At 55.1% G+C, this 70,025-nt stretch overlaps 1 long non-coding RNA gene across 3 annotated transcripts; it reads left to right on the top strand.

The window, feature by feature from the left end:
• The first annotated feature begins 15,939 nt into the window (after positions 1 to 15,939).
• Positions 15,940 to 33,091, top strand: LOC140632084 (uncharacterized). 3 transcript variants are annotated; one of them, XR_012029613.1, is made up of 6 exons: positions 15,940 to 16,812; positions 19,549 to 19,864; positions 20,095 to 21,027; positions 22,382 to 22,470; positions 24,869 to 24,968; positions 32,462 to 33,091. It is a non-coding gene; the product is annotated as an uncharacterized lncRNA (long non-coding RNA). The 3 variants fall into 3 exon arrangements; XR_012029615.1 differs by lacking the exon at positions 15,940 to 16,812 and adding an exon at positions 24,505 to 24,729 and having other exon boundaries at positions 17,796 to 19,864; XR_012029612.1 differs by lacking the exon at positions 15,940 to 16,812 and having other exon boundaries at positions 17,796 to 19,864.
• The last annotated feature ends 36,934 nt before the right edge of the window (positions 33,092 to 70,025 follow it).

Genomic DNA, 70,025 nt, shown 5'->3' with positions numbered 1-70,025 from the left:
TTTCCGACCTCCTGCCTCAGGCCTGACCCCACCCCAGCCCTCGAGACAAGTCTCTCCAACCCCTGGCCTCACTGGGGGAGAAGTGCCCGCTCAGAGCAGGGCAGGAGCTGGCACAGCCTGTCTGTACTGTCCCCACGGCTTCCCCCACGTCCAGGGCAGGGGAACTCAGAGTGCCAGGGAGCTCAGTGGGGTGCGGGGATCTCCTTCTGCGAAGGAAGCGTCTTTTTGTAAAGCGAATAATTCCCCCCACGACATGGGGCTATCTGCCAGGGTCTCAGGCTTCCTTAGAGACGAACCGTCCCCCCCCCCCGCCCCCCGCCCTGTGCTGGATTTCCCTGGGGATGAGCCACAGCCTGAAGTAGTGGAGGAAGCCAGGACCCTTGAGGAGCCTTTAAGGTTCCGCTTCTCCCGAGACTTGCCAGATGGACGGTGTCTGGGCCCGGTTCGGCTGCTACACGTTCCCGCCGACTAGGCGGCCGGAACGCTTCCTGCTCACGGCTCTGGAGGCTGCGAGGCGAAGGCCAAGGTACCTGCAGACTCTGGGGCGGCTGGGGGCCTCCTTCCTGCTTCCGCCAGCCCGCTTCTCTCTGAGTCCTCACGATGTGGAGGGAGCTCTCTGGGGTCCCCCTCACAAGGCACCAATCCCACTGTGTGCCTCCTCCATGACCTCCTGGCCTCCTGGCGCCGTCACCTCGGGGGTTAGGCTTCAACAAAGGGCTTTGGGGGGATCACGAACGTTCAGACCATAGCAATCTCATGTTCACAGAGGGTCTTCAATGGCAGGAGAAAAGCGTTAGAGTCGCACGATGGCTATCATACCCATTTCCCAGACTGGCAAACCGAGGCCCAGGCCTCCAGGCTTCCTTGCTCGTCGTATTCAGAGGCCGATGTTTTTGGACCTTGGTCAAGAGCAGATGTCTTTCTGCGCCAGCTTCCAAGGCGGCCCCCACGCTCCCCTCACCCCCCCGCTGCCCTGAACTCCTGACCAGCATGACATCTCCTGCGCAAGAGGAAGGCTGCTGTTCCTCGCCAGCCCTGTGCCTGTTTCTGCAATGCTGGGCTCCTTACTGCCCACATGCTCGTCCCTGTAATAAAAATACTTCTCCTGCTAGTTCTAATTTTAATTCTCATTAGGACCCACATCACCTGTAAGGCTGGCAACCAGACACCCTGGGACCGCGCCTGCCCCCTCTCCTGGCGATGGAGGCCTCTGGGGCAGGGAGGGAGTGCTCAGTGGCCCGGGCACCCTGCCTTGCAGTGTGACATCCTCCACGGCTCTTAGCCCCTCCGGGCCTCTCCTACGTCCCCTGCGGTGCCCAGCTCATGGGATTGTAGGGATCAGAGGATAAAAGTGACGGGATCAGAAGCCCTTTCTGCGGGCCAGCACTGGGCAGGTTCCCTCTACAGGGCGTCCCTGTGTCTCCGTAGCACCCCAGCTGCCAGGGGCGTAGACTGGGCTTCGTGGTCCCACTTCTTACCACCCTATGACCCCAGGGCTTCTGTACAGGGGGTTTTCACAGACATTACACTGCTTATTCCCCTGCTGACTTGGCGTTCGTAGTCCTTTCCCCGGCGGGTGGATGGGCTGTAGCAGAAACTGCTCCGAGTCCAGCATGTCTCTGGTCATCTCGGGCGGGACACTATAAGGCAGCCACCGTGGGGGGCCTTCCACATAGGCCTCGGCAAGCCTGCGGCACCAGTCCTGCACCAGGTCCAGCCTCATGGCCAGCGAAGCAAGACATCACAGGCCCCCCCACCCCCCAACCCTGCCCTGTCGTAGAGCTCGAGGGCCTCCCCCGTGCCCAGATTCCTGGCCTGCCCTATTCCTGGGCATGGTGAGCTTCTCCCTTCCTGGGGCCGAGGGTGACAGCCTGGTGGTGATGGAGGTGGGATGGTCAGAATTTAGTTTCTTGAAAGAAAAATCTAGAAGGTGTATTTCCTGCAGCTATAAGTTTCGATATAGCCTCATGCCCCCGTCTTAGTACTCTTAGCCCCATTTGACAGATGAAGAAACTGAGGTTCATGGAGTTTATGACTGACTGTCCAAGCACATCTTTCTTGGAATGGGTGGGTCAGGGACAAGAACCCCTGCAGCTTTTGCCTTTATTATGCCTCCTTGACTAAGCCCCATATGGGGGACAGCCGGGACAGTAGGGCTCACCAGTGGCACAGCTAGAAAGTAAGGGAGGACTCAAACTCTGTGCTAGGAGACGTCAAGCTGGCCTTTGCTTGGTGCAAGCTGCCCATGGCCCGTCCACCATCTGTCCTCCTTCAGCCTAGGGTCTGCAGGTTCTGTTCTCCTCACCAGCGTGCGACAGCCCTGCTCAGCTGCAGAGCCTGCCGGGGCCTCCTGAAGCTGTGTCTCCAACCCAGAGGGGGCAGCAGGCACCACACCAGCACCCGCCCCCCCCCCCCCAGACCTGCCACGGGTTCTTCTTCCCCATGGGGTCTGAGCCTGGGGAGAGACACGGACTGGCTCGGTCTGAGACTCCATGTGTGCGGTCAAGTTTGGTGCTGGGAGCCTTGGGGTCAAGTCTGGGTCCTGCCAGTGACTGCGTGGCCTTGGACTATCACTTGCCCTCTCTGGGCTTCAGTTTCCCTGTCCTGTAGTTATTAGGGCTCTGGGAGGCCGGCAGGTATGGAGAAATGAGAAAGGGCAGCCCCTCTACTCGTGCGCTGACTGTTCTCAGGCCTGAGTCCCTCTGTCTCTCTCTGACTTTTAAGGAAATGGAATCTGCTGATCACTTCCAGGGCTTGGTCCTGCATTAGACTCTCTGGGAAGCATTTTCTCCCATGGACTCCTCCTCACAGTGCGTTGAGTCTTGAATCTGAGCTGAGACTGCAATGGAACGTCTTATTTCGCCCTTTTGTACAGTGTCTCTGTGGCCCCCCTGGCCTGGGGGTCTAGGGAGGCATGGACGGCTTCATGGAGGACGCGGCATGTGATCTGAGCCTGAAGGATAGGGTGACACCCCTTGTCTGTGGGCAGGGGGGTCAGTGTCCTGGCCTCTGGGAGCCTGTGCTCCTTGGCCGAGGTAGGAGTCTGAGCTCTGCTTTGGTGGAGGCCTCAGTGTCCTGAGCCTCTCCCAGGCTCTTTTGCGTTTGGGGAGGGAGGCCTGGGAAGGTGCAGTGGGAAGAAAGAGGACCATCAGTCAGCCTCCGTGCTGGACACGCTCTCACACGGGCCAGGAGACAGGGTTCCCGTCCTGGCTGACTTGCTGTGTGACCTTGGTCAACTGGCTCAGCGTCTCTGGACTTCAGTTCTCTGTACTCAAATGCAAAGCTCATGCAAAGAGTAAGAAGAGTCCACATTTTTTAAGCACTTGCAATGTGCTGGGCACTGAGCCAAGTGCTTTATTTTTATTAGCTCCTTTCATTCTCAACTACCTTGTGAGGGAAGGTCAGTGTGGTGCCCACCTCAACACCTCGAACAGAGGCAGAAGAGGGGCTGAATGAAGCACCTCTAGTCCCCACTGCCGGTGAGAAGCCAGGCTTTGCAGCCTGGTGGCCTGCCTGGGGTCCTGGAGCTGTGCAGCACGCATGCACATGTGCACACATAGCAGCCACCGTAGGTGCAAACACTGCAGTTCACTCAGCCAAGCCCTTTACAAGAACCACCTCCTTCATCCCTACAGGAAAACTGCCTGGAGATGCAATTAGTGTCTCTACTTTGCAAAGAAGGAAATGGAGGCAAGTTGGGGACCATGGTCAAGATCACCCAACTGGGGACGCCTGGATGGCTTAGCAGTTGGGTGCCTGCCTTCGGCTCAGGGCGTGATCCTGGAGACCAGGGAAGGAGTCCCTCATCGGGCTCCCTGCATGGAGCCTGCTTCTCCCTCTGTCTGTGTCTCTGCCTCTCTCTCTCTCTCTATTTGTGTGTGTGTGTCTCTCATGAATAAATACATAAATCTTAAAAAAATAAGAATTTTATGGCAATAGCTGCTATGAACACTCATGTGCAAATCGAGGTGAACGTGTTTCAGTTGTCTTGGGTCAGCGTTTAGCCCTGGAACTGTTGGGGACACGGTACGTTTTACTTTATAAGAAGCTCTTTTCCAAAGTGCATCATCTTAGCCCCTGGCAGTGCATGAGAATGTTCTATATCCTTGCCAACCTTTGGTATTGTCAGTCTTTTCACTTTTAGCAATATTAGTTAGTATGTAGTAGTATCTGTTTTAAATTGCATTTCCATAACGGCCAACAACGTTGACAATGCTGGGCATCTTGGGATGTGCATGTATCTTCTTTGGTAAAGCATCCCTTTGAATCTTTTGCCCAGTTTTACTGGGTCGTTTGTCTTATTCCTGAGCTGTGAGAACTCCTCATATAAATTCTGGTTATAAGTTTCTTTGTTGGAAATACATATTGCAAATATTTTCCCATAGTTGATGGCTTACATTTTCACTCTTTTTTTTTTTTTAAGATTTTATATATTGGGGGATCCCTGGGTGACTTAGTGGTTAAGCTCCTGCCTTCAGCCCAGGGCATGATCCTGGAGTCCTGGGATGGAGTCCCACGTCAGGCTCCCTGCATGGAGCCTGCTTCTCCCTCTGCCAGTGTCTCTCATGAATAAATAAATAATGATTTTATTTATTTATTCATGAGAGACACAGAGAGAGAGACAGAGACATAGGGGGAGAGAGAAGCAGGCTCCATGCAGGGAGCCCGACATGAGACTCGATCCCAGGACCCCAGGATCACGACCTGAGCCGAAGGCAGACACTTAACCACCCAGGGGCCCCACCTTTTCACTTTCTTAATGGTATTTTTTGGAAGGCCAAGTTTGAATTGATTGATTTGTGCTTGCACGTTAGTGATTTTCATGACTTGTCAAAGGCATCTTTGCTTGCTAACAAGGTTACAAAGATTTTCTCAGAAGTTTTCTTCTGCATATTTTATAATTTTAGCCTTTTATGTTTAGATGTATGGTCCATGTTGGGTTTACTTTTGTAAATGGCACAAGGTGGAGTTGAAGTCCATGTGCATATCCATTTATTTTAGTTAACATATTTGTTACTGTTTCCTGTCATTTTCCTTGTTCTCTGTTCTTGTTTGTCTTCCACTCTTTTCTCACCTTTTGTAGTTTTAGTCAGAATCATGTGTGACTTTGTTTTGTCTCCTTACTTAGCCTATCAATTATATCTTTTTTCCCACCCTTTTTAGTGGTTGCCCAAGAATTTGCAATATACATTTATAATGGATCTGACTCCATTTCCAAATAAGGTTACACTGCTTCACAGGTAGTGCAAGCACCTTATAATAACAAACTATGCTTAATTCATCCATCCTGTTCCTTTGTATCATTGCTGTCATTAACTTCACCTATTCATAAGCTACAATCATCAATGACATCGTTGTTATTATGTTGATCAAACGGTCATCTGGTAGATCAATTAAGAATGAGAAAAATTAAAGTTCCTATTTTACCTTCACTTATCTTCTCTAATGCTTTTCCTTTCTTTATATAGATCTGAATGTCTGACCTGTGTAAGTTGCCCTTCTCTCTGAAAAACTTCTTTTAATATTTCTTGCAAGGCAGGTCTCCTAGCAACAAATTCCTGAATTTTTGTTTATCTGAGGAAGCCTGTCTCAGATTATCCCTACTTTTGAAGGATAGTTTGACAGGATACAGAATTCTAGGTTGGTAATTTTTTCCCCCTCTCTCAACACTTTAAATATCTCACTCCATTCTCTTCTTGCTTGAATGGTTTCCAAACAGTCTGATACAATTCTTATTCTTGCTCCTCTATAGATGAGAGTGGGTCCCCCCTCCTCAGGTGCAGCTTCTTTCAAGACTTTTTTCTTTATCTTTGATTTTGTGCAGTTCCCTGTGTAGATATTTTTAGGCTTTATCTTACTTGGTGTTCTCAGAGCTTTCTGGAATATGTGGTTTGGTAACATTAATTATTGGAATTTTTCGGTCATTATCACTTTAAGTATTTCTCTCTCCCTCCCTCCTCTTCTCCCTCCCTTCTTCCCCCTCCCTTCCTCTTTCTTTCTTTCTTTCTTTCTTTCTTTCTTTCTTTCTTTCTTTCTTTCTTTCTTTCTTTCTTTCTTTCTTTCTTTCTTTCTTTCTTTCAAGATTTTATTTATTTATTCATGAGAGACACAGAAAGAGAGAGGCAGAGACAGAGGGAGAAGCAGGCTCCATGCAGGGAGCCCAACATGGGACTCGATCCTGGGTCTCCAGGATCACACCCTGGGCCAAAGGTGGCACTAAACTGCTGAGCCACCCGGGCTGCCTGCTTTCTTTCTTTCTTCTTTCTTTCTTTCTTTCTTTCTTTCTTTCTTTCTTTCTTTCTTTCTTTCTTTCTTTCTTTCTTCTTTCTCTCTCTCTCTCTCTCTCTCTTTCTCTCCCACTTCCTCCCACCCTCCATCCCCACCTTTCTTCCCTTTCTTTCTTTCCTTCTGGTACTCCCACTGCACTATATTACTCTTTTTATAATTGTCCTACAGTTCTTAAATATTTTATTTTTTCCAATCCTTTTTTTAAACTTTCCAGTTTTGGGGCTTTCTATTGAGATGTCCTCAAGATTAGAGATTTTTTTTTCCTTCAGCTATATCCAGTCTACTAATAAGCCTATCAGAGATATTCTTCGTTTCTGTTACAGTATTTTTTGATTTCTAGCATTTCTTTTGTATTCTTCCTTGGAATTTCCATCTCTCTGCTTATATTACTCATTGGTCATTGCATGTCCCTACTTTTTACTGTAGAGCTCCTATTATATTAATTGTGGTTGTTTTAAATTTCTTTTTATTTATTTATTTATTCATGATAGTCTCACACACACACACACACAGAGAAAGGCAGAGACACAGGCAGAGAGAGAAGCAGGCTCCATGCACTGGGAGCCCAATGTGGGATTCGATCCCGGGTCTCCAGGATTGCGCCCTGGGCCAAAGGCAGGCGTCAAACTGCTGCGCCACTCAGGGATCCCGGTTGTTTTCAATTTCTGATGTAATGATTCTGGTTCTGGTTCTGAGTCTGGTTCTGATGCTTGCTCTGTCTCAGCAAACTTGACTTTGTTTGTTTTTGCCTTTAGTATGTCTTGTAATTATTTTTGTTAGGAAACAGACTTGGTGTTTTAGATACAAGGATCCTGGTATTGATTCCCACAGAGATTCCTGCTCCAGGAATTTGTGATTCTTTGTATCTCCCTGTCTGTCTCTCCAAATTTTGAGACAGTGGTTTGCTCCATGGGCTCAATGCTGATGGATCGAAGAAGAGTATTTGTCTTTTCATTTGTTTAGCTTTTTGTTTGTTTGTTTGTTTGTTTGTTTGTTTTGTTAGGAGAATGGGAGTGATGACTTCCAAGCTCCTTACCTATTAGGTTGGAAACTGGATGTCTGATATCCATTTATTTTAACACTCTTGTTTATTTTTTTTACAAACATAATCCACTAAATAACTGTGTCACCCTTGTGAAAAATAAATCAATTGGTTACAGGTGTATGGGTCTATTTTGAAATTTTATTCTGTTCTATTAATCTATTTGTTTTGCCTTATACCAATACTACACTCTATTGACCACTGCAAATGTATGGTAAGTCTTGATATCAAGCAATGTAAGTTCTCCAAATTGTTTTAGTATTATAGGTCCTTTTCATTTTCTTATACATTTTAGAATCAGTCTGTCAATTTTAATTTTTTTAAAGCTTACTCTAATTTTTCATTGGTTTGTAATTTTCTTGTGGTATTTTTGTCTGGTACTGATACCAGGGTAATGATGGCCATATGAAAAAGTTGAGAAGCATTCCATCCTCTTATTTTGAAAGAGTTTATGACTTGTATTATTTCTTATTTAAATGTTTGATAAAACTCTCTATGAAGCCATGGAGGCCTAGAATTTCCTTAAGGGGAAAGTTTTATGAATTAAATTTCTGTGATAGATATGGGGCTATTTGCTTTCTGCTTCTTGTGTCAATTTTGGTAATTTGTATTTTTCAAGGAACTTGATCACTTCATTTAAGTTGTCAAATTTATAATCTTAAAGTTACTCATGATGTTATCTTTTTAACATCTGTAAGATCTATAGTGATGAACCAACTTCAATTCCTGATATTGATAATTTATAATTTATTTTTCTTAATCAGTCTAACTAGAGTCTCATTGGTTTTTATTGACCTTTTTTTTTCAAAAGCATAAGGTATTAGTTTCATACAGTTTCTTTAGCATATGTCTATTTTGCTCTGTATTATTTCCTTCCTTCTACTTACTTTGGTTTTAATTTAGTCTTCTTTTTCTAAACTTCCTTAGGTGATCAATGGTGTGTTAGGGGTCCCCAAGACCACCTCCAGGTTCAATTATTTTCTAGGAGAAATTTCAGAACTCAGCATATAAGTGATACTCATTGCCAAGATTTATTGTAACAAAAGATACAAAGCAAAACTACAAAGGGAAAAGGCACATGATGTGAAGTTTGAAGGCAACCAGGCACAAGTTTCCAGGAGTCTGCTTATAGTGGAGCTATGTAGGATGCAACAATGAGTTGTGACAACACATGTGAAATGTTGTCTACCAGGGAAGCCTAGTAGATACTCAGTGCCCAGGATTTTTATTGGGGCACATCATATAGGTACTTTTTGCCTGGCACATATTGACATTCCAGACTATCAGAAAGAAAGTAGTGTTCAATATAAACCATACTGTTGACACAAACAGTATAGGATCAGAAAACCCCTTTTATCAAGGAATGATGGGAACTCTCCTGAGATGTAAATTCCCAAATGCCAAGCAGGGGGCCACCTTGTAAACTGGCCTTTTTAAAAGAACAGTCTCAAGCTGACTCTGTTAACTCTTTTCTGCACAAATGTTTTCAAAGTATCATTTTATTCCATTTAAAGCTATACATGTCCATGGAACCAGTCTCTTAACTGCATACTACAAATATTGATATATTGTTATTTTTTCATTCAATTCAAAATATTTCCTAATTTCCCTTGTGATTTCTGTTGTCTTGTCTTCAACTTCATGGTTCTTTTCATTGGTAGTGTCTTATCTGCTATTAATTCCTTCCTGTGAAATTTTCATTTCACAGATTATGTTTTTCAGCTCCTGAAGTTCTGTTATTTCTTTGTGTGTGTGTGGTTTCCATTTATCTCTTTATTTTATATATTTTAAACACTTGAATATTTTTATGATAATCACTTTAATGTGTTTGTTTGCTAATTCCATTATTTTTGTTTCTTTTTTTTTCATTATTTTTGTTTCTATTGGTATTTTTCTTCTAGTTGTGAGTTGCATTTTCCTGCTTTCTTGGATGTCTAGTAGTTTTTGTTTGGATGCTAGACATTGTGATGTTTCCTTGCAGCGTATTTGGATTTTGTGGTCTCCCTCAAAGAGTAATAAAGATATTGTTTTGACAGGTAGTTTACTTGCAGACCAATTGTTCCTTTTGAGGCTCATTTTTAAAGCTTTGTTAAGTCAATAAAGCCTCTCTGCTCTGATTGTTTGGAACTCAAAGTGTCCCAGCTCTATGTGAGCTCTGCTAGTTGTCAAACGCACAGCTCCCTGCTAGTAATATTTTCTCTGATAGTTGGTCCTTGCATGGCCCTAATCAAGTCTCACCGTAGACACACACCGCTTATAATTTATTGTAAGACTATGCAGATTTCTAGAACTTTCTCTGTTTAGCTCCCTTCTCTCTGGTACTCTGCCTACAACTTCCAGTAGCCAAGGCCTTCCTGTGTTCCAATCTCTGACTCATCAGCTCAGTGAGACTGCTGTACTCTTCTTGGATTCTCTCTTTGTTCAGTGGTCTGGAACATATTCCCAGTTAGAAAAGTAAGAAAATCATAAAGCACATGTCTTCTGTTTCCCTTCTCTCAGGAGTCACTGATCTGTGCTTCTATGTGAAAATTGGTGTTTGTTAGTTTGTTCAGTTTCCCTTTTCTTTCCTTTCTTTATGGTGGTAGGGCTAGTTGGATTGTCATGGCTATTATCCTGGAGTTCTTGAGGAGGTTATGGCTAATTGTGATTATAAGTATAATAATAACAACATGTAATTGATTGATTTTCATGCACTAGGCCGGTGCTGCTCTAAGCTCTTTCCATGGATATCTTATTTACTCCTCCAGCCAGCTCATGGAAAACAGTGCGTTATTAGGAATTGCTGTCTGTCATGTGTTTCTCTAAGCACTTGACACAATTATCTCATTTAATCTTCACAGTAACACCATGTGGTAGGGACTATAACTATGCCTATTGTACAGATCAGGAAACTGATGCACAGAGAGGGTAAATGACTTAGGGTCACACAAAGTATAAGTAAAAATTTGGGGTGATTTTTCTCTTCCAAAATAGTCTTTTAGTATTATTATGATGACATTCTTACAAAGAAAAAAAGCTGCCTTTGGGCCATCCACGTGTCCCTGGTGCTCCATTGCTTACAGACACTGTGAATATTAGTCCATTGGGGCCCTTGGGCCTGGTGGACATAGCATCACCTGGCAGTCCAATGGTAATACCTATGATGGTTCAAAATCTTGTCTTCAATTTCTTTGATACCCTTCCCATCAAAAGGCGGATTCTATTCCCCTCCCCTTCAAGATGGCCTGGCTTTAGCAACTCGCTTCTAATGAATAGAATGTGACAGAAATGATGCCTAATAACTTTAGAGGCTAGTTTTAAAAAGACAACTCTGTTTCCCCTGATTTGTTCTCTTGTGGTACACGCCTTGGGAGTCCTGATATGTTTTCTGATCCTTTTGTTTTGCCTTTTCTAGAATATAATATAAACGGGATCATCCAGTGTATAGTCTGTCATCTGGCTTCTTTTACTTACTGTATTGCTTTTGAGATGCATCCACATTGCTGTGTGTATCAGTAGTTCAGTCCTTTTTATTTCTGGGGTGTTTTTTCAATTCATAAATTTGATATTGACTTGTTCTTTCTAAGGCTGGGCACATACTTGGTGCTTCATAAATGGTGTTGGTTGGCTAAGTAGGGGAATGGAGGAAGAAAGTGGGGACTCTGTGAATGTGTTAAACCATTCCTTGAAGAAATTTGGAGGAGACAAGGTGATGATGTTTTTTTCAGACTTTCTTATCATTCATTAATTCACAAATATTTATTGATTATCTACTTTGTGCCAATGGTTGTGCTGGGTCATAACAAATGGCTCCTGCCCCCTCAGAACTGACTGTTGAGCTGAGAAGACAAATAACTCACCAAGCGGTTCACATCAAGGGAGATCAGTACTGGGAGAAAGGAAAAGTGGGACAAAGGTATGGTGGGGTAGACAGTGGGGGCAGCCACTCCAGGGTGGTAGGTGGTGGGTGGTAGGTGGTGGGTGGTGGGTGGTAGGTGGGGCGAACGAGGCTTCCCCAGGAAGTCAAGGGCTCTAGGAGGTGCTGTTTGCTGGACCATGGGGGAGGGAAGGGTGTGCCTGGTAGAGGAATGGCACATAGCATTTCAGAGGAAGGATCCAGTGTGATTATGGGGAGTAGTCAGATTTGGGACTGGGGAGGTGGTCCTGGGACAGGTAGAGAGGGCCAATAAGTCACATCGATGGACTTGGCTTTCAGTTGACAAAGTGATACAATTAGGGTCTCTACTACAGAGAAGAGGAAGGATTGGGTGTATCAGTGCAAGTTAGAAGACCAGTGGCCGTGTCATAAGTATCCCAGGTAAGAGATGGAGGTGACCTGAGTGAGGGCCATGGGAAGAATAGATTTTAGACTGACTTCAATACAGCCAGGATCTGGTGACTGATTTTGTGTGGGGAGGAGGTAGAATGGGAAGACTAGATCCCAGATATGGGGCCTGGGCAGCCGAATAGACAGTCGTGCCCGTCCCTGGAAGAGGTGCAAGTAAGGAGTGGGCAGCGGTGTAGAGGTGATGAGCAAATGTGGGAATTGCTGAGTAAAAGTGTGTGCATGTCTGGAGGGTGCAGCAGGCAGCTGGGTATTGGGGCCATCAGAGGGAATCTGGGCTGGACACACAGGGCCGGGGGCATTAGCACAGAGGAGGGAGGGATGAGTGAAGAGCGCGGAGGGCCGTGGGCCCGAGACGGAGGCCTGAGGAACAGCAGGACTTAAAGAGGAGGGAAAGAAGTGACAAGTGAGACAGAAGGAAACGTCAGGCAGGATGAGGTGCAGACCCAGCAGTGTGCTGAGGAGCCAATGAGGAGGGGCCCCAAAAGGGGAGGCGGGGGGCACCAGGCTCAAGCCAACCACATGGAAAGGCCCGAGGACAGCCAGCCTCTGCTGACCTCAGAGGTGCCAGAGCGCTGCTGCTGAGGAGCACGCGGAAGGGGATTCCGGTCAGATGTACTTCTCTATCCTGCGGTTTGGTCATGAATGGGGGGAGTGGGTGGGGATGGGGAGCGACATGGGACCAAGGGAGGATTTTAAATGAGCGATGCTTGCGTCCATTTAAGTGCTGACATGAGGCAGCCAATGGAGAGAGGTCTCTGGTTTCCTATTGCTGGGTGACAAACCACCACAAACTTAATGTCCTAAAACAATAACTGGTTATTACCTCTCAAAATTCTTGGACTGGCCGGGCTCAGCTGGCTCACCTGGGGCTGCGGTCACCTGCAGGTTGGACTAGAACACCACGGTGGCTCACTCGCATGGCTCACTGCTGCTGGCCGTCGGCTGGGGCTGCCAACCGGAACATCTTGGTTCCTTTCCATGTGGCCTTTCCACCCTGCCTGGGCTCCTCACAGCACAGCAGCTGGATTCCAAGAAAGAGTATTTCAAGAGCTCCAAACCAGAAGCTGCCTTGAGGTTAAGACCCAGTCCTGGAAGTTACACGGTTTCACTCCCACCACATTCTGTAGGTCAGACAAGTGACAGGCCAGCCCTGATGGAAGGGGTAGGGTAGGAGATTCCACCTCTTGATGAGGACACCCGCTAAGAATTTGGACAATCTTTCATGTAATATAGGAGAAGGTGAGCCTGAAGGAGAAAATGGATGAATCCATCGAGAAAATGGCAGAGCTTAGGGCCCATGGCATATGTTGTAGGATTGGCTTTAGGGAGCAGAGGGCTTGGAATAGTTGTCTAGGAAGGTAGAATCATCCAATACTTTCTCAAGAAGATCAGAATAGGTCAACCAACCATCAGGTTCTGGGTCGTATGGCCTACTTTGGATTTTCCTCTCCCTTGTGGGGGATAGGTAGTGGAGAGAGCCTCTCAAGAGAAACACATATTGTTGAGCGCTAACATGGGCCCTTCACCAATTCTCTCAATGGCCCTATGAGGTCCACCTTACGGGTGAAGCACCAGGGGCTCAGTGAAGTCTGGCTCTCTGAACCTGTGTGAATGAGTCGATTGTCTGCACATAAAAGATATTTGCTCTCTCCTCTCTGAGGAGCATGTAGATGTCACAACTCCTCAGAGGAGGAAACCCATGATGGACATGGAGTGGTTGGCACCCGAGGAGAGGGGAGGAGGTCCTGGCAGGCTGAAGGGGTTTGGGGAGGGGGACGGAGACTGGGACTGTGAGGTCCAGGCGCCTCAGGATGAGAGGACAAGGAGGAAGGAAGGGGTCTGGGCTGCAGAAACCATGGGCGGGTGACCACTATTTCCGCCACCCTAATCATGCACTTGTGATATTAATAAAAGTAATTTATGTCATGTGACTGCTTTTTAACTAGCTGCTTTCAAGCCTTAAGACTGGGATTATAAAAGGCATGCATTTATAAATTATTAGCCCAGAGCTCATAAGCACATATACTTTGGGGAACACTTTGGTAGCACTTTAAATTAATTTATTGTCATTCATTCCAGCTGTCTGTGATGTAAACCGTCAGCTATAAATTTGTACCATCATCTGACACACCATTAACTAAGGTGCTGCCCGAGCCAGAGCACATAATAAAACATTCGAATACAATTTCTGTAGGGATGTAGGTGATGTAGGTCTCCCCTCTCCTTCTCCTCTCCTCTCCTCTCCTCTCCTCTCCTCTCCTCTCCTCTCCTCTCCTCTCCTCTCTTCTCCTCTCCTCTCCTCTCTCCTTCCCCTCCCCAGCCTCTCCCTCTCCCCCTCTATTAATGACAAGCAACACGGTTGAAGGCAGGTGCTTGGGAGCTGTGTTGGCAAAGGAACCAGGGTGGGTAAGACCCCCTCTGGCCCAAGACCCTCCACGGAGCTCTTGGGGTTTCATCCCACTGTACAGATGGGGCATCAGAGATCCAGAGAAGGTGTGGGTTTGTCCAAGGCCACACCATCAGCAGAAGCCATGACCTCCATCCTACCCCGCTGCCTCCTTGGTCGGCAGGCTGAGTCTACGCTCCTGAGAACTTGGGCCTGGGCAAGAGGGAGCCCTGCTAGGAACAGGAAATAAGATTTCATTGGCAGGAGTTTCTGGTGGGGCCAGGAGAACAGAAATCCAGGAATCCTGGGCAAAGAGAAGGAAAGAACAGAGGAGGATGCCTCCCGCGATCAGCACCTTCAAACATCAGAAAGGCAGAGAGTGGCTTGTTTTGGGGACCTGGGGGGCACTGAGCTGGCACATTGGAAAGCCATCTGGGGGAACGATTTGGATCCCACGGGGAGGGGTTTTGTAACGGTGACAGCTGGCTGAGGTGGGAGAGAGTTCCCTGTCACCAGAGGAGTGCAGCTGGAGGGGGACGTGGGACCGTGTATCAGTTCCTATTGCTGCTGTAACAAATGACCACAAAAGTCGTGGCTCAAAACAACCCAAATCTATTACCTTGTAGGTAAGGAGGTGAGAACTCCCAGATGGGCCTCCCTGGGCTCACATCAAGGCCTGGAAGGACTCTGTTGACAACTGACGCATCTTTCCCTGGCATCCTTTAGGGCAGGGGCTGGGTCTTCCCAGAATCCCATCTGTCCACCTCCCTCATTTGTCTCAAGTCTTCCAGATAAGGTCCTTCACTTGGATAATAAGAGTCCTTACCTGTGAGGGCTTCCGACAACGCCGAGCGGCTGTCACCCTAAACTGCTCGGCAGCACGGTGTCCAGCACATAATAGAAAGTACGTGGTGGGTGGTGGCCTCCGATCAGTGCTGTCCCCAGCCATGCCCTGCTCATTCATTCTCAAGTACGCCTTCCCTCCTGATGTCTGCCAGAGACACCCCCCTGCCCCCCGGCCCCAAATTGTGGCAGGCCCGAGCTCTGTGGCTCCTTCCCATGGAACCAAGCTGTAGGGGTGGATGTTACCATCCCCCGGTCTGCCTTGCTGGCCTGGAATGGGCCCCAGAGGCTACATGGCCTGTGGTGGCCCCGGGCAGGGCCTGGGTCTGATGGGCCTCTGGGGCTCCGGGAGCTACCCCAGCCGGTACCGGGTAGGCGCTAGGTCAGGTGTTGGAACGAAGGGACACAGGCAGGAGTGACGCGCAGCTGGGAGTTGGCTCGCTCAGCAGGCATCACTCAGCTCGGCTTCTGTGCCAGGCCCCGGGGCAGGTGGTCTCCCTGCCTCGGTCCCTGCCCTCCGGGGTGGCCGTGACTTTGGCGTGCTGCTGTGGTGAGCTTGGGGACCCCTGACAGCAGAGGGAGGAGGGCTCGGGACGGGGGTGGCTGTGGTTCCTGAATCCTCAGCACCTACTCTGTGCTGATGCTCCCGCCCCTGCTTATCTCCAGCCAGACCTTGAAGAGCCAAGAACCAGCTCTATTAATCAATTATCTGCTGGCTGCCCCGAGAGCAAAGCTTCCTGGCCCGACAAAGCCCAGGGGAGGGGCAGGGGCCCAGGACGCACGCAGGGTGTGGGAGAGGAGCCCACCCGTGGTCTGCATGGACACCGCAGTGGGCACGTGGCACGGTGGGCGTGCACCCCCACACTCTCAGGCCCGCGTGTGAATCTACGGGCATGCCCATCGCCTTTGTCACGCCTACACACAGCCCCACAGGCTCACGAGGCCCTCCTACACGCACCTCTCATGTGCGTGAACCCAAGTCATGCCTGTGTCTGCCTGTAGTATGCCCCGCCCCCCCCCCCCCCCCCGCCACGGCTTCCCACACCCAAATGGCCACACGCACCTTACTAGACACAGGCACACCCTCTCCAACATCTGCCCGGAGAGCCTGCTCCCACACGCCCTGTCTACTCTTGACGATCACACGCCTTGACAGTCACACACACTTCCACGTACCTTCCGCACGCACATGTGTGTAGACACGCATCCTCCACACGTGTGCCCTGCCAGGGCCCTTGCCAACGGCTGTTTCCGTGTTCCCCAAGTTGGGGTGGGGGCTTCGTGGACTGGCCTTATAGGGTTTCCTGAGGGCAGGTGGGTTGTTTTCTGGGTTTGGTTGGTTGGGACTGGATTTTTGGCCATGCCGTCAGGAGACCTGGCTTCGAGTCCGAGGCCTACATTCACGGAGCATGTGGGGCCCTGGATGAGTCCCTTAACTAATCCATACCTCAATTTCCTCACCCAGGGGATGAGAATAATGGCAACCCTGGTGGGTGTTTGCAGGATGCAATCGGATGCTATGGTGGCAGCGAAGACATCCGTCTGTGTCTTTATTGTTCTGTTTCCCGCCATCAAGGCTGTTGAGCAGCCAGGGTCCCATGGAGCCGGGAGGCCCTGCTGAATTGCTCGTGATATGGAGAACCCAGCTGGGGGATCCTGGTGACCTTGAGGGTTTACACCCCCCCTCCCCAGATCACTCACTCTCTGCAGGGTCCTGCTCCTCACCCAGGCTCTTAGCAGCAAGCTGGTCCCTACCAAAGAACGTGGTCACCCTCGGCCCCCCACGGCCCCCTCCTGACCACCCACGTCCACCTGCCTCCCCCTACCCAAGCCCTTTTTCCCTGCCAGGTCCTTGCCAAGCACAAGCAGTGGCAGCATGAGAGTGACATCCTCAAGCGGGCTCCAGAAGAGCTGCCCTGGTCCATGGTAGGGTGGCGGGGTGGTGGGGTGGCGGGGCGGATGCAGGATACAGCGGCCTGAGTGTGGAAGTGGTGCGGGAGTGTGTACATGTGCGTGCCTGTGGGGTGTCCCTGTGGGCCGTGGGAGTGCTGGTGGGTGCAGGGAGTGTGAGTGTGTGGGTGGGGACTGTAGCCCGCGAGTAGGGGTGGAGGCCTCGTGGCTGTGCACCTGCAGGTTGCGTGGGGGTGTGTGCGTGGGTCTGTGCCGTCTGGGAGTGTGAGACTGCGTGTGTGGGTGAGCTCTACGAGTGTGTCGATGCTCATTTTGGTGTCCGACTGTGGCAGTGTTTGTGTGTGTGTGTGTGTGTGTGTGTGTGTATGAGAGTGCGTGACCTTGTGTGTGTGTGTGCGGTGCGGGGTTGTGGTAGTGCTTCTGGGGTGCCGGGGTGTGTGTGTGGAGCTGCGTGTGTGCTGCGTCTGGGTGGGAACGTGTGTGTCTGTGTCTGTCTGGGTGGGAGTGTTTGCACCGCGTGTGGCAGGTCTGCCTGTCTGGATGGGAGCGTGGGTGTCTGGGAGGGTGGCTGTGGTGTGGGTGTGGGTTTCTTTGTTGGGCGTGTGAGTGTAAGAGTGTGAGGTGGGGGGAGGCGCTCTGGGCAGGTGGGGGGCAGGTGGGGGGAGGCGGGCAGGCGGGCAGGCAGGCGGCCAGGGCTCTTCCCCCCGCTTCCCCCCGCACGGTGGCTGGGCTGACAGCCGGGCGGAGAAGAAAACTAGACGTCAGGGAAATCAGTCAGAGACAAATCGATTCCCTTTAGAGGTGAGAAAAAGCAGATGCTGCGGCTGCTGGTGGCCTGTTAGGCTCGGAGCCACATCCCTCCCCAGCCCGAGCCACCCTCCCCCATTCCTCCCGCTGCCAACGCTCCCCCCCCCCATCCACCGCCTTTGTTTGGGGCCCTGCTGTGGGCCTGCTGCCTGGCCTGCCTCGCTGTCCCCTCCGCAGCAGGCCGGGGGCGCTTTATGGAGCCCACGCTGGGCACAAGTGCTGCCTGAGTGTGTGCAAGTGTGTGTGCAGGTGCCAAGGGGGGGGGGTGCACATGTCACCTGACGACAGAGCCGCCTCGGGGGCTTCAGAGGCAGTGGGTCACCGACTTGGCCGAGGACACCCAGGGAAGGGATCCCCAGGTGGCTCAGTGGTTTGGTGCCTGCCTTTGGCCCAGGGCGTGATCCTGGGGACCTGGATCGATTCCCACATCGGGCTCCCCGCAAGGAGCCTGTTTTTCCCCTCTGCCTGTGTCTCTGCCTCTCTCTCTCTGTGTCTCTCATGAATAAATGAATAAATTCTTAAAAAAAAAAAAAAGGACACCAGGGAGCTGGAGGCAGCGCTGCACCAGGCCTCAAGCCTCCTGGGTGCTGACCAGGGCAGCTCCTTGCACCTTGCCGCCCCCACCACCCCCAGGGGCATTTTGAGCACAGCTGCCCTTTCTTCCCCGCATGGCCTGTTCAGGGATCGGTGCAAGAGGAGCGGTCCCGGCTGCCGATGGCCCTGTGTCCTTCCCGTGAGCACAGCAGCCCGGGCCCCAGTGGCGTGGCTCCTCCCTGTAGCCTGGAGAGGAACGTCTGCCCCCACGCCCTGCTCCCTGCCAAGCCAGCCCAGATCAGCGGCAGACTCGAGTGGGGGCCAAGGACCAGCCTTGTGGCCGCAGCCCTGTGGCAGGGTGGCCGGGGTCCCTGCCCCAGCTGCCAGCAGAGCCGCTGCTTCAGGACGGGGCCCGGAACCCCCTGCCCCGGGTCTCGCCGAAGCCGCACCTGGAGGCTCGTTCCCTGGTCCAGGCTCTCCTTTCTGCTCCCCCTGCGACACCCAAAGCCAATCAGGAGACCAGGGTGAAGCAAGTCATTGCTCCCCTGTGGGTGCAGGGCTGCTCCATCCCCGTCAGCTCCGCGGCGCCCCCGAGTCCCGCCCGGGCCAGCCTGGGTGCACCGGCCAGCCGCGCCGCTCGGGTGCACGGACACCCTACCACTTGAGCAGGAGATCGGGCGGAGGGAGTTGCTCCCCGGACCAGAGGGTGGGAGAAGCGACTGTTTTAGGGGCTCCGTTTCTGGAATGCCACACCGGCACAGATTCCCCTCCCAGGCCTTCCCCTCTGCCCCCAAAGACCCTCAAGACCCTGCTCTCTGCTCCCCACTCTCAGGCATATCCAGGCCCGCGTCCACCTGCCTGCGCCCTCCGTGGCCGTCCTCACCCATGCTCGGCACGGAGAGGCCTGACTTCCCGTCGCCGGCTCTCTCAGGTGTGGCTGTGTGTCCTGAGACGGGCGCTAAGCCTCTCTGGGTCTTGTTTCTCCCCGGCTCAGGGACGAGGATGCAGGGACCTGGGGCAGGTGGCAGGTACCAGCTACTCAAAGTTAGCAGCTGTGTTTTTGTTACTGGCGACCAGAGGGGTGGCTCATGGGGCCCCTTCCAAAGCCCACGCCTGGCCTAGATTCTCCGTGGCCAGCCAGATGGGAGAGGACAAGGATCGATCCACAAACATCGATTGAACCAATTTGGGGCCAAGCCGTGTTGCGGGCAGACAGCAGCTGGCAGAGTGCCTGGCCCGTGAGACGTGTCCAAAAAAGTAAGTGTGGAGAGAGGGAAGGGGTGGCGCTGTGAGCGTGGACGGCGCACGTCTCCGGCCCCCCAGGAACTTACGGTCTCACCAGGACCCCGAAGTGGGTTCTGACTCCGGCTCTGCCTCTGGCGGCTCCGGGCCTTCTTGTTTGTCTCTCAGTCACATCGGGAGCTCTGTGACCTTGAAGACCATTTCCTGCTGGGATATTAATACCACCACTAATAATAACGGTCGCCGTCGAGGCCGGAGCTCCCAGACTAATATTAGCTGCACCTGTTGAGCGATCGGCACGTGCCAGGCCCTCTGCACATGTTCTGACGTCATTCCCCGCGAGCCCTCCCCTGCTCCCTGAGCTGGACTCATCATCCCCTGTTGACAACCCAGGGATGGACGCTCTGTGCCTGCCCAGGGTCCTGGAGCCGGAACAGGGCTCACGGCCGTGTCGGTCAGGCTTGGAGGATGGCAAAGACCGGAGGTACTCAGCTGACCCAGAGTAAGGGGGGGCTGAGTGGAAAGGAGGGGACCTGGGGGAGGCCCCTCCCCTGGGCTGCGGGCCGGGCAGGCCTGTGGCATGTGTGTGTGTGTGGGGGGGGGGCGGTGAGAGCCCTCCTGGTGCCCGTCGCCAGCATCCACAATAGCTGCAGTTCGGCATCGCCCCCGGTGGGCCTCCTTCCTTATCTCTCTGCTTCTTTCTTTCCCTTCCAGGGCAACTCTGGGGTTCCCTTCTTCTTCTCTCCATATCCGCCCTGCACCCCAGCCCTGGTCCTCATGGATGCAGCTGCTATACCATTACGTCCTCTGGGATTCTCTCCGGATCTCCTTTCTGGCTCTCCTCTGCCCCTTTTTGCTTCCTGCTTTCCGACCCAAGGTCTGCAGCCTGGGGCCTCTCTCGGCCCCTGCCAGGCCCCCTGCCTGGCCCCCGGCCCCCATCTGCCTTTGTTCCTGCGGCCTGATGGTCAGACCCCCCCCCCCCACCGCCCCTCGTCTGTTCAGCTGCAGACCAGGGGCACTCTCTCTTCAACCTGGAGTCCTCAAACTCGGCCTCGAGGCCCTGTTGCACTATTAAAATTATCAGAGACTTGAAAGAGCTTCTGTTTATGTGGTTGTAGCTACGGATATTTACCGTATTAGAAATTAAAGCTGAGAAATCGTAAAATACTTATTCTCGGAGAACAAGACCAAACCACTGCATATTAGCATCATACATTTTCATGAAAAATAGCTATTTTCTAAAACGAAAGGAACATCACTTTACGTTTTGCAGATCGCTTTAATGACTCACCTCAGAGAAGACAGCTGGGTTCTCATGTCTGCTTTTGGATTTAATTTGTCGATACCTCTGGAAAACCTCTCTGTGCATTTGTTTACGAAAGAAAGAGAGTACACAAGGCAAACAATGCCTTCTCACTTTGCAGGGCCTCTGGAAGAACCGGTGTCCTAGACTGTCCCTGATGTGGCCCTTGCGGGGACTCCTCTCGGCTGGCTCCTCCTCAACCTGACAGATGCCGGAGGATCCCGGCAGCCGGCCGAGGGCAGGACACGGGATCTAAGAGTGCGGTGATTCTTGCAGATGGAGCTGGATCCGTGGGACCTGGGAGAGCCAGTGGGGCTTCTAGTAGCTTCCTGAGGACACAGGAGGTGAACGGAGCCATGACAGATGGGCGTATTTAGAGAGGCGGAGGGGAGACGGAGAGTCTTCCAGGCCGTGGGAAAAGACCGGGCACATCTTCAAAGAGGGAGGGCGAGGCACGGGGCCAAAGCCGGCTGAGACCTTTAGGGCCCCAAGCACTCTAAAGATCACGGTGCTGTCTCCCACCCTGCATAGTAACTCCGAATACAGTTTATTTTCCATAGCGACGCTAAGCTTCCTGTGTGTTAAAAGTTGAAATAGCCTCCTTCTAGTGTCTGGATTGCAAAACTGTGGGGAAGGGCACAGAAGCAGAGCTCGTGTCATTTTTCTGGTGCCGTGTTGTGTCTGTACCTGCAGTGTGAGCTTGCTCTGCCTCTTGGGTCATGCATGGGCCTTTGGGGTGAGTGGCAAGAGGGGTGGGTGGGGATGGGGCCCCGAGAAGGACCTGCCAGTGCTCCTAGAGCACCATGAGATTCAGGGTACCTACCCCCGGAGAGGGTAGCCTGGCCTGGAATCGCCATCCCGGGGGCAGCTGTAGAAGCTTTGGCCCAGCCTGAAGTGCCCAAAACTCTGGGGCTGCATGGGAACAGCTTCTCCCATGGCCTTTGGTTTTTTTTCTACTTCCCTCTGGGATAGCAGACCTCAGAGGATGCTGGTGAGGGGTCCTGGGGAGGGGACGGCCCCCACCCCAGCAGAAAGCTAGAGGCTGCAGGGGCAGAGGTCTCGGGGCTGTGTGATGGCTTACGGACCCCCTGACTGTCTGCACCGCAGCTCGGCCACCTCCTCAGTGACTTAGTTTCCCCGTCTGTAAGGCGGGGATCAGCAGGGCCAGCTCGTTGTGCCGTCTGGGGTGAAGGCACAATGAGGGATAAAACATCTGGTACAAAGATCGGGCCAGCTCCACGAGGCACGAGCTTCATTGCTCTTTTGTTCGGTGCCGTGGCTCAGATCCGGTTTACAGGAATTGCTCAACAGATATCTGTTGAACCAAAGAATTAATAAGTGAACACATTGGTGGCTCAGGTACGACCAGTTCTCTCCCGAGACCAGGCCATGTCCAATCACCTCAGGCAGAGAAACTCAGACCCAGAGAGGGAAAGTGACTTGGTTAAGGCCATGCAGCCAGTTAGTGCTGGAGCTGAGTCCTGAACCCTGGCTCTGCGGCCAGCAGCCACGGGGCCCCCAGGGAGGGGGTGTCTGAGGCGTATACGTGCATGCGTGTGCATGTGTGTATGTCTGGGAAGCCGGGAGGCCGGAGTCCCTTCTTGATGGGGCTCCTCCTTCCTGCTGGAAGGCCTGTCGTGGGTGGCTAGCCTGTGTGGCCCCTGCACACCTCACCTATTTATTGGGATTTCTGTGCAGGCTGACGCTCTACAGGGCGGTGTGATCTTCTGGACCTAAGGAAGCCATTGCAGCTTGTAAGAGAGCCCAGACTGACCGCTCCGAGCAGGGTGTGTGTGTGTGAGGGGAGGGGTTTGGGGGGGAGACTGGAAGAGGTGGGAGATGGGGGGTGGTCCTGTCTCCCTGGGCATCCCAGGGCCGGGGCGGGGGCTTTCCTTCCCCTGCCTGCTGAAGCGCCCCAGGCCAGGTGACCCCATCTGGCCCACGGGCCTGTTTTCTGATGGGTGTTGTTGGTCAGCCGTTCTGCTTTACTCCAGAGCTTCTCAAAGTGTGGCCTGTGGAGCAGCAGCAGCAACAGCAATCCGGAGCCGGTTAGCAACGCAGACTCCGGGCCCCGCCACGCACCTGCAGTGGCAATCTCTGTTGGTGGCTCCTAGGACTCTGCATTTTACAAGGCTTCCCCCGAGGCTTATAAATTTTAGAAATCACTGCTTACACAGTTTCTCAACAAAAATGGGACATCCAGTAGAGCTAGCATTAGAAGGGGGCGGGCGTCTCCCGGCTAGACTTAGTAACCAATTTATTTATGGGTCCTTTTATTGAGGTATAATTGACAACAGCATTCTATTACTTTCAGGTCTAAGACATAATGATTCAATATTTGTATATATTACGAAATGACCGCCACGGTAAGCTTAGGTACCATCTGTCACCGTCCACAATCACAGATTTTTTTTGTCTTTTTTTTTCTTTTTTTGTGTGTGATGACAACTTTTAAGATCTACTCTCTTAAGCAACTTTCACACACCAAGACAGCATTATTAACTGTAGTCACCATGCTGTCCGTTACATCCCTAGGGCTGACTTCCTTTACAGCCGGGAGTTTGTGCCTTTTGATCCCCTTCCCCCTTTTTTGCTCTCTTCCCCACCACATGGGCAATCATCGGTCTGTTCTCTGTATCTCTGAGCTTGGTTTTGGTTTGATTGTTGGTTTTGTTTTTTAGGTGCCATATAGAAGTGAGATCGTGTGGCATTTGCCTTTGTCTGATTTATTTCCTTTAGCATAACACCCTCCAGGTCCATGCATGTTGTTGCAAATGGGCAAGATCTCATTCTTTCTTATAGCCGAGTAATATACCATCATATATTATATATTATATGCCTATTCCCTTATATATTATGTACATTATTTATCTACCACACCTCCTTTATCCATCCATCCACTGACGGACACCGAGGTCATCTCCGTATCTCAGCTACTGTGAATGATGCTGCAATGAACATGGGGGTGCATTGAGGTTCCTGGGGCAAACAGCTCTTCAAATTAGTGTTTTTGCTTAGATACTTGTTTAAACTGTCTGTTCAGTTGTCCATCCATCCATCCATCCATCCATCCATCCATCCTTCCATCATCCCATTCTTTTCTCAGTCGATGTCCAGTTGCACTAGCAGAAATGAGAAAGCTTGCTGCCCACCCCCAGCCCTCTCTAGCTGACCATGAGGTCTTGTAGCCGAGGAGATGGCCTTCTAGCCCCTTGGTTCTCTCGGCCGGCGTACGACTGGTTCTGCAGGACGGTCACTTGCTTCAGTCTGAGAGTGTCTCTGGCCTAATGCAAAGTGTCCAAGAGGGAAGAGGGAGACAGCAACATTTATTTGGCCTCTACGGTGTGTCGTGTGTTTTCATCCGTGCTGTGGCAGTTCACTCCACCTGCCACGCCCAGCCTCCCTCCACTGGGTAGGAGTATTCTCATTTCACAGATGAGAAATTGAAGCTCAAAGAGGTAGAGGGACTTGAGCAAGCTCACAGAACCTGAAAATGGTAGGATCAGAATTTTAACCCAGTTCCTCCGGCCCCCAGAGGCTGTGTCCTTTCTTCCATTCCATGGCACTTTTCTCCTTGGTGGACCTGAGGATGGGTAGCTGGCAGCTGAAGGACCTGCTTCTAAGCACCTGTACTGTTAGGAGGTTAGCATGCTGTCTGCAGGGTAGTGAGGCTCCTGTCACCGGGGCTGTATGAGCGGAAACCGGGAAATCCTGTGGCCATGGTGGTGGTCCTGTGTGTGTGTGTGTGTGTGTGTGTGTGTGTGTGTGTGTGCAAGGCAGTACTGAGACCAGGTGACTTTGAGGGCCTTCTTCCTTCCTAGGTGGGCCTGCTCAGGCCTGCTCCAGGGTCAGTGCCCTCGCGGATGGAGGCTCTGCAGCCAGCTGCTCATTATCTGTGGCTCCTCTGAGGGTACCTTGCCAGCTCCCAAACAGGAAACATGTCCAGAAAGCTGTAATTAGAGCCAGGAGCCACAGGCCCAAGAGGTGCCTGCTGCAGCTTCAAGTGCAGACATGCTGCTTTGGTTAAGTCCCCGGGAGAGAACCCAGTGAGTCAGGCCCTTAGATCCTCTCCGTGCATGTGGCACCCCCGCCCTACCCCATTCTCCCTGGAAGGAAACCAGCATTCGCTAGGAGCCTACTGGATGTCTGCGTTTCCCATATGTTCTTTCTTCCATTCCTCCTCAGAACCCTGGAAAGGAGGAAGCATCCGCTGTTGTGCAGGAGAGGAGCCCAGAGGCCCTGAAATGTCGCATGACTCACTCAAGGTCATCCTGCCAAAGCAGAGGTAAGCTCGAAGTCCTGCCTTTGTGAGCGCCTGGTGTAACCATGTGATCATTCCAGGGACAGGCTGAGTCAGAGGCAGGGTGCAAGGGGCCGGTGGGGCAGGTAGAGGAGGCTTGTGTGGCCCTGGCTGAGTCCTGGGTCTGCCGGACTGACCCTGACTTCCTTCGGCCTCTGCGGATCTGTCATGGCGGGATGCGTCCTTGCTGGGCTCCCCTACCAGGCTGCTGGGCCACCATGACGAATGTGGTGGTTTCAAAGACACGGCCACAAATTCTTTCACACTCTTCCTTATTGAGAAATGGGGTCTATGTCCCCACTTCTTTAATCTGGGCAGGTTTGTGACCACTTCACCCCACGGAGAAGGTCAGAAGTGATGCTAAGTCAGTAAAGACCATGTGACTTCCATTTTGGTGCCTGGAGCACTCTCTCTTGGAGCCCCGAGCCACATGTGAGAGCTGAGGAGAACCACTAGCTGAGGCTGCCATGTTGTGAGGAAGCCCAAGCCACACGGAGACGCCACGTCTGGGCACCAGTGCCCCCTGAGCCCAGCCATCTGACCGGCCAGCCATTGGAGGTTTCCCAGCAGAGGCCCCAGATGCTGTGGAGCAGGGACAAGTCATCCCTGCTACGCTCTGTCCGAACCCCCGGGCCACAGAAACTGGGGACAGAGTTTGTGCGGCTAAGTCGTCAGGTGATCTGCAGTAGACAGCCGGCCCAGCTGCGCCAGCCCGGACACGCCATGCGGTCATCTCAGGGGTCCCCCACTGAGCGTCTTTTACCCCTTGACCCCCGGGCAGCTGGCTGGGCTCCCACTCCCAGTGCAAAGCATGGCTCCAAGGGAAGGTACGAGACCGGGAGCCCTGCCTCTCTCGGGAGTGCTATCTGCTCAGCTTCCTCTGCCCACTCCCTTCCCAGAGATGAGCTCCTCAACACCGTGTCTGCCTCAGGGCCTCTTGTGCATGATCCCCGCCCCACCTCTTCCTAGCTCTGAGGTCTTGGGCAAGTTACCTAACTCGGTGTTTTCAGTCTGGAAGACAGGGTTGATAAATACCTGTGCTGGAGGGTTACTGTCGGAGCTGTGCCTCGCACTCCGAGGTCCATTACCGTGATCTGGGGACCCCCCCTCTTCCTGGCCCCCTGTGCCATGCTCACACACACAGGATTCTAGAGTTTACAGGTGCTCCAGCCCCCGTCCCATAGCCCCACGGGGCGGGTCCACATTACTGAGCCCATGAGAGAGCCACAGCTCCAAGTCGCATGGCCTGAGACCGAGCTCTTTCTCCTACTCTGGTTGAGCCTCTTCTAGAATTTTCCTCTGCTCTCCCTCCCTAGTGCTCCCGGCCAGCTTACATAGTTTCCTCCCTACCTCCGCTCTTTCCTGCCTCTGGACTTCTGGAGTCGCAGCCTGTATGACTTTGGATAAGTCCCTTCCCCTCACTGGACCCCAGTTTCCCCCCTTGTAGGATGAGGTCATTGGGCTGGGGGCTGTCAGAGGGGCCTTTTAGCTCTAAAATGGCCCAGTTGGGTGTCATCGCCGGAGGTGGCTGGGCTACAGCCCTGCCTCCTGCTCCGCACACAGCTGAGTCCACCCTGGCCGTGAGCCCCTCAAGGAAGGGGGCAGCAGGGCCAAGCCGTGAGAAGGGGGATTGGAGCACTACCTAGGAGACGGCGCTGGGGCATTGGCCGCCAGGTTGGCATACACGCGCGGTTTTGCCCAAAGTCGGTCCTGACAGTGTGGCTGAGTGATGAACCCACCCCAACTGGGCCTGGACTCTGAGGCCCCTTCCCAGGCCATTTCCAGGGGTGGCTCAGGTCGTGAAGGCTGTTAGGCATGCTGACTTCTGGTGACCCAGCCCCTGCTGCTTCTCCTGCCAGGTCTTTTCCTGGCCAACCTGCCCACGTCAGGCCTCACTTCCTCCAGGCAGTCTTCCCTGGTTTGTGGCATCAGGCATTCCCTTGGTCTTCCCATCATGCCTGGGCTCCCTGTCAGACCCTTCTTATGTAGTGGCCTCTTACTACCTGTTTCATGACAGCTTCCCCTCCAAGACCTTACACCCCAGGAGGCCGGGGTTTGGGTGTGTCCCACCCACCACTCTTCTCCAATGCCTCATACAACCCTGGCACTAATTAGGTGCTTGCTAAATGGAGGTTGAAGAAATAAATTTTAGATAAATAAATAAATAGCCACAATGCTACTTGCTTAGGGGCACCAGCAGGCTCAGTGTTTGAGTGTCTGCCTTTGGTTCAGGGTGTGATCCTGGGGTCCTGGAATCAAGTTCCGCATCAGGGTCCCCGCAGGGAGTCTGCTTCTCCCTCTGCCTGTGTCTCTGCCTCTCTCTGTGTGTTTCTCATGAGTAAATAAAATCTTTTTAAAAAACCCAAACAATGCTACTTGGTTAAAATACCCCAGCCTCATCTGCCTGCGCCTTAAGCCAGGCCAGGAGAGGATGATTTCCAGGGCACAGTATTATTTTGATCCCTGTAGGATTGCTCTTATTGAATTGTCTGTTCTTATGATTTCATTCCCCAGAACGCCTCTCCATGAGATTTGTCTTTGTGTCAATGCTGAGAATTTTATAACAAAGACTGCCAGGAAAGATTCCTGGTTTACAACCAGAGGCAGCTCTGATTTTTCTAGACATCTGGCTTTATATATCTATTTTTTTATTTCATGGACATTGTGTAACTGACTCGATTTCCCCTTTTGCATTTGCTACCAGGAAGCTCAGAGCTAAAATTTTAATCCTTCGAAATAACTTTTAAGACTTTGTCATCTTAATATTTGAATTGGCCAGTTTTCTGGCTTATTTTAATGTCCTTTCCTCTGTTTTGCTTCTTACTTTCCTATCAATTTCCACTTTTTGTTTTACTGTGATATTTCAAGTATCCTTATAAATTCCTTAGGGATTTGTGTATGTTTTGAATCATTTTCTAAGAACAAGTTGAGCTACAACTAAATGCATGTACATAGACCTTCTGGGCACAACATTCCCGGGCAGACAAGCTGAAGAGCGTGGTGCTCGGCCTTCTCATGGCCACGCAGGCCTGTCTCCCTGTAGCCTCTGGCCACCCAGACCCTTGGCAGCCTGGTCCATGTTCCGTGGGCTGTGGCCTGCCAAACCGTGTACTGAGTGGCCATTCCTTGGATCTCATTCACAGTCCTGCCTCTGATCTGTTGGCTTCACTGCCCTGCTGCCAGTTTCCTGACCAGCCTCCTATCTGTGGTTCCTGACCCCCTGCCTTATCTCCCTTCTGTGTTGATGCTTAATGCTGCTCCTGAGAAACTGGCTTGCTTCCCTTCTTAGCTAAGACTTGACCTTGTCCCTCGGATGCAGTCTGATTCCAGTTGCCAGGGGCAACTACACTTGGTCACCAGGCTGGCCTTCTGCTGGCCCAGGCAGGGGGCAACTGACCTGCAGGTCCTAAGCACAGGCCCTGGACAGCTTGAGTTGGGACCAGGGGCTGGGGAGCTAATCATAAAGCAAGTGTAATATTCAGTATGATCATTTTATCTCTGGAGGTGGACATGTGCTCCTAGAGGGAGAAAGAGCAGGGCGAAGGAACCCGGCTTGATGAATGGCGACTCGAGGTTCAGGAAGGTGAGATTCATCCAAGGTGGTGCAGGAATTCAAAGGATCAGAGGGCTTCCTGGGGCTGGGTCCTCTCTGCTGCACCTCCTCCTGTCCCAGAGACAGGTGCCTGAGTTCCCGATGGAGACTGGGGTGAGGGGGTCTCAGAGAACCCCAGGCCCAGCCACAGGCATCATCTGTCTGGGCCACCGATGTCCCCCCCTCCCTCTGCGAAGCTGTGGGGCTCCGGGAGGGTCCAGCCCACGCTCTCATGGTCTGCCTGCCGGTGCAGACCCGGGAAGGGGAGGCAGCAGGAGGGGAGCAGGGATGGCAAGGCCTACGTGTCTTTTCGATCTCTGCCAGCATCCGGGGCCTGGCCCTTTGATCAAGGGAGGCTGCCACCCGGTTTCCTAGAGCCACGCCCTCTGTCCTTCCCAGGAGCCCACGGAGTTCAGAGCTCGGACGCAGCCCCGTCCTCCGCATCCCCCGGCTGGGTGGGCCCTCCCTCTCTGCGTGACCTCGCACACGTCCCTTGGCCCTGGGGGCCTGAGGCTTGTCCCCTGGTCCACGGGACCCTGGGTCCTTGCCCGCCTCCCTCTCAGCGGCGTTGCTGCTGTGAGAACCTGCTTGTTCTAGAATGCTTCCCCAGCGCCCGTCTGAAATGCCGAAGCGATTCCCCAGGGCGCTCTGTGTACCTCCTGGCCGCCGACGCTGCAAGGAAACAAAACCCCTCCAAAAAAACAAAAGACATAAGTGCATCAGAATGCATGGAGCGGACGGTGGTGTTTGAATTGGAAATCACTGAGGTGGTTTGGTTCCTATTCGGGTATCAGAAGTTTATTCACGCAACAAGAATTTGTTAAGGTTGTGTTCAGTCGCACAAATATTTATCGAGTGCCTGCCCTGTGCTCGGCCCCGCGCTTCGTGGGGAGTCAGGAGGCGGTAGGTCATGTCGGAGGGCGGAGAGCACCGGCCGGGGAGTCCCCCAGACCTGGCTCTGAGTCCGGCTCTGGTCCTCGCCGTCCCCGTGACCTTGGGCCAGTCACCCCCGTTCCCTGAGCTGCTTCCTAAAGGGAAATAAGGCCGGCCCCTTCCTCGGAGTGTTGTCATGAGGATCCGGTAGGAAACGCGTCGCTTTTATTAACGGCGACTGAATACTAAGTGTGTCAGGAATGACGGGGAGGTGTGGGCCCCGCTCCCGCGGCAGTCGCGGTTCTGGAAGCTGTGAGCTCCCGGGCTTCATGCTGGGAGATGGTAGGGGGGGATGCATCGGATGCTATGGGTGCCCATGGGTGCCCGAGGGTGCCCGGGGAAGCCAGGGAGGCCTCGTGGCATTGCTGAGGACTTTCTAGCCCACGGCTGTGAGCTGGACCCAACAGAAGCCACATGTGGGATTTGGGGCAGACCCTTCTAGAGCCGTGGGGAGATAAACCTTGTACCCGCCAGCTCTCTTACTCAGATGCTGCCCTCAAGGTCTCCTGTGGGCATTTCTAGGAAAATCGCAACCACGTGTGTTTTGGGACGGGGTCCGGGGAAGGGGGAGGATGGTGGAGGTGGCGGGGTCTCAGTTGGCCTGGGCAGCTCTAACAAACCCACAGACCCGGGGGTTGAAGGAACCAACATTTGTGTCTCACAGCCCGGAGGCGGCACGTCTGAGATGAGGCTGCCGCTGATCTGATGTCTGCATTGCAGTTGCCTCGTGCCGTGTGTCCTCACAGGGTGAGAGGGCTCGTGTCTCGGTGTCTCTTCCATTAGGGCGCCCATCCCACCATGGAGGCTCCACCCTCGTGACCTAACAGCCTTTCCAAGGCCCTACCTCCAAATTCCATCCCACGGGGGATAAGGGCTTCAACCCCCGAATTTCAGGGGGATGCAAACAGACCCCTGTGCAGGAAGCACCGGGTCACCGCGAAGGCGCCAGTGACGGCGGCAGGTTCAGACGTGCGGCGGGGAGGCGATCCGGGTAAGAGGAGGGCAGGGGTGTGCGCAAGCCCGCCTGCGTAGGGCAGAGAGAGAAGGCCGTCCCGTCGGGCCCCCTGGCCACCCCCTCTTTCCCCGCCAGGCCGCAGTGTGCAGAGCTGCCTCTGGCTGGGGAGTCTGTGTCCGAGTGCCCTGTGGTGCGGTGGGGACCGGCTCGGCTCACAAGTCGGGGGTGAGACTAACCCAGAGGGCCTGCTGGGTCAAGGTGGGACAGGGGCAAGGCAGGTGGGAGGTGCCCAAAGCGGCTTCGGAGGCTGGGGCTATAGCGCACTTCCAGGGACTGCGTTCTACGTTCTATGCGAGGATGGGATTCCAGATTTTGCTGGGCTGGCTGGAGTCCCCAGCGGGCCTTGGGTCCTAAAACCCATACACACCCTTTTGTCTTCCAGCCCAGCTGCTAGATTTTCACTGTTTCCTCCTCATATTTCGTCTCTACCCTCCTTCACCTCGCTCTGGGAGGAAGCCCTATGGAGCAAAGCAAACCATCTGCATTACTAACTGCCCCGAACATCGCGGCCTAAAACCCCTACCATTTTCTTGTGCTTATTGATTCTGTGGGTCAGGAATTCAGAAAGTGCACAGCAGGGGCAGCTTGGCTCTGCTCCACAGCGTCGGGGCCTCAGGCTGCAGGCCTGGGAGGTCAGGCGGATGGACGCGTGTGTCACCTGTGTGCAACTGCTGCTGCCCCTGGGCTGGGACCTGAGGTGCGGCGGTCCCCGGAACACCTGGATGTGGCCTCTCCGGGCGGTTGCGTGGGCTTCCTCATGGCACAGTGGCTGGCTTCAAAGAGTGAGCACCCCAGAGACGGCAAGGTGGGGTCGCACCGCTTCTTACGACCTAACAGATGCCGCGCGGGGTCCCGTCTGCTGTGATCACGACCGCTCCCAGACGCGAGGGGCGTGGAAGTCGTCCCCGGACAGAAGCGTGTGGGGTGGGAGATACTGAAGTGCTCCTTCAGGAAACGCGATCGGAGAGGAGGACTCGGCGGGAGAGGAGACTCATTCAGTCATTCATTCCCTTTCTCGCTCACCGTTCAGGCAGCAAGTGTTCCGAGGCTTCCTCCCTGCTGGCCCGTGGTCCTCCACCCGCCCCACCGCTCCCGTGGCCTGTCATCTCCGTGGGGCTCTCATCCCCTGGGGGTTTCTTCCCTTTTTGTGTTAACCCCTGAGGGGGGGCAGCGCTCACTGTTGCTTGCCCCAGCCCTTCTGATTGCCTTTGACCCTGCCCATACATTTATTTAGCCCATACACTTAAAAGTGCCTTTATCAAAGTCTCTTCAGTCCCCATCTCGAGTGACCACTTCCTGCCAGTGAACACTGACACACATCATGCATTCACAGCATCACACGTCACACAGCGTACATCATTAAAGGAACCCAAGGCTCAGAGTGCCTCCTACAGTGAGTGTCCAGCAGAGGCAGGATTTGAGCCCACAACTCCCGGTTCGTGTCCTATGATGGGTAGGAGCTCATCCTTGCAGCAGGGCCAGCTGAACCCCAGATCCCCTTACCCCAAACCCCCTCTTTGCCTACTGGTTCAACTCCTAGCTTGATGTGATCTTATTCGTGGCATCCCCAGGCTGGGGCACTGCCTGGGGCCCACCAGGGCTCGGCCTTCCGTGACCACCTAGCTCTGCAGTACATGGCATGGAGGGATGGGTGATCCCCACCCTCCACCCCCCGCACCTGCTCATCTGCACTGGGCCATCGAGTTTGGGAACAATTCTGCTTCACAACTAGACACCTAGGTGGGAGGGCTGAAGGGACTTGTCCTGGGTCACACCCACCAGTCTAAGCCCCTCGTTTTAAAGCAGCCTTCCTTTCTCCCTCGAGTAGTATTGATGATGATGGTGATGATGGCAGTGATGACAGTGACCGCATGAAAACGTTCGCCACAAGCCAGACACTTGGCTAACATCATCTCACTTAATTTTTGTCCTCTCAAGGTGCACAGAATTTCAGGAGGCCCTCTGTCTCAGGACCGCGCAGCCTGGCTGGGCCCGCAGCATCTCGGTGAAGCAGGCGGGCAACCGGCCGCAGTGAGGAAGAGACAGAGCTGGGATTTGAACTGGGCTCTGTCTGAGTCTAAGCTCCTGTGTCCTTCTGATCTTCCCACCCAGGAAGACCGCGCTCAAGAGGATCGGGTGACCTGCCTGAGACCACAGTCACCACGCAGGCAGGCAGGGAGACCCAGGCTTCTCTCTCAGCATCGCCTCCACGGGTGTGAGCATCCCTGTTTCCTGAGGGCCACACTGGTGCCCTCTCGGGGTAGGGGGCATGCCTAGGGAGCCGGGGTGTGCCGGCCACTGCACTAAGCTGTCACTTCCTCGAGGCCGGGGCTTTCTGTGCGCCCCCACTCCCAGCTCAGAGCCTGGAGACTGCCTGGGGTACTGACACCTGGGACAGGCTCGTTGATCGAATCAATGAAGGAGTGAGTGAGTGACTCCAGGGGATGAGGAGTGACCCGGTAAGGAGGCCAGGTGAGCACTGAAGGCCCCAGGTGAGCGGAGCACTGCCTTTCACCTGGCTGGCTCTCTGTTTATTTATTCCAGGGGAAAAAAAAAATAAAAATAGAAATCTGACAACAAAGCAAGGCTGTGTGATAATTCTATTCCCAGATCAAATCACAGCGCGGGGAATGCGTTACCATCAACGTGATTACCTTGGGGGAACAGAGACAGGGAGCTTTATTAAATGAGACAATCTTGCTAAAAGGAAGCCTTACATTAGACTTTGGGCCTTAAATAATATTAGTGTCAAGAGCTGACAAACATTCTGCACGCGGCGTCTGGGAGCCAACGGCCTCAGAGTGAGTGGCTGCAATGGGGGACGGCTGGACTTGGGTGACTGGGGTGACTGGGGCGCCTTCCCGGCACAGAGGCCACAAAAGCAGTTCAGACCCAGTTGTCCTTTCAGGCAGCAGGTGTCTCCTCCGTGGCAAAGTTGGGGAGCTGGGACCCTCAGTGTTCCCTGCCCTGGGCACGATGATCCTAAAACTGAGCAGGCCCCGGGGGGTGGGGGGGGGGGCGGGGAAGGCAGATGTGGGCGGTCCGCACTGGGATTTCCGCTCTGTTCCCTGAAATCCTCGGCTGCAGAGCATCGTCTTCAAAGTGTGAGAGTCTGGGAGGTCTGGGATTCATTCCTGTTTCACCAACCTTGTGACCGACGGCGTATTACTTAATCTTTGCAGATGCCAGTTTTCTTGTCTGTAAAGAGGGTTAACAGGGTCTGACCTCATCAGCTTGTTCCGAGGACTGGGGTGAGTTCATCTGCGGGAGGCTCCTAGAACAGCGCCTGGCATACAGGAAGCACCCGGTTCGTGCCCTCTTTACTCCTATCCTCGCCTGGCCTCCCTTCCCTACTGCATCCCCCACACCCACCTCCCAGGAGAGGATTGCAGGCTGCCAGCGAGCAAACATCTCCAGCCCACGGTGGGAAGAGCATCCTCTGGAGGCCTTATTCCATCCAGATGATAGATCCTGGGCAGGGGGCAGGGGGGGGGGGCTCCCAGGAGTCATTCAGCAAGCTGGCTGCGGCCCCTGGAGTTGGCTCAGGACGTGGCAGATGGGATTGGGACCCGTCTGGGCCACCAGGTTTCCAGATCCCACACCAGTGTGCCTCGGGGTCGGCCCACCTCTCCTTTCTCTCGTGTAACCCTGAGGTAGTTCATGGAACAATATACCCGTAACAGTTTGCATTTTCTGGGGTCGTGGCATTTCCAGCTTCACAGCAGTAAACTGAGGCCCAGGGAGGTGAATCCCACAGCTGGCAAGAGGCTGAGCGAGTACTTGACCCCCGGGTGGTCTGCCTCCCGGGCAGCTCCCCAGCCCACGGGGCAGGGTTCTCTCATTCTTTTGCCCTCGGTTGACCTTGACAAGGTCAGTCATCCTTGCCGAGTCTCAGTTACATCCCCTGCAAGGTGGCGGCGGTTCTCCGCAGGACTGTCCCCACAGGGAGCGGGGTCAAGCTGAGGACCCTGGAATTTCAGGCTCGAGTGACCCGAGAGGTCACGGCATGAGGTGTCTGCCTCCTGGCCAGGGAGTGAACGGGGGGCCGGGCCATGGAACTGGGAGAGGCCGGAGCGTCCTTGACTGCAAGATATCCAGCGCTGCCCGAGTTTCAGCGTCCTTTCCAGAAGGGCTTGTGCCCTGTGGCCCTGTCACTCGTGCCCGATATCGGTCACGTCAACACCCTGCCCGCAGCTCGCCCCAGCTCCAGGAGGGAACGGGGCACGGCGGCAGGGGCCGGACTGGGGTTCAGAGGTGTGTGGGCTCCGGTCCAGCCCCGAGAGCGGCGGGGTATCTGGGTTCAGCAAGCCCCTGCCTCCTTCTGGGTCTCAGAGTCTGAAGGGACCGTGGTTTTCTTTATTAAAAACTGGAGACGTTTATCCTTCTCCAAAGTGTATTCTGTGCACATCCGCAGTTCCAGTGGATGTTTCTAGGCATTACACACAACAATTCATCATCAAATAAATTTGGGAAATGCTGGGTTAAACAAAGTTAAACAGTTTTCTTTTCCTAACGCTTCTTTATTTAAATAATTGATTTAACTTCAAAAGAAATGCGTCCTCACTGTGACCAGTGAGGAGCATAGAGCCCTTATAAAGCAAATACCAACGGCCGCCACCCTGCGTATTCTCACCTCGCAGCGGAAGCCACGCTACCGGCTGGGGCCATGTCCTCACACATCTGTCCCTGTGTTTATGAAACATACGTGCAGACACATATGCCCGTATCTAGGTGGGTAAGGACCTTGTTTTGTTTTCTCCTGAAACCTCATGTGAGCCTTTAGCATGCGGTGGGCTCTGCATCTCCAAGACCAGCTTTGCTGCATAGCTCTTCTGCGTACTGGGCCGTCTTCGTCCTCTCTGAGCATCTTGGGGCAAGTCCCCGGGCAAGGCCGGACTCGATGACCTCACGCCTTGGCCTCAGTACCCCCACAGGTCAGAGGGGAGGCTTTCTGCCCTGGGTGGGTGGGCAGGTGTTGGCTGCTTGAAATAGATAGGAGCCAAACTGGTTGCTGCTCAGAGCTGGCTCAGCGGCCACAAGCACTGGGCGGGTGAATGGCATCACTGGGAGGAGGTAGGGACATGGGTCTGTAGAGCGGGCTTGGCCTTCACCTCCTCCCTGAGACTGCCACGGGCAGCCACAGCCTGTGGGGAGCCAGGCCAGGCTGACAGGTGGAGAAGTGTCAGTGCCTGTGTCTGAGGAGGAATGAGAGGCCCACTTGGCCCCCCAGAGCCCTCTCCCAGCCCAGACCCCTTCTAGTTTTAGGTTAGAGGAGTGCATTGGCCTGGTACTGACTGATGCCCAGGGGTTAGAGACAGAGAGAGTGCCCGGGGTCACCTAGAGCGTTGGTGGTAGAGTCAGCCCATGCCCTGGGGTCCCGGATCCTGCCCAACCTTCTCCAGGTGAATTCAGGTAGGCCATCACACCTTCAGGGGAGCCAGACCTCAGCGCCTAAAGACTTGGTTCGGGCCCTGGTTCTGGCGCCCAAAGTACTGGCAGTTCCTGAGAAAGCTCCTAATTTCTGGTCCGGATCTCCATTCTCCAAGTTGGCTTGCACTGGTCCTGGGCCTTGTCTGGGTCATAAGCCCTTTTGTGAAGGAGACAAGACCTACCACCGAGAGCTGCACTCACACGTTGGTGTGTGCAGTGTCATGTCTCAATTGAGGGGGGGTGTGTGACACTCTGCTGTCGTGGTTCATTTCCGAGGACTGGGTGCACAGTCCTGTGCTAGATGTGGGAGCGGAGAGGATGGGTGAGGACTGGAGACAAGTGGGTTTGCATTCTCTGGGAACCCCCAGCCTTTGTGTGTGAGCAGATGCAGCCTCAGGGTACACACTGAGACGCCCACGTATCCAGGTGCATGTCAGAGGAGGGGGGTTCCTGAGGGCCTGTCGGGGAGGCATCCCTGGACCCAGAATAGTCGAAGAGGGCTCCCCAGAAGTGGCTCATCCTTGAGGGCTGGACAGGATGGTGTTCTTGGTAAGGAGCAGGGCGCATACAAAGGCAGGGAGGCAGGGAAGGCCAGGCAGTAGGGGACAGGTATGGGGAAGGTGGCTTGGTGAGCCACCAGGGACCCTGGCGAGGGACTCGACCTTTACCTCCGGCGTTGGCATGTCTCTGATGGCAGCAACCCGGCAGTGGCAGCCGCTCGCCTCCGCTCTGGGGCAGGAAGCTGGCCTCTGTCCCCAGGACAGACTCCCACAGGCCAGAACTGGCTGAGGGATAAGCATCTCTAATCGTTAATTACAGTCTGTGGTGTGATTTTATGACTTTCCAGATAAATGCTCTCCGAGGGAGTGTCAGCATTACGGACTTCCAGTTTAATGATCTGGGGTAATGATTTAAGGGGTGGGGTCCCAGGCAGCTGGAGGATGAGAGTCAAAGCTCCCGGGAGGGCGTGGGACCCCTCAGGAGTAAGGCCTGGAGTCCCTGCCCGGGCAGCAGCAGGGCGGCCTGAGCATCAGCCCCGTCACTCTCCAGAGCTGTCCACCTGTTGGCCGCTCCCCATCACCCCCCTCGGTCCTGGCCAGGCCTTCCCATCCGTCTGCCACCTTAGCTTTGCCTGTTTGATGGCCACTCGCCTCTCAGCTCCCTGTTCGGGCCCTGTCGCCCACCAGGAGTGGGCTGGGCCTTTCTGACACACCGTCACCTGCCCCCCTCCTACGTGCTGGCTCGCCCACCTCCGCTGAGAAGCCCCTGAATGCTGGGGGGTCTCGTCCCCAGCTCTCCCTCCATCTCCCCTGAACCAGAGGCCTTTCTGAGTCTAACTCCACACGCAGGCCGGGAGCCCTGGGGCTGCAGGGGAGCCCTCCCGAAGCCTCCCTCACCTGGGCCCGTGGGGGAGCCTTCCTCAGCATTCACCATGGTGGCTTTCTTTTGGGGAGGAGGGCTGCCCCGGGGGCAGAGATGGCCTCCCCGAGCCCTGCCGTGTGCCATGCGCCAGGCACCGGCCCCTCTGTGCCCTTGATCTGGGCCGAGGACGGGACTGGAGCCAGACCATCTGCGCTCATAGGCTTGGGGACTTAGGCAAGTAACTCAACCTCCCTGCTTCCCACTGTCCTCACCTGTAAACGGGGATCACGAGCCTACCTGCCTCATAGGTTTACCTGCCTTATAGGTTTATCGTGAGGATGAAACGGGCTGATGGGGGGAGCGTTCTGGTGCCTGTACCAGCACATACACCTGCCAGTTTGTCCTTACCAGTGTACCTGGCCCATCCTCACAAGCCCCGTGGGGGGCAGGGGATGCATCCGGCATGACGAGAGGCAGAAAAGCGGAGTGGCCAACGGCTCCGGTACAGCCTGGCTGCCCGGGCTTCACTCCTGGCACGCAAGGCTCGGTGGGACCCGAGGAAAGGTGTTTGATTCTCTGGGACCGAGAAACGCTGATTGTAAGAGTCATAGCCGCCACCTAGGCTCTGGTTAAATGGGTTAACCTCGGAAGATAGGGAACAAAGGGCCTGGCACATAGCAGGTGCTCAATAACCGGCGTTGTCACTCCTGTGTGACGGGGGTGGAAGCCGTCTTGGCCAGGGGAAGGGACTTGCCCAGGGAGGTCACTTAGCCTCAGCTCTATCTGAGTCCAAAGCCAAGGCCTATCCTTCCCTAGCTCCCTGTCCCTCCCATGGACGAGGGTCAGCCTTTTCGGGTCCCTAAGCCTTCCTTTCTGGTGCTCATGACTGGAAAACCTCCGCAGCCTCCTCCCGCCCCAGCACAGCCTATGAACCCGGGGGGCGTCTCCGAGGACATCCTCTCTGCAGGATGCAGGGCCTGCCCAGGCCATTCCACTGACCTCAGGAAGCCAATCAATCCCTTTTATTACCAAGGCCCCCATCTTCTCCCTCTTAGATCCCTCGCCCCGAGCCTGGTGTGTCCACTCAGCACCTGGTCAAGGCGCCGGGCGCATCTCCCCGCTTCTGATTCCATGCTGCCCCTGCCTGGCTGCCCGGGCCCTGGGGAGTGAGTGGTGTGCGGCCCTGCCCGGCGCACAGTGCTGACCGGCAGCAGCATCTGCGGCCCTGCACTGGGGACGTCACTGTCCTGTGATAAGCCCCGGCGCGCACCCTTGAACGGAGAGCCTGTCATTCTTCACTGTCACCGGGCGGCTGGGAAGGCAACGCCACCTCTCAGACTCCAAGCGGGGGCCCCCAGCAAGCAGACGGCGGGAGTGGCCCACGCGGGCCCCGGGGAAGCAGACTTAGCTCCCTTGAGCCCCATCCCGGGAGTGGGGAGGCTCCTGCTCCACCCCTGGGGAGACGAGGTGGAGAAGATGTGTGACGTCCCCCTGCGTGGCTTAGTCTGCACCGCACAAGAAAGTGTAGGGCAGGGATTTGGGGTGAGGCCAGCGTGTGTGCTCGGCCCAGCTACCACCGTGGCTAATAACAATGAGGTCGCATTTCATCGCACACAGGTGCCAAATGTGAGCTTTTGAAATGTGCCCAATATTCTTTTGACATTCTTTCTTTCAAAAGTGCAGCCTAATTCCTTTCACCTTGAATGTGGGCCTGACTCAGTGACTGGCTTTCCCCCTCACCCGGGCCAGGGAAGGACCCTGGGCACCCGACAAGCTTTAGCAGCAGTTATGGCTGCAATTCCCTGAACCCGCGCTACCGGCCAGGTAGCAGGCTAAGTGGCTCCTGGTAGCCACTCCCTGGATCCACGAAGCCGCCAGCAGGGTAGCTACTATTGCTAAGATCCCCTTCTTGGCATCAAGGATACGAGGCACGGACAGATGAAGTGAATCACCCATGGCATCTGCTAGTAAGCCCCAGGGCCACGTTTGCACCTCCATGGCATGCCCGGAGCCTCCTCCTTGGCCACCACATTACCCGGCCACGGGGATGCAGCCCTGGGCCCGTTCCCAAGAGACCTGGATAGAGGTCCCCGCCCTGGCCCTGAGCCAGGCCCTCCTCAGTCTAGGTGGGAGAGGCGGGGATGCTTTGCTCCTCAGGTGATTGTCTGTGAAGCCGAGGGGACACGTGAGTGAGAGAGGGCTGGCGATCTCCGCGGCTCTGAGCCCAGAAGGGTTTGGTGGGAGGCAAGAGGAGAGGTACCTGGGAGGTCAGCCTCCTTCCTGGAGGAGGAGAGAAGCCAGGACTCGCTCAGGATTAAGGAGGCCAGGCCAGCCTGGGGGGCTCAGTGGTTTAGGGCCGCCTTCAGCCCAGGGCGTGATCCTGGGGACCTGGGATCGAGTCCCACGTCGGGCTCCCTGCATGGAGCCTGCTTCTCCCCCTGCCTGTGTCTCTGCCTCTCTCTGTGTGTCTCTCATGAGTAAATGAAATCTTAAAAAAGAAAAAAGGATTAGGGAGGCCAGCAGAGAGGTGGGCATGGGGACCCTGCCAGCTGACCTGGGAATTCCTAACTTTGCACAAGGTGGAAATCTTTAATAACACGCCAGGAAGATACCCCTGGAGCAGGACTGTGTGGTTTGCGTGTGATTTTCACGGCCTTCCCGGGGCATTCTCACCTCACCCCAGCTTGGCAATGCCCTGCCACCCACCCTAGTCCCCCGGGGGACCCACTGGACTCTTCTTGTCACCCAAGTCCCCTCAGCTCTCAGCCACTGGGAGGTCCCACCTCCTACGACTCCCCACTCCTACCCACTTCCTTCCTGCTCGGCTGCCCCCACCCTGCTGCCCACACACCTCTGAGCTGCCCAGTCATGGCCACTGTCTCTCGGCTGCTTCTCTTCTACCCTGTGGCCCTTCCCTCTGACCACTTCTCCAACATGCAGACCAAAGGATCTTCCTGAGGCACAATCGAGCAAATCCTTCCCTGCCTACCATTCCTCAGGGGCTTCCAGGGACCTCAGGTTGAGTCCAAATCCCTGAGCATGTCTAATGGGGCCTTTTGTGTCCGGCCCTCCTGGACACAAATCCTGAGTCATGTCATTGCACCTAGAAAACTCCTCTGCCTGGAAGCCGGGTGGGTAATCAGAGAAGACTTCCTGGAAGTGGTGACAACTACCCTGGAGGCCAAAGGATAATTGAGAGTCTGTGCCACAGACGGCACCAGAAAGGTGTTGAGAGGCAGCAGTGGCTGAGGACCTTCTTCGCAGGGAGCCACCCCCCTCTCCCCTTGTGCCCTGGGAGGTCCGAGAGGAAGCAGAACTGTGGGGCCATGCTCCCAGTCGTGCAGTGTGGACGTTCTGGGAAATACCACCAGCTGGCGGGCTGGGTCCACACAGGAAGGGGGTGCAGGCCTGAATTTGCCGAGCCCAGGTACACAGCCCTGGAATGTGGCGGAGAGGGAGCCGCTGTGCACAGGAGCCTTGTGCTCCCCCGGGGGGTGGCGCCGGGTCCTAAATGGGCAGGTAGTGACCGAGATTACCACCTGGGAGGTCACACAGGCTCTCAGGGAGTGAGACGGCACCCTGGGGACTGGGATGCTCTCCTCAGGGGCCCAGGGAGATCCCTGGGCAGGTTCCCGGCTGAGCCAGGCAGGGTCTGCATGCTGCGTGGAAACCACGGGCAGAGGCGGGCTGTGCGGCGGAGGCACTCGCCAGGAAGGGGGCACCTACATGGGCTATTGAAGAAGCCCATGTAGCTATTGGGCTATATAGCCATGTAGCCCATGGGCTATTGTCAGAAGACAGGACTGACCCGGGGCGCCGGAGGGGGCTCGGCAGTGGAGCATCTGCCTTCGGCTCAGGTCGCAATCCTGGGGTCCTGGGATCGAGTCCCACATCGGGGAACCCGCTTCTCCCTCTGCCTGTGTCTCTGCCTCTCTCTCTGTGTCTCTCATGAATAAATAAATAAAATCTTAAAAAGAAAGCAGGACTGATCCAAGGCAGTGGTTCGAAATGCACCAATCCCTCTACACAGCGGTTTGCCTCGAGCCCAGCCTTCAATTCCAGGGGTGCTGGCGGCCCGGGGAGAGAGCCAGACTTGACGTCGGCGAGGACACCTCTGTCTCCACCCTCCAGTTGGCAGTCACCGCCAACGTGTGATGCCGGGCGGCTGCTTCTCCTTTTGAGGACCTCTGGCTTCCCGTCTGTAAAATGGGAATTTTAGTAATAACCTTTCTGCCTCTTGCGAGAGCTGGAGGATCAAAGAGATGAATGGAGGTGAAATTACACATCTGGTGAGCTGTGTGCGGCCATCGTCGCGGGGGTGGGAGGCTACAGGACAGCTTGGCACCTGCCCTCACGCAGCCCACGGTCTGGTAGGGAGGCAGGTAAGTAGCTGGACTAGAAAATCCTACATGGAAGGTATTCTATAGGGGCAGTTCGGGGGCTGCGGGAGCAGATAGCAGGAGCACCTCAACCAGGGAAGGCTTCCTGGGGGAGGTAGCTTCTGAGCTGAGATAGGAAGGAAGGAAGGAAGGAAGGAGGGCGATGCAGGTGGGAGGGGGGATGTTCAGGGTGGAGGTCAGGAGGAAGGGGGAAGGAAGTCACCTGAGTGGTTCTTGCTCGTTCAGCAGGTTTCGGGCACTGCCTGCTGGAAGCCTGACAGGAGTTGGTGAGAGTCGGGACTTGACAAGGTCTGCGATGAGCGCACGGCGGAGACAAAAGGGCTCTGGTGTGAAGGGCTTGGCTGAGCCCCAAATCATAAATCAGAGGCAGTAATAAATCTTAGAAGGAGTCCCAGAAATTAGTCCCAACATCAAGGAGTGCACATCCTTGTTCCGTTTACCCTTCCTGCTCTTGCTCATGCAAGCGGCAAATGGAAGAAGGAGGCTGAACTACCACCTCCTCCGGGAAGCCTTCATGGGCTTCCCCTGGGCTAGGGAATTACAGCCCTTTGGAACACCCACCGCGGGTACACCCAGGTTAGCTTGGGGACACCGTGGGGCCCCTGCCTGTCCTGCCCACCCCAGGACAGAGCTGCCGGGGGTCCTTGGTCACTGCTGTTATCTGGAGCGACTGGCCGGCCATTGTCTGTGGTGGCCCACTGACACGTTCTAGTGCCTTCCAATCAGCTTCTCGTCTGCAGCCTGGGAAGGGGAGCTCCCCGAAGAGGGGCTTTCAGAGACATTAGCCCTCTCTGTGAAAATGAGAATTTCCACATGCAGATATTAGCTAATGGAGACCCTCATTACTTGTCATAGTATTAATTTTAGGAGATGGTCCTGGTGCACATTAGGAGGCTATTTTCGTGCCAGGCGAATTAGACACCTTTATTAGCCATCGGAGGTCAGGGAGGTAATGAAGTGCTCGAGGGAGAAGGGAGAAATCCTGCTTCACCTTGAGCCTGGTCATTTCCCGGCGTTTTGGCAGCGTCAGCGCATCCGTCAGGCACGGCCCACGCCCGATGCGGTGTCGGGCGTTCCAGAACAGTGGTGGGCACGCAGAGCAAGGGTCTGCGTGGTGATGGGATCAGGGTGCGCACGGAGACCCGGCTGGATTGCACACACGTGGAAGAGTGTGGCATTCAGGTGTGTGCGTGCGTGGTGCAAGCTCATCCTTGTGAGCACACCTGCGTGTGTGCACGTGGACACGCAGCTTGGGCTGCATGTGTGCGCGAGTGAGGAGTAAATGGGTTTTCATGCAGACGTATGTGGGTAAAGAAATTTATTTTTTTTTAAATATTTTATTTATTTATTCATGAGACACACACACACACAGAGGCAGAGACACAGGCAGTGGGAGAAGCAGGCTCCGTGCGGGGAGCCCGATGCAGGACTCGATCCCAGGACCCTGGAGTCCTGCCCTGGGCCACAGGCAGATGCTCAACCGCTGAGCTGCCCTGGTGTCCCGGTAAAGAACTTTCTAACGGAGCTGGAGGAGTCTGGGATGGGCTTCCTGGGGAGCAGTGAGCTCCTTGTCGTCCCGATGGGCAGCTGGCTTCGCTGCAGGGCTCTCGTAAGGGAGCAGGGACGCAGCGGAGGTGGTGGATGGACTCTCAGCCTCAAGATCCCAGGATTTGGGATCTCTAGCCTGGGATTCAGGCCTCCTGCTTCCTACTCACGGCTCTAGTGTGGCCTAGCTGCCTGAGTGGATCCTTTGCCTTCTCTGGGCCTCGGCTGCACCTGCCAGGGGACTTTGAGCCCAACACCTCCAGCCGCTTCCCAGGACACTGTGGTGATTCCCTTCAGCCCTCTTTGTGGGGCCCGTATGCTCCTGGCAGGCCCTTGCCCAGCTCCGGAGCTCCTGTCCCCCACACTGGGCAATCTGACCTGCTCCAGGGTCTCTGCTCCTCTGCCGTGGGGCTGTAGGCTTAGCCGGAGATGCTTCAGGAGTGCCCAGGTCATGCCCTTTGAGGGCCCCCCACCCCTAGGGGTGGCACTCTCTGATTTCTTCTTGGTTCTTGGGAGAGACACTGAAGCTGTGAGAATGACAGCCTCCTCGACCAGCAAGCAGGTGAGAGGCCTTAGCTCCACCCTCATGGAGACTCTGGAAGGCCTAGTCTCCATGGGGCACATGGAGGGTGGGAGAGGAGGCAAGTGTGCTCCCGGGGTGCCCTCAGGGCCATGGAAGGAGGCCCTCAGGACTCCTGGCTGTCCAGGGCTGCTGGCACCCACAGTTGGCCATGACACTTCACAGTCCACCATGAACTTGGTCCTTCACTTGCTCAAGAGCCCTTGTAGTCTCAGTCCATGGCGGAGAAAAAGAGAGGGTGATGAGCCACTTATGGGCATGCAGCGAGTGAGGGGCTGGGTGTGGTCTCTACCCCTGAGCACCCCACCCGGAGCCCATCAATCCTGTCTCCCTGCTTCTTCTGGGTTTTTCGCTGGGTAGATGCCACAGAGGTGTGAGCCAAGTGGGCAGCACGGAAGATCAGGGAGATGGCCTCTTTGGAGGGCTCTGGAGTCACTTCCTCCCACACAAGGGCTGGAGCCAGCTATGTGACCTTGGACAGGTCACTCCATCTTTCTGGGCTTTTGTTTCTTCACCTATAAAATCTCATCAGGAGGAAGTAGGTATGTCACCCTCGGGTGTGGGCCTCACCTTAGATCTGAGCAGATTGGAGTAAGGTCTTCTTGGATCTTCTTTGCCAGGGAAGTAGGTGGGAGCCAGTTTGCCTATGAGAATTCTGGCTCAGTTACCCCATCTCGCCCCCCACCACTTGTCACCCTGAGCCCTACTGTTCCCTTCCAGTAAGCTCCATGGCAAGCCCAGGTGGCCCCATGTTGATTGGAGAGAGACTGAGGCCCGACAAGCACAGAGCCAGGGTGGATGGACAAGTGGAGAGTCCGAGCTTCCCCAGTGGCATCTTGTCGGAATTTCCACAGGGCTCAGGGAGGGCGGTGGGCGCTTCTGGCTTTGTCCCCCTCTGGATGAGGTGTCATCAGGTTCATCACTTCCCCTCCTCGGTGCTGACACGTGCTGGCTGTTTGCAGAATAAGTAAACAAATAAATTCAGCAGCGGATGGAGGGCTCAGAGACCTTGGAGTCAGGGGAATTCATTCTGTCTGGGAAGGTAAACTGAGGCTGGGGCAGAGTAGTCGTCTCTGGGGGAGGCAGAGGACTCAGTGGGCCCGAGCAAGGTTGGTGGGGAAGGACTCAGAGGCAGGAGCCCGGGGTCTGTGGGAGTGTAGCCGTGGCTTGAGGGTGGAGGAACAGAGGATCGGGGAGCTGGGCTGGGAGTGGAAGCCCGAGCGAGGGGTGGGGTGGGAGAGGCGTCTTCTACACCCAGAAGGAGCACAAGGCAGCCTGATGTGAGAGCGTGCAGTCACATTTAGGACCGGAGCAAACTCTATTAGGGTCTGGAACCACCTAGGCCACGGAGTGAGGCGTGGAAGCAGCAGGCACGAGAAGCCCTTCGGCCAGGCTCCTTGTCCAGTGCTCACTCTCCCGTGGACCCAACCCACCCAAGTCTAGAAGCCTGGACGGACAGGAGGAGCCATGGTCAGATGCCGTTCTGCTGGCTCTTCTGTGGACCGCATATGGAACGGGATGCCAAGCCTCCTCCAGGCCGGGGGACCCTCCGAGGACGAGACTGGTCCCCTGGACGCAGCACCTGGGGGTGGCAGATGGCCTGGACCCACAAGCCTCACAAAGGCACCCGACGTGCCACGGCTTTGTTTTCTCGGGGTGGCGGTGCGGAGGGGAGGAGGGAGGCATGGGCGGCCTCCACACATGGTGGCAAATTTAGGCCATCGATTTGCATTTATTTCCTGCTCAAATGATCCAGGCTGGCTGCTGCTGGGGGTGGGGGTGAGGGGGCTGCTCTTTAGCATTTTAAGTTTGCAGATAATTGGAGGAAAATAACTCCAATAATGAAATCACTGCTGGATCGCATTCTGATACGTGACAAATCAATTCATTTATGATACCTTCTTTGTCACACTGAGCCATTCTGGCGCTCAGTGGAAACCTCTTAAATTAATAAAACTGTTAAATCCATAAAATCCTCCGTTCCGAGGAGCACATCACAGCACAAGTTTGAATCATTAAAGGAATAAAACTGATAAATGTGAGCTGGGGAGTGTCTGTGTCTGCAAAGAGGGGCTGGCTTTTAAGACAGATACAATATAATAGTCATAAGCTCCAATATATCCTCAGTCTGTGTAGCAGGGGGAGGGGAGGTGGGGCGGGGCCCCCGGCACATTCCGGGGAGGGGGGCTGGCCGGGTATCGGCCTCGCCAGCGTGGGGCAGGCTGCTTTAGTGCTGATTTGTGGGACTTCAGCCTTTTAAATAAAATATGATTTAATAGCAAAGAGAGAAAAATATAAAGCCTTTATTGGGCCCTGTCGAACCTGACTTCGCTCGCCGGTGATTTTCCAAAATAGCTGCACTTGTCTGAAAGGGGAGGGACCGTACAGGCTCTCGGATCACAGGCTGCCCAGGGAGTGGGAGGCTCGGCTGGTGGGGGGAGGCGGAGGGGACAGACCAGCGGACCCAGGCTGGCAGGCTCCCGGCTTGACGGCTTGCTTGTTGTGCGAACTTGCCAGGCCGCCGCGAGTTCTCCGAGCGTCTTTTCCTCACCTGTAAACCGGGACAAGGGTGCCAATCTATGTCCCAGGGAGGAATGTACGAGCAGGTGCTCAAGACCAGGCTTTAGAAACCGCAAATGCACAGGGGCGGTCAGTGCACGCCCACCCTTGAGCTTGGCCCCGGCTGGCAAAGGTTCCTGCAATCCTCAGGCATCGGGTTGGATTTTGGGGTGCATTGCATGTGGGTCAGACAGCGCGACTCTGGTAGGGGGCACCGGAAAGTTCTGCGCACGCGAAAGGCATCGTATGCATCACAGAGTCCTCCGTTTGCACGTGCTCTTCCTCGAATGCACAGACCCGGGAAGGAGCCCCCACACCTGACTCATTCGGGCTGGACAGGCTTGGGGGGATCCAGGGGGCGGCCAGCCCGGAGAGAGCAGCCAAGGGCGACTCCTTCTTCCCTCTATGTTCATCCCATTTAGAAAACAGGTGGGTTTTTTTTTTGTTTTGTTTTTTGTTTTTTTAGATTTTATTTATTCATGAGACACACACACACAGAGGCAGAGACACAGGCAGAGGGAGAAGCAGGCTCCATCCAGGGAACCTGACGTGGGACTCGATCCCCGGTCTCCAGGATCACTCCCTGGGCTGAAGGCAGCGCTAAACTGCTGAGCCACCCAGGCTGCCCTGGAAAACAGCTTTAAGAGGGTTCGGGCCACCCCGTGTGCCAGGCACTGGGCCAGGATGGGCAGCCTGACCCTTTGGGTCTCGCGTGGACACCTCTGTTGTCCATTTGCCTTTTACTCTGATGAGTCTGGAGGCCGTGATTTGGGCGTCCCCCAGCTCACCTCCCATGAACCACTCTGGAGAGGAGGCAGTGCTCAGCGCCCGCTGCAGAAGCTAGAGGCTCATCCAATGTGGCAGCTTTCAAACTGCATTTGTTCATAAGGAGAAAACTTCTGACATTGTACCGCAGCGTATACAGACATGTCATACATACGTAACTGGAGCAGGATTTCAGGAAATAATACCTACCCTTAACGCTTATTTGAGATTAGTCTATTCTATTCTTTCTATTCTATTCTATTCTATTCTATTCTATTCTATTCTATTCTATTCTATTCTATTCCATTCCATTCCATTCCATTCCTTACATTTTGTCCCATTCCATTCTTTTCTCAGTTTTAAAAATACTATCTTGATCTGCTAAGTCAGTTTTATGATCTACTAACGGGTGTGGCCAAGGTTCGGTAATTCAGATCTGGCCTCAGTTTTCCGATGAGGGGGGCTTCCAGAGTCCGCACGGGACTGACCAGCCCCATTCTCTGAGGCTGGGAAGGTCCAAGCCCACAAACTCCCAAGCCATCCACCCGTCACCGCCACTCTGTTTTCTGGCTCAACCGTAGCCCAGTCAGGGCCCCCCCATGGGTCACTGTACAGGATTCGGGGATGCCAGAGGGGAAAGAGACAGGAAGCTGTCACCAGAGGCTTCTTTCAGTTCACCTTCTTTAAAAGACAGTGGAAGTGACAAGATGGCCCACCTGCCCTCTCCGCCCCACAGCCATTGAAGGATCTGGGGGGGGATGGGGGATCCCATGACTCTGGCATAATGAGCCACGCCGGCCACCCGGCCACCTAACAAGCCCCACTGCCTGCAAGTGTCAGGAATTCTTGACAGCCAGCAATGTGAGTGCTAATTGCCAGCCTGGGCGAGGGTGGCAGCCCCGCAATCCACCTCAATTGTGGGGATTGGCCGTGGCCGTGAGACAAAAAGGTTTGCCGGAGGGTATCAGACCCCGGTGTCATTACTTGGGATCGCTGTGCCTGCTGCAGGCCGGACAGGAACGATGGTCACCCGCCACCCCCACCGCCTTGGCGGGCTGGCCCTGGGCACTGCTGGCTTGCAGGGCAAGGCCTGACAGGTGTAGGGCCAAACACTCAGCCTGCCTGGCCCGCCTTGATGTTTTGTCACTGCGCTTGTCACCCTAGGACTGATGGGCTGTCATCACCTGCCACCACCTTTCTCATGGAGGGAAAGCTTCAGGTCAGGTTTTTTTTTGTTTAATCAAAAATTTCTTCCTCGTGGGGAAACGGACCTGACTTCCCAAAGCATCATGGTTGGTGGCTTTGAAACTAAGAGCCCCTGAGGGGAACCAAGAGGCTCAGTGGGTGACATTCAACCCTCCCATCCTGGGCTCAGGTCGAATCTGTTTTTCAAATCTGGCGTCTTATGACAACAGTGGTTTTCAAACTTTAGCATGCATCAGAACCATCTGGAGGGCTGGTTAATCCACTGCATGCGGATTCCAGCAATCAGAGTTTCCATTCGGTGGGTCTAGGGTGGGGCCCAACATCATCTGAATTTCTAATAAGTCTTCGGTGATGCCCAGGCTGCTAGTCCAAGGACCATACTATGGGACCCGTTGTCCTGGGAAGGGCTTCTCCATCTCTGGGTGCGAGCATTGCATGTGTCTGGACGACTTTTTCAAAATACACGTGCTGGGCATCACTTAGCCCTGGAATTTTCAGACCATTGCTGGGAGCTGCGGAATCAGACACACCCCAGTGCTTCCAGCCCCAACTTGCTGGAGGAGGTCACAACAGATGTCACGCCTCACGTAAGCGTTGCAAGTGCAGTTTGAACATTTGGAGTTCAGAGAGATGAGGGCTGTCTAGCAGCGCCACGAGCCCTCCGGGGCTAGAGAGGTCCAGGCCCAGCCTGGGCCGCCAACCCTCTAGGCTGTGCTAACAGGGACCCTGAAGAAGGTGGAGGTTGGATGGCGTCTCCAAAGGTTTTCCTGCCTCACTGAGACTTCTGTGAACGGGGGGCTTGGGGACATAGAGTTAGGGCCGGATCTGGGTTTCAGTGTCTCTCTCCCCTGTCGCCGGGTGCCCCATGGCTAGGTGGTTTAATTTTCCACCACATTTATTCCATGACCGGCTGGTTCTTCAGACCCCATCTGATCCCCCCGTGAAGGGGGCAGGGAGCTGTGTTACCACATTGCCCAGGGAGCTTCAATGACATATTCCAGGGCCCACCACACTTTCTCAGCATCTCAGGGGGACAAGGACCCGGGCCACACAGCCCTGGCGACAAAAATAACCGGGCAGCAAGAGACGCCAGCACCACCTGGCGCAGCTGAGGGGATGATGACGGATGTCCCCGAGTGAGTCAGGAACTCGTAGGGAGCCTGGTAAAGGGGTCTGTGAGTTGTCCATGACCCTTGGACTCTGGTGGAGTGAGGGGTCAGGCTGATGAAGGGTCTGTGTTCTGGGGGCTCCTGGCGCTCTGTGTCCTGGGGTCCGAGTGCAGCTCCCCCCTCTCCATCGCCAGCCTTACCTCTTCGTGACTCCTGACAGTTCCCTCCTGCTTATTTTTAGTCAATCCCTGCTCTTGCTCTCAGCCCCAGGAAACTGCTGATCCACTTTCTGTCTCCGTAGTTTTGCCTATTCTTTTTTTAAGATTTTATTTATTCATTTAGGAGAGACACAGAGAGAGGCAGAGACAGGCAGAGGGAGAAGCAGGCTCCCTGCGGGGAGCCCGATGCAGGACTCGATCCCAGGACCCCGGGATCACGCCCTGAGCCGAAGGCAGACACTTAACCCCTGAGCCAGCCGGGCATCCCAGTTTTGCCTTTCATAGGAATTTCGTGCAGGTGGACTCATGCAACAGGTAACCCCTGGTGTCTGGCTTCAGTAACACAGCATCATAACAGGGGTTTAGGTACTTCCCTGGTGTCTCAGTTGTCAGCACCTTGTCCCTTCTTCCATTGCCAAGTAGCAGTCTCACGTCTGGTTGTCGCGCATTTTACTTATCCAGTCACCAGATCGTGGACGTTAAGGGTCACTTCCAAGTTTGCCCGATTTCAAACAAGACCGCGATGAACATTTGCATCTAAGTTTTTTCTGCGGGTTTTCATCTCTCCTGGGGAGACACCTACGCGTCCTATGCTAAGTGTGTGCTTAACTTTTTAAGAAACTGCCAAACTGTCTTTCCAAGCGGCTACACCATTTTATCATCTCCCCAGCCGCGTGTAAAGGTTCAGTTTCCCCACTTCCTCCCCGACACTTGTTGTTGCCTACCTTTTTTATGAGAGCCATTCAACTGCCTATGTAGGAGTGTCTCTAATGAGCATTTCCCTGATGACTAATGACGCTGAGCTTCTTTTCATGGGCCGATTAGTCATTAGTGGATCTTTGGTTAAGTGTTTATTCAAATCTTTTTCTTTTAATTGGGTTGTGGGTTTTATTATTGCGTTATAAAATGTCTTCCGGTATTCTCACAATTTCTTCATACATCTCTTTTCCAGATACCTAATTGGCAAGCATTTTCGTCCAGTCTGTGGCTTATCTTCTCATTCTCTTAAGAACCTTTGGAAGTGCAAAACTTTTAAATTTTAATAGTGTCTGATTTATCGTCCTTTTCCTATTACGGATCATGTGTTGGTGTCATAGCTAAGAAATCTTTGCTTAACCCAAAGTCACAAAGATTTCCTCTTACTTTTCCCCTAGAATTTATATAGGTTTAGCTTTTATATAGACCTGTGATCTATTTGGGGTTAATTTTGTATATGATGTAAGGTTAGAATCAAAGTTTTGTTTTGCTTTGTCTTGCACACAGACATCCAATCTTCCCAGCATTATTTGTTGAAAAGACTATCTTTTTCTTATTGAATTGCCTTGGCACTTTGTCGCAAACCAATGGATTGTATATATGTGGGCTTATTTCTGTATTCTCTGTTCTGTGGCATTGATCTGTACTAATGGGACACTGTGTTGGTTACTGTAGCTTTATAGTAAAATGTGAAAATCTTGTAGTGCAAATCCTCCAACTTTGCTCTGGTCCTGCAGAATTGTTTTGGGTATTCTAGGTTATTTTCATTTCTATAAATTTTAGGATCAGCTTGTCAATTTCTACAACCAAAAAAAGCCTGCTGAGATTTTGATAGAGATTTGATAGGGATTTTGATGGCAATTTGGGGAAACTCACCATCTTAACAATTTTGAGTCTTCCCATTCACGTGCATTTACTCAGATCCCCATTTCCGTAGGCCTCTTTAATTTTTTTTTTAACGGTAGTTTATAGTTTGCTGGGTACAATTCTTTCATTTCTTTCATTAAATTCATTCCTAATACCTTTCTTCTTTCTGATGCTATGGAGAATGAGTTTTCTTAATTTCATTTTCAGATTGTTTATTGGTAGTAGATAGAAATACGATTGATCTTCGTGCACCCTCTTACGCGCTGCGATGGTTTTAAAAACAACGTGTCTTGATATTCCTCCCATTGAGAGGTGGGATCCATGCTCCTACCCTTCAGTCTCGCTCTGGAAGCTCTCCACCAGGAAAATACAGCAGAAGTAGTGCTGGGCCAGTTTCCAGGTCTTCTAGCAGCTTCCTTTCCTGTCTCCTGGGATACTTGCTCCTTGAGCCCAGCCCTCGTGCTGTGAAGAAGTCCGAGCAGCCCATGGAGGGTCCACGTGGAGTGTCCCCGTGTCCACAGAGAGGCACTGAGGCCCCCGGCCCTCAGCAGCACAGACTTGCCTGCCAGGGGAAGGAGCCGTCTTGGAAGCGGATTCTCCAGCTTCCAGGTGAATTGATCCAGCTGGTGCTCGGTGGTGCAGAGACGAGCTTCCCGGCCAGGCCTTGCCTTCCCTGCAGATCTATGAGCAAAAGAAATGACTGTTGTTGATTTGAGCCACTGAGTTTTTGGGGCGGTTTGTTACCCAGAACTAACTGGAACATTAGGCCCTGGAGTCGGATTCAGGACTTGAGTGGGAAGGAAAGAAGCAACGGGGAAAGGCAGGCAGGAGGAAGCAATGCACTCAACTGTCTGAGGATTTGAGGGCCTGCCCTATGCGAACATGTGCCTCGATCGTTAGAGTCAGGCCAGCTCATAGCCTCACGGGCCTGCCATAAACACACCGCGTGTGCCTGCCCCCGGTAGGCCGTGCCTCCCCGCAGGGCCTCAGTCTCCCCCTCTGTACAACGGGCACACTTGATCCTCTCTGCCATGATCCCGGGGCTGAAGGGGAAGGGGCACCGTGTTCTGCGGCTGCCCTCGCAGGGCATCTGCGGCCTCGGATCCTTGGTCACCTCATGAGTCCAGCTGCCCCTCTAGAAGGCTGGGTGCCTGAGGGAGGAGGAAGAGGCGGAGACGGAAGACAACGAAGAAAACCAGGAATTCATAATAATTACAACAATACTTTGTATTGTCGTGCTTCTTTCTTTCATGTATTATTTTTTAATCCCATCTTTCGTTTTAAGGTCATTGTAAATTTACACACAGTTTCAAGAAACAACAACAGATGTCCACACTGTGTACCCTTCACCCAATTTCCCCCAGGGGTAGCAGCGCAGAAAACCCTAGCACAGTTTCACAACTGGGATGTTGCCGCCGCTGTCTTCAGGAGTCGAGTGTTTCCATCACTACAAGGGATGCTTCCTTCTGGAAAGGTGGTTTCCACTTGAGGAAGAAGGTGGGTCCTGGGGGCCCTGGGGGGCCACGAGAAGGATGGCTCCCTGCGCTCCTGGCCTCCTGGGGATGGGCCGTGTGGGAGGAGGTGGCAGTGAAGGCAGGGCAGGGGCAGTGCCAGGGTCCCACCCACGAGGGAGCCGCTGGCTGAGCCTGGCCATTCAGCCTCAGGAGAGAGGGTCCTGGCAAGGACAGAGGGGTGGCCGTCCTGCACAGAGGAGGACACGGGGTCTTTTTGGCCTGGAGAGTGGAGCTGGGGACACTGATCCAGGCTCAGGATAAGGCTGCTGATCCCTGGAGGTGCACGGGGGCGCCTGGCCAGCCCCATGGGGCCCTCTGTGTAGTGCACGGTGCCCGATGGAGGCTGGGCTTGGTGGCTCTTGGAATTTCCTCCCCACCCCGAGAGGCCGTTGTGGGGACTGTGGCACCAGGTCCAAATTCCCTAGGCTTTGCCCCGAGGGACCCTGCTGGCCGAGCTGGGCTGCTCTGTGCGTCCTGCCCCCAGCCTCCCCTCTTGGCTCAGCCCAGGGCTCCTAGGCTGCCCTGTCCTCCTGGGACCAATCACTGGTCACAAGGCCCAAGGTCAGACCTGTTTGTTTGGAGTTGTCTGGAGAGCAAAGCCTGGAGTGAGAAGGGGCAAGGTGGGGGGCGGGCAGGACTGACAGGTGGCAGCTGGGCCCGGCTTGCCTGTGCCTCTGGGCAGCCTGGCCCCTCTGCCAAGCCTCCCTTTGTCCTGGGTGGATCTGTGCATGCTGTCCCCATGGCCTGGACCCCCTTTACTTTTGCTCTTTTCATGCCCGGCTCTTTAATGTCCTTCCGTTCTCTTGCCTCCTCAGAGAAGCCCTCCCTGATTGCCACAAAATGCATTTCTCTTTTCTTGACAGCTCATCCACCTTCTGTTTGCTTCTTCCCTGGCACTGTCCCAATCTGTCACTGCGTATTGGTTCATGCGTTCTTGGTCTGGTCTGTTCGTCCTGCTGGACTGTTGGCTCTGTGTGGTGGGGTCGTTCCGGCCTCGTCCTCGGCTGTACTCCCAGCCCAGCAGGTGTCCGAGGAGGTTGTGAGTGGCAAGAGCTAACACCTGCACAGTCTTTCTAGGCACCAGGCCCCATTCTAAACTACCTGTATTAACTGAATAAATCCTCTTAACAAACCATGAGGCAGTTGCTATTATTGTCCTCATTTTATAGATGAGGACCCAGTGGTGAAAAGGAAGTGCCCCACGGCCAGTAAGCGGTGTGGCTGAGATTCGAACCAGGGACTCCAGTGCCAGAGTCCACGCTCTCAAGCCCCTGAAGCAGGGAGGTCCCCCAGTCTCTGTCCCTGACCTGCTTTGTCAGGGTCCACGGATCTTCCCAGACAACACGTGCAGGGAGCTCCTGCCCCACCTCCTGCTCACTCCTCTCCTCCCGTGGGCCAGGGCTCTGACGCTAAGGGTCTTGGAGAGCCTCTCCCCTCCCAGAAGTACCTTGCGGGGAGGCCTTGTTTTCTCGCAGCAAAGGAGAACCTGAGCATCTGCACGGGAAGAAAGTGGGGCTGCCTTGCTGCCAGTCCAGGGCCTTTTTTCTGCCTCGGCGGCTTGACCTCATGGGTGGGAAAGTATTTGCAAAGGCTGGACGTGCTCCCAGATGGCTGAGCGAGCCCCCACATGGAACCTTTCCTATTTCTCAATAGCCTCGGGAGGAGGGCAGCAGGTATGGCTTCTATTCCCGTTCCGCAGATGGAAGAACTGAGGCCAAGATGGTGTGTTGCTTGTGGTCATCGGCCGAAGAGGACCCAGATTTCCTGGCTTTTGCCCCTGGGCTCTCTCCGGGGTACTCTGAGGGGCCTCTGCAGGCTTACCTGCCCTGGAGTTGGGTGAGAAGTCAAGGAGGCTGGCAACGCTGTGGGTGAGCAATCCGAGACTAAACCGCATGAGGGGTGGTCTTTGAGATGCAGGCTCAGCCCAGGATGAACGAATAAATGCGTGAATGAATGAATGATTCTCTGATGTAGGCCCCAGGGTAGAAGCCTAGCTCCAGAGCAGGCACCTGGAGGGGCTCTGTAAGCGCCAGCTGCCCACTGAACCCTTCAGAACCCTTCAGAGGGAGCCCGTGTGACCTAATAGCTCAGGCTGGGGAGAATGGTCCCTTCTCCAAGGGAGAGGCAGATCCCGGAGAATGAAAGTTCAGCGAAGGCTTCTTGGAGGAGGTGGCCTTGGCACTGGGCATGGAGAGTTGCAAGGAGGAGAACTTCCTGGGCTGAGGGATCGTCAAGCCCTGGATTCAGTTGGATTCCATCAGTAGGATGGAGGGGAGGACAGAAGGACCCAGACCCTGGGAGTGGGGTGGGCTTCTCTCCATCCCTGGTATGAAACCCAGGCTTAGGACAGGAGAGCCGTTCCTCTGGTCCCTCCCCAGCATTTTCCAGGAGCCTCCCAACACCAGTCTCTTTGAAACCCCTCACCCCGTTGGCAGTGAACTGTAAGGACTTGCTGGGTTAACTTTAGATACACGTGGGTCCTGCTTCAAAGATTTCCAGTCAATGAAAATCCAAAGCTTCTAGGGGAAGAGGATTTCATTTATTGAATCCTCCCAGGGAACTAGACATTTTACATATGCTCATTTCTTCCTTGCAAGAACCCATGAAGACACTACTGTTCTTTTATTTATTTATATATTTAAAAGAGCTTTATTGTTTAAAGTTTACCTGTTTAGAGAGTACAGTTCAGTGGTTTTTAGTGTATTTGCAGAGTTGTGCAAGCAGCACCATAATCTAATTTTAGGACATTTCCTCATCCCCCAAAGAAACCTTGTGCCCATTAGCAGTCACTCCTCACTCCCTCTGCCACCCCCCACCAACATACCAAAAAAGTAGAGGTGGCATAGTGAACTCTTCCACCCGGGGACCTGATCTCCGTGGAGGCTCTTGCTGAAGAATCTCAAGCCGAGGCCATGCCCTGGACCAGGATCATGGGTATTACCCGGGGAATGAGTCAGAAATGCAGAAGCTCAGGCCCCATTCCAAACCTGCTGAGTTAGAATCCACCTTTTGACCGGATTCCCCGGGGATGGGCCTGTTCAGTAGCCTCCGAGCAGCATTGGGATAAATCAGACCCCAGACTTCACATGCACGGTCCCTTCCACGCACACGTCTGATACAGAGACCTGTCTTCCATAACCATCACCACTGAGCCATTATCAGAACCATGGAAATAAGCCAATGATTCCCATTCTGAAATGAGGAACCGCCCCCCCCTCCTTGCCTCGGGTCCCAGCTGGAAATGCCCAGGAGGATTGGAACCCAGACCCATCTGGCCGCATTCCTTTCTTCCCTCCACCCTTGCTATCCTGAAGGGCTTTAATCTATGGCCAAAGTTTCCTGCTTTCATCAAGGCTAGCTCGGAGCCCTTGGCAGCGCTTTGTAGACACTGAGATGCATGGGCTCCTCGCTCCCTCTCTCTGAATGACTGGGGTGGCAATGGCATGGCCTTGGATGATGACCCAATGACCAGATGACCGTGGTCAGCTTCTCAGTCAGCATTCTAATGATGCAAGAGGGGGAGGCCTGCTAGCTTCTGGGGCAGGGGCCAGCCTACATCAAGACCCAACCTAGCATTGACCTGTAGTAGCCTGGGCCAGCCCCTCCCTGTCTCAGAACTTTTGCCAACGTCTGGGGGAGGCCAGGTAAGGTGACCTGGATCTGGTCCCAAGACAGCAGATATGCCCAGCTGGCAAGCCGTTCTGGGTGCCAGCACAGTGGTGTTCACTGGGTGACCCTGTCCCTCCTCCCCTGGCTGAACTCCAGCAGGGACCTGTTGGGCGAAGAGCATCTGCTTGCTTGGAGGCACCTGATAAAAAGCAGAGGTTGGGTTCTTTGAGTTTGCTCGGATGAAGCCGACTCAGGCCGAATGTTCTTGAAGCCCTTGCAGGGCCAGGCCCTATGCCAGGTGTCCTGAGGGAGCCCAGGGGAGGGCGCTGAGCACAGCCCTCTGGGAACTGGTAGGCTGAAGTTGAGGGACACTTGGAGAGGACCCCAACCTGGGAACAGCTTAAGTTGTGTAGACTCTTTATTTTATGGATGGGGAAAATGAGGCAGCATACAAGCACTCGGGGAGTCTCAGGGCTTCTCTGGCTCCAACAATGGTGATGCTGTGTTCTGCCCAGATGAAAGGCCATGAACATGCTAATGGGGCCATTCCCCATCCACCGAGCTCACCCCAGCAGTAACAACAGGGTGCTTGGGGTGAAATCTCTGGGGTTAGGCAGCCTGGGCTAAAACCCTCGCTCTGTCTCACCAGGTATGTGACCTCAGGTGAAGTGTAGAGTAGACGTAAGTCTTGGCTACCCCTTACAGAAATAAACGGTGATCATCACAGTGCCCATCTCACAGCCCAGTCTAGAGAACCTGCTGCCTAAGTCGTCCGGCACTTAGCGCTTGGTCAACAGAGATAAGCTGTATTATTATTACTTTTTTTATTAAAGATTTTAATTTATTTATTCATGAGAGACACAGAGAGAGAGAGAGAGGCAGGCAGAGACAGGCAGAGGGAGAAGCAGGCTCCATGCAGGGAACCTGATGCAGGACTCGATCCCGGGACTCCAGGATCACACCCTGGGCCGAAGGCAGGTGCTAAACCCCTGAGCCACCCAGGGATCCCCTGTATTATTATTATTAATCAGCATTATTGTCCTCTGTGCCAAAGCCCAGACATCTTACTGGATGTGCAAGGCCTTTCCCTATCTGGCTCCTGGTTTCCTCTCCTCCTCCACTTTCCCCGACTCTTTGCTTTATGTTCCAGCCAGATTAAATCTTTAGATCATTTCTTGAACTGGTTTCTCACCTCCAGACCTTCGATCCTTTCTGAAGCACTCTTGCCAATTCCTACTTCCCTCTGGATCTCAATTTAGACTTCACTTCCCCCTGGAAATATCCCCCAACTCAGACTGGGGCTGGGGGGCCCCTCCTGGGGGCACCCCTGACGTACACCATCAGGCTCTGCTTCGCCCCCCCTTCTCTTCCAGCCTGTGAGTTCTGTGCAGCAGGGGCCAGTCCTCAGCAGCCAGTACCAGCCTGGCTCGCTGGAGGTTCCCAGGGAATACAGTCAAAAGACGGAAGGGGTGCTGCCTCTCAGGAGACAGCAAGTGTCAAGTGTCAAATGAGTGCTGGCTGACTGCAGAGGGAGGTCAGGGCCAGGTACTCCACAGTGCACACTTGCGGGACGTGGTGGTCAAGAGAGTTGTGCTGTGCGAGGCCTTGAGGGACGTGGCACAGACACAGGGTAGGGAGAGACATTTGTTTGCTTTACGTGCACGTTTGTTAGGATGCTTGACACGGTAGTAGGTGGTGTCTAATCTGAGGGAGCCCTTGGCTCATGCTGTGTGTTTGGGGAGCTGGAATCCACAAGGAATTCATTGTTGAGACAAATGTGTTATTGACGGACATGGGAAAAGCTATGGAAAGCGGGGCAGGAGAGCTTGGGAAAGGAGGTGACACTGAGCAGGGCGATGAGGGCTGCAGAGGAGTTTGCAGGGTAGGTAACACAGTACGCCCAGGGAACCGCTGACGAGAAGTCATCGAAGTAAGGAGTGTGTTGAAAGGACTATGGGTTTGCACCCAGGGTGCCAAGCGGGGTGGGGACGTATTGCAAAAACTCGTGAAAATCAGGTGTTTGGACGTTATCCTGTGGCTCATTCACTCAGGCATTTGTTTCTAATATTTACTGAGCTCCAACTACGTACCAGGCTCTGTGTTAGGTGCTGGGCATTTCTCGGTGAAGAAAAGGACTCGGTGCTTACCTTTGTAGAGCTTAGAGTCTACAAGGGATCCACTGAAAATGCCTGTGTCATAAAATGACATGATCGGACTGACATCTTGGAAAAATGAAGCATTATTAAGGTTTAGGTGAGTCAAAGGATGGACGAGAAGGCAGAGGCAGGGAGGCTGGGCAGAAGGAGACCAGAGAGGGTAAAGGCAAGGGAGGCGGGTGGGCCCAGGGCCGTGTGCAGGGGATGGAGAGGGCGACACGTGATGGATTTACGATGGCTGTGCCTTCTTTGCTAATCCTTCTGCCAAAAGCAGTGTAATTTTTGACCCTTGGGTCTGAGCTGGCCTGAGTGACCCCCTTGGCCAACAGAACGTGACAGAAATTTGGGGCCTCTGAAGCTGGGTTATAGGAAGCCTTGTGGGCAGCTTCCTTAGGCCTCATAGGACACTCTGCATGGGAGCCCCGAGCTTCCATGGAAGGAGTCTGACGATCCTACAGTCTCTGTGCTGCAGAGACCCAGGCAGTGCCTGCTGAGCTCTGCCTTCCGGCCACCCTCGCCTAGGCACCAGGCAAGTAAATGCAGCCAGTGCAGAAGCTTCAGACGGACCCGTTCACCCACCGACCGAATACCGCCTGGGTGACCTCCATCCATCCCGCACGGACTTCGGGGAGTCGCCTGGCCGAGCTTGGCCAGGAATCCTGACCTACAAAACCACAAGGTGTAATAAAATAGTTTATACTCTAAGTGGCTAAGTTTCAGGGTAGTGCATTGCATAATAACAGATAAACTGGAAAAGGATAGAAGGCGGAGGGCCTGGAGAGGCAAAGCCGGCCGGGCGCACCCACGTCGTGTGGTGCAGAGCACCTGGCACCGTGGTTTGGATGGAAGGACGAGGGGCCCAAGTTAGAGTACCCAGACCTAACACGTCAAGGTGCAGGATGCTCGGTTAAATTTCAGGTAAACGGTAAAGTAAGTTTTTAGTATAAGTAGCTCTCAAGTATTGTGTGGGATATACTTATCTCCAACACTCATTCATTGTTGATCTGAGATTCACACTTAACTGGGCATCCTGTGTTTTACCTGTCGCCCCAACTCAGGTGGGGGAAATGGTCTGTGCAAGCATCTGGAGGAGGTGATATGGGAGGACATTAGCCTGAGAGTAAAGGTGGTGGACGGGGGTGGTGGGCTCCGGGGTCACATGTGCAGGGCCTGGAAGGCCCCGACATGGGGCAGCTATGGAGAGCCCCGCCAGACCCAAATGGAACTGGGGTATGTTCTCTTAGGGGTGTCTTGGCAGCAGCTGGACTGGGACCCCCCTAGAGCCCAAGTCTATGTGTGACCCAAGAGAGGCAAGTGCAGGGACCATGTCCCTTTGCCCCCCACGGGGTACTTCCCTGCAGCACGTGAGGCATGCAGCCGGCTGAGAGCTCCCCGTGCAGACGGGCGCCCAGGCTACTGCCCCCGTGGGCCTCAGAGGCATCCCCTTCCCCCTCCTGGTGGCTCTCCTCGTGGACTGTCTTGGTGAATCCAGACTTCTCCAGGACTTCAGAACTGCTGACACGCTGGCCCAGTGTGAGGAGCTGTCTCCAGCGTTGAGAGCTCCCTGGAGCAGGGCTGGGCCACAGCAGCAGCGGAGAGATGATCTCCTGTCTCCACAGGGGGCTGGGGGGAGGCGGGAGCCCTGGGGCCGGAGCTCCCAGAGAGCCAGCTCCCTACTCTTCCTGTCTCTGGTCCAGGAGGACCTGACCTTCCTAGCCTCCCAGGGAGCCAGGCCTTTCCCAATCCTGGGCTGCACAAAGCAGGTTACCCTGCTGGTGGTCACCCTGGCATCACCCTGGCGTGGTCGGTGGGTCACCCTGGCGTCTGCAACCCAGGCCCAGCCTCTCCTCAGGAGGGTGACCCCCCAGGGCTGCCACTGAGCTGGGGCAAGTGTGGGTTCGGGTCTGAGCTGGGAGTTCCCTTTTACAGTAACGGCCCCTTCCTCGGGGGCTCCCGTGCATCTCTCTCTCCACACCTTCGAGTGACACCCCTCGCTCTGCAGGCTCGTGAGCTGTCCAGCTGGCCTTGCCCTGCCTACCCGACTGCCCACTGCCCTCTAGCTCACTTGTTCCAGACACCCTGCTCTGGGGAGCACAGAGGGGACCCCGTCTCTCTGTTGCCCCTGCACTGCCCAGCCCTCCCCTGTGTCGGGAAACCATCAGACCTGGGTGCAGAACACCCAGCTCCGTTGAGGGGGGTACCACGGGACCTGGGCGGGGCCCTGCCTCCAGGAGTGGGGGTGGTGGTGGAGTCAGAGCTGAGAATGCACCGTCCAGCGTCTTGAGTCTACAGCCAGCCCTGTGCGGGACACGGCCAGCCAGTGACCGAGTGGCCGTGGACAAGGCCCCGGAGGCGTCTGAGCGTCAGGCATCTGCTGGTCGATTGTGGCCGGAGTCACTCGGTCCCTTCCCACTCCACAGACTGAGACTCGAGTGATAGCACTGCAGGGACACCGTGGGGACACCCTTCGAGGCTGACCGGGATTTTGTCTCTGTCGGAGCACAGCTTTGTGTATCTGTTTGTTTTGAACTGAAGGCGCCGCTCTGCCGACCTGGAGGACAGGTCGTGCGATTCCAGCCAGGGGCTGGGGGCAGGCCCTGCAAGCAAAGGGACGCTGGGTGTGCGTCTAAAAAAAACAAGAAGGAATTTTCCAAGAAGATGAAGTAAAGTGGAGGCTGGAGACAGACGGGAAGGGTGTGTCGGGTGCTGGGAAGGGCAGGTGCAAAGCCAGCACGGCCAGGGAGCAGCTGGCATGTTCGTGGAGCGGGGAGCAGGCCAGGAGGCTGACCCCAGGCCCCAGGAGGGCGGGATGGAGGGGTCACCCTGGGGTCGGCGTGGGGGGCCTTTGCATGCCAGCCCGAGGAGTCTGGATTTCATCCGCTTGACAGCAGGGAGCCCAGGAAGCCTGTTAGCAGGAGGGTGACACGGTCGGAAGCGTGCGTGGCTCTCCTAGCAGCGTCTGCTTCTTGCCCCATCTTCAAATCCTGCCTCCTCTCAAGCTTGTCCCAAAAGGCCCGAGTCCCCCCCACTCAGGACAGCAGTGGTGGTGGGCACAGATGGGGTGGCTCCCCTGCGTGGTGGCCGCCCACCTCTCGTCCTTCACCAGACCCGGCCCATCCCCGGGGGCTCCAGCTCTGCAACACTGGCACGAAACCCTCAAACGCCACCGCAACTAGGATCGCCCTACATCTCTGGGGTCAGACCAGCTTGAATGGGCCAAGTCATGCCTCTATTTGATTTTCCTGGATTAGACTCAAGCTCAGCAACTGCAACAAAAATAGCCCCCACTCCCCCGAGGTAGAGAGCTGTCCTAGCAGGATCTGACGGCTCTGGCTTGTTTTTATTTTTAAGGAGTAGCGATGTCTTGTGGCCAGAGGTGAAGGGAAGCTGCAGGCAGAAGAGGGCAGAGAGGTGGTGTGTCTTTGGGGTCCCCGTGGGTGGGGACACAGACTTGGCGTGAGTCCCCTGGTGACTTCCAAGTCCCACCTTCATTCACAGCCTCTAGAAACTACCTGCAGAGCTTAACAGCCCAAGGGATCCTCTGGCTCCATCCTTCACTCTGCACGGAGGAAATTGAGGCCAGACTGGGGGTCAGTGGCAGAACCAGGAGGAGAGCCCCGCATCCTGCTCCCCAGTGGGTGTTTTCCCTGTGCACGGGGACCCAGCTGAGCTAGGAGAGCATGCTGGGGAACCACCAGGGCTGACGATGGGTTGCAAGAAGGGGACAGTCGACAAGAGATGCCAAGGGAAAGTGGAGGCTGAGCCACCAGGTGGAAGACCTGGCTGAGATGTGACCAAAAATCATACATTACTTCTGTTTCAAGAGCTGTGAGGGCATCACCCAACTCACCTGTCTCCCACTGGAAAGGGTGGCCAAGGTTTTCAGAGGGTGGAGGAGCCACCCTTAGCCTCGGCCTAGGTCGGGGCCTGAGATGGAGAGGGGGGCACTGGCTGGGCACCGGCTCTGTGCCCCGCATCCTTCTCACCTCCACTTCACCTCTGTGAGCACCTAATAGGTTCTAGGTGCTGAGAACGCAGGTGTCAAGAAAGATTCATGATGTACAGAGAGAAGGGCCAGCTAAACAAGTGGGTTTTTTTTTAGGTTTTATTTATTTATGTATTTATTTGAGGGGGGAACACAGAGGGAGAGGGAGAAGCAGACTCCCTGCTGAGCAGATAGCCCAATGTGGGGCCCGATTCCCTGGACCCCGAGATCACAACCTGAGCCAAAGACAGCCCGCTTACCCAACTGAGCCACCCAGGCACCCCTAAACAAGTATTTTTAACAGAATAATTCTTTACCCAGAGCAGAGTATCTAACTTCAGGTGGGACATGAGGTGAGGGCTTCCTGGAAGAGGCAGCCCTGGGGATGAGTCTTGAGAGATGAGAGAGAATTAAGCCAACTGAAAATGAGGCAGGGGACCCTCAGCAGAGGCAACAGTGTGAACAAAACCAGGGAGGCATGAGGCTGAATCAAGTGCTGCGTTAACATCCCCCAGCTCGAGGGTGGAGGGAGAAGATACTGGAAAGCCCAGTGGGGGGCCTTGTCTGGGGCCTGATGGGTCATCCCTTGCAGTGTGACTTCACCTACAGGTTTTTTAAGCTGCAGCGTGGCTTGTTTGGATTTGCGTCTGAAAACACGGTCCTGGCAGTAGTGTGGCCGCTGACTCAGAGGTGCCAAAGGCGGGCAGCTGGGGAGCCTGTTGTAGGAACTGGGGGGGGAGAGGGCCTGACCTTGGGCTGTGGTTGTGAGGATAAAGGGCAGAGGACTGAGTTGGGAAACACCTCGGAGGGCAAGCTGCCAGGGCCTGGTGACCGATGGGCCAGGCTGGCTGAGGGAGCGGCCGAGTGAGGCCGGCCTTGTCAGAAGCCAGGCGGGGGTGCCACCGGCATCCAGTGGGCGGGGCAAACTCAAGGCTGATCTCAGGTTGAGACAGGGTGAGTCTTGGGTGCCAGCGACGTGTGAAGGTGGCAACAGGATCGCAGGGGGCGGTTGGCAACCTGGGCTCTCTGGAGGTCAGGGGGTGGGGGGGGGCCTGCGCTGGAAAGATTTGGCAATGATGGGCACGTGGCCGTGGCGGGAACCACGGGGGTGGCGGGGTGGCGCAGGAAGATCTCACAGAGGGCGGCAGGGACGCCTCCCGGCTGACCCTGACTTTAGGGGGTGGGTGGAGGAAGGGAGGGCCCCACAGGAGATTAGGGATGGGAGGCAGGTAGGAGGCTCGAAGGGTGATGTCATGCGGGCCAGGTGAGGAATGGCTGCAAGAGTGAGCATGTGGGTAACTGCACGCACTGCAGCCCAGCGGTTGGTCTCGATGGGGAGGGAGATTCTAGGGCCCAGGAGAGACAGGGCGGCTGCTGGACGTTCTAGAAGGGGGTGGGCCCAGCACACACATTGGCAGGTGGCTTGCTGGGCAGAAGAGGGTCCTTCTTTCCCTCGGGTTCCGGATAGAGGGTAATCCGGGTTGGCGTGGGGTTGTGCTTGGAGGTGGGGCAGGGACAAGTCACACCCGAAGGCCCTAATGTTTTTGATGATGCCAGGCACCTCTAGAAATGGAGGTGGGCAGAATGGACGGGGGGGGGGGGGTGGTGGTCATGAGGAAAGAGGTGAAAGTCACTGGAGGCAATGGGAGCGGGAAGCTGGCCAAGGCAGCTCAGTGGAGTCTTGGGCCTTGCCAAGGCTTCGGCTACAGACCCCATGGTGACCTGGTCTCAAATCTTCCTGCTTTGGGCTCTTGCCAGCCCGAACAGACAGTGTAAAGAGGGTGATTGGGTTGGCTCCAGGTAAAGCGAGGCAGAAAGATGAAGGGAAGCGTGGAGCACAGCGGATTCAGGGGTGCGACCTGGTGAGAAGGTCATTCAGATGACCAAACCATTGGAACAGCTGGAGAATGTGGTCAGAGAAAGCAGCGTTGGGTTTAAAATGAAGAGGAGAGGCTGAGCGATGGCCTGGTCAGGGAGCAGTGGTGGACTCGGGTCCAGGAGAAGGTCCCTGGAGAGGGAGAGCCGAGGCTCCGCAGAGTCTAGGTGTTGGGCGTCACCCACACCCCTTGATGTCAAAGGCCACCATGCCGATAGCAGGCTGTGGGAGGGAGGAGAGACAGTGATGGGGGGCTAGGTGGTCAGGGGTGGCAAGAGGGGGACTGGGAGGCAGGGTCTGAAGGTGAAGACAGGGAGAAGGTGGCAGGGTCGAGTGGCATAAACGCCACCGGAGAAAACCTCCATCACATGGCCTTGATGGAACCAGGGTCTGAAACACCTCAGGGGTTGTGAAGAGGGTGCGGGGACCGTGGGGGCCACTCAAGGGAGTGAGATGTGGGGACAGGAACAGTGTCTCCAGGGAGGACCAGGGCGGGGGAATGAGGTGTCGCAAGAGGTTTTCATCACAAGGCCAAGGAGGGAGGCGGCGCTGTTAGAGAAGAACTGTGTTCCAGGAGGCCCAGCGAGGAGGCTGGGAACGGGGTGGGTCCGGCATGGTGAGGCTCAGAGCAGTGAGGGAGGGGAGGACCCCAGGAGGGTGCCCCGGAGCCAGGACCCAGGAGGAGAGACTAAGAGGTGAGGTGCAAGCTTTCAGAGACGCCGGGCCTGCAGGATGAGCAGGAGTTTCCCCGGTGAACGAAGCAGAGGGTGGAAAAGGGGAAGAGAGCCCAACCGTGCCAAGGCCGTGCCAAGGCCCATTCGTTCCTTCTTCCAGTATTTATCAAGGTTTTTGATGGGACAGGAACTGTTTTCCGTCCCTGGGATACACGAGTGCACAAAACAATGATCCCTGCCCTCACGGAGCTTCTGTTATAGCTGGGGCGGCTGGAAGGGACTGAACAAATAACGTGACAAGAAGGAAATCCTAAAGTGTGCGAGAGGGTGGTAAGGCTATGGGGGAAAAAAGCAGCAGCAGCAGCAGAGCGGTGTGTGATGGATGGATCCAGAGTCTGCAGGCGGAGCGCGGGGGCGGCTGGGGGCGCCGGCTGCGGCGGCAAGCAGGGCGGTCAGGCTAGGCCAGGGTGGGCCAGTGCCCTGGATCTATGGGAAATTCCACAGGGCTTGCCTCGGTCTGGCAGCGGGGGGTGAGGATACGGGGAGAGGCGTGTGCGTGCTTCCCTGGTGGACAGCACGTGGGAGGACTTTTAGCCAAGAAGAATCTTCCAGGTTGGATGAGAAGTGGTGGGCAAAGGAAAGAGAAGACGACAAATATTCAAGGTCATCTGCGAAGGGCAAGCACTGGGCAAGGGATGACCTTGCCCTCAGGACAATCCTACGCTTTAGGAAGGGACTGTCCTCATTTGGCCCTAGTTTACAAAAACACAATGACAGCGGCAAAAGGAGCTAATGCCCAGAAGTCCCGAGAACCTGCCCCAGGGTTTTCTTACTGCATCCTCCCCAGCCTCCTACGGAGGCGGGGGTCATCACCTCTACCTCCCGGGTGGGGTGGGTGCGGGGCGTGAGGTTCACAAGTGTCAGCACAGTGGCCCAGATCACACAGGCACCCTGCTGTGTGCCAGCCGGTTACTATTATTGTTGTTCAAGGTCACTCAGGTAGGAGGGGGAAGAGGAGGGTTTTGGAGGGACCCTGGTGGGGTGACCCCTGCTCCCCGCTGACCTTGGGCCTGCCTGGGAGAGACACGCAGACCCCGGGGCTGTGGAAGGAGGAGCCGCGGCGGCGGCGGCGGCCACTGGGCCTGTTCCTTTGCTGCAGGCATGTGACATATTGTGGCGTGATGTGTTTTCCCCTCATGGTGCAAGATGTGACTCAGAGGGGCATGCTGGGGAAATGAGTTTCTTGGATTTGCCCACCTCATCGCCCCTGCGTTCTTTTGAATTTCTCTGAATCAGACTTTATATCTGGCTCTGCCATTCAGCAGCCTTATTTATGCAGAAAACAGCCCCACATTTCCAACTTGCTCAACAGCCGTAAAGATTCATCTTTGGCCCGGGGGAGGGTAGCGAAGGAGGCGAGGGGAAAAAAAAAAAAAAGGAAAAAAGAAAGAAAGGAAGAAAAAGGAAGAAGGAAAGAAAGCGCCAGCAACAATCAAAACAACCCTTTTCTCCCTGCGTAATCTGGGCAGCTTCCAGGAGGATAATGTCTTTCCACCGTGAATCGCCCCCTCCCTCCCAGGCTGTTTTCACAGGAAGCAAATCCTGGAGCATTTTCAATGTGCCCCTCGAGGCAGAACAATGAGGCCCTTGAAGCCTCGGAACCGCGCTTCCTCCAGTTATCCGGAGCCGGGCCGAGCCCCTCCTGCGGCGGCGGGCGCGGGGGGCGCGGGGGGCGCGGGGGGCGCGGGGGGCGCGGGGGGCGCGGGGGGCGCGGGGGGCGCGGGGGGCGCGGGGGGCGCGGGGGGCGGGGCGGCCTGCAGGGCGGGGCTGCGCCGCACGAGGGAAGCCCATTAGCCAAATAATAGGTTTGGATCCGACTGTTTTGCCAAGGTACCCGGCATTTATCCGGCTCCCCGATTGGGGGCGGGGAGCTGGGAGGAGGCGGCGCGGATCCAATTACCCGCAGCCGCAGCCCGGTCGCGGGGAGGTGGCGGCGGGCTGGGCCGGGCCGGGCCGGGCCGGGGCGCGGGGCGGGGCGGGGCGCGGGGCGGGGCGGGGCGGGGCGCGCGGGGAGCCCCGGGCCGGCGATCGGGGGCGCCCGGGACCCCTCGGCTCCCCCGCCCGGCGGGCTCAGCTGCCTCATTGTTTATTGTGGCGTCTGGCCGCCCCCGCCCCCGCCCCCCGCCCCCCGCGCAGCCCGCCCGCCCCCCGCGCTGCCCTCCTCCCGGAGGAAAGAAGAGCCCGTCTGTGGAGACGAATGAGTCATGAATAAACAAACAGCGCGGGGGAGCTGTCCCTCCGAGCTGGCTTCCTGGCCGCGGGCTCCGCTCCGCCACCTCCACCCCCCACCCCGGGCGGGCGGGCGGGGGCGCGGGACCCCGGGGCTCCAGGCCTCTGCGCGCCTCGCGGCGGGGCCGGTCCCTCCCGGGTGGGTCCCTCCCCCCCTCCCCCCCTCCCCGGCCGCCTCGCCCTCCCCGGTGCGAGTGTCCGCGGCCGCGGGGACGCGCGCCCCCGCGATGGGTGCGCCCGCGGTGCCCGCCTGCGGTCGGGGCGCGGGGCCGTGGCCTGGGTCTCGGCTGCTGGCCCTGGTGCGCGCGTGTGTATGCGTGTGTGTGTCTGTGTGTGTGCGTGCGTGTCTGTATATGTGTCTGTGCCTGTGTGCGCGTGTGCACACGTGCGTGTGCGCGCGCGTGTGTATGTGTGTGTACACGCGTGTGTGCGCGCGTGCGCAGAGGGGCGCGAGCCGGCGGAAGCGCCTGTTGTGTGACCATTTTTCCGACTCTGAATGTGCTTCTGCCTCTTTAAGCTTTTGAGATCCTTGCCTGGTGCTCAGATCTTTACTCGGTGCTTTTCCTTTCCCTTGTGTGATCCTGTGGGTCATCCGGGGCCGCCTCCCCCCATTAGTGAGGCCCTAGGGCCCCAGCAGACCTCCAGGGCCTGGCCCGGCTGGCCTCAGCCTGCAGCCAGCTGCGGCCACACGCAGGCTCACAACGCTGACTCATGCCTGGCGAGAGCAGAGAGGAGCAGAGTCTGACCGAGGCGAGGCTGGGTGAACCCCCACCCCGGGGAGGGCACTGGGGGCCTGGCCTGTGGGCGCCCTCATGAGCTCTGGAGCTTGGGGAAGAGGGCCCGCGCCTAGGCCAGGCAACTCTGGGGGCTTCTGGCACCGAGGAGGGCGGGCTCCAGGGGGCCCGGGGCCCACACTCAAGCTCCTGCTGCTCAGCCGGGTCTGGAGCCCCGCCAGCTCTGGCCCTGCTCCCTCTCCCTGGGCTGGCCGGCTCCAGCTCCTAAAGTCCTGGCCGGCTCGGGGTTGGAGCTCTGCATGCAGGGACAGATCCCCCGGAGCCGAAGCAGGGCACGGGCTTGCTGCCGTCTCCACCCCCCCCCCCCATCATCGCCCTCTTCTACGGCCCTGCTGCCAATGTCTGCTTGCTGCATTTGGTTTCCTGGCATTGGAATAGTGGCAGTGGTGGCGGCCCTGACCAAGGAGGCAGATGCTGGGAGCGGCAGGCCAGCCCTGGTCATTTCCCAGCCTCCTTCCCATCCTTCAGCTGGCGGGCGGTTTGGGAGACCTGGTCAACATAGGTGGGGAGGCAGGTAATGTATGTTCATAGCCCGGCCTTCTTCACTTCCTGCGCGACCTAGGGCAAGTCACTTAACCTCTCTGAATCTTTTTTCTTCTTTAAAATGTGTGTAATGGCCCCTCATCCCTCATGGAGTGGTTGCAGGTATAAAGGAGGAAGCGCCTGTGAGCCCCAAGCACTGGGCTTGCCATGGAACAGGGGCTCAGAAAAGGAGAGTTCACTCTCTCTCTGTCTACCCCCAGGCTGGCTCTAGACCTGAATCATCAGGACCTAGAATTCTCTCTGCCCAATCTAGTTCATCCTCTGACCCACAGAGGTGCTGGGTCCTACAGGTCTCATCTGCCATTTGGAGACTCACAAGTGGCCCGACCCAGTGTTGGGGTCTCTGAGTCCCCAGGCAGTGTGGAGTCTGGGCCCAGCCTTCAGAGCCAGGCCCATTAGGCAGGACAGCAGGGACCCACAACATCTTTCTGGGGCTTCCTCTGTGGGGGGAAATCTCCACCCTCCAGGTCACGCTCTGGCTATGCCTCTGCTGGCCTTGACTGGCCTTGACTTGTAGACAAATTGTTTGGTCTATGTGGGATTAAGATAACAGCCAATACTTAGAAATGAAGACATTTCACGTGAAAACGTGTTTTTTCAACTGCCTTGAAAATTTGTGGGATTTGGCCACAATGGGCTCACATTCCTCTGAGGCATCGGTGGGCTGGAGCCAACATGGGTGCCCTCCACTTGAAGGCAGACCCCACCACCCCTTGCTGCGGTGGGTCTCAAACTTGAGAGTGCCAGAGAATCACTTGCTTGTGGAAACACAGATTGCTGGGCTCCCCCCCACCCCGCCCCGCCCCCCAGAGTTTATATTTCAATGGGTCCAGAGTGGGCCTGACATTTTGCATTTCTAACGAGTTCCCAGATGCTGCTGATGCTGCTGGTCCAGGGACCCACCTTGAGGACTCTTGCCCCCACCCGACGAGGCCAACCGTTGGTCACCGTATATCGTCACACTTGGCCCGTTGTTTTCCGGTGTCGTAGGGAAGTATTTGTATTCACAGTCCAGAAATAGTAGGAAAATAAAAAAGGACAGGGTATCGTTTGTTCTAGCAAAATGGAGAAGTGTGGATTTCTTCGGGGACATATGTTCACATGCGAACAATTTGCAAATATGTCAAATAAACACAACTGAGCTGCCTGCCCCGGGCATGACACGGAGAGCGTGCCAGGTGGGCACTAGCTGCCCTGCATTCGTACACCTGTCCGCCTTACTTTTTGTATCTGCTTGGCCCTGCGGGTGTTCGAGTGTGTGGTCC

This window comes from Canis lupus, chromosome 4 (assembly GCF_048164855.1).
Source record: "Canis lupus baileyi chromosome 4, mCanLup2.hap1, whole genome shotgun sequence".
Taxonomy (NCBI): Eukaryota; Metazoa; Chordata; class Mammalia; order Carnivora; family Canidae; genus Canis; species Canis lupus.
This window is presented reverse-complemented; position numbering and strand designations above follow the sequence as displayed.